The sequence below is a fragment of the Lonchura striata genome, chromosome 2, assembly GCF_050655825.1.
Source record: "Lonchura striata isolate lonStrDom1 chromosome 2, ASM5065582v1, whole genome shotgun sequence".
In the NCBI taxonomy this organism is placed as follows: Eukaryota; Metazoa; Chordata; class Aves; order Passeriformes; family Estrildidae; genus Lonchura; species Lonchura striata.
The window spans coordinates 139,690,636-139,762,724 of record NC_140704.1 but is presented as its reverse complement, the minus strand read 5'-3'; the positions used below and the strand labels follow the sequence as shown (position 1 = coordinate 139,762,724).

General features: G+C 37.1%; 1 long non-coding RNA gene across 3 annotated transcripts; it reads right to left on the bottom strand.

Moving 5' to 3' along the window:
* Positions 1-27,663: 27,663 nt before the first annotated feature.
* Positions 27,664-71,575, bottom strand: LOC116183181 (uncharacterized). 3 transcript variants are annotated; one of them, XR_014953027.1, is made up of 4 exons: positions 48,612-71,575; positions 42,818-42,960; positions 31,612-33,613; positions 27,664-28,181 (listed from the first exon to the last, which is right to left on the bottom strand). It is a non-coding gene; the product is annotated as an uncharacterized LOC116183181 (long non-coding RNA). The 3 variants fall into 3 exon arrangements; XR_014953028.1 differs by having other exon boundaries at positions 27,664-31,762; positions 33,532-33,613; XR_013340503.2 differs by having other exon boundaries at positions 27,664-33,613; positions 48,612-50,619.
* Between the last annotated feature and the right edge of the window lie 514 nt (positions 71,576-72,089).

The following is a 72,089-nucleotide window of genomic DNA, read 5'->3' as shown; positions in this document are numbered from 1 at the left end:
CAGTGTCAGTGGGACATCTACATGGTTTTTTGAGGATGGATTACAGTTTCTGAGTAGGGCACAAAGATTTACTATTCCACACAGAATCCTAAGACACAAGTAATTAGATTCCCCAGGAGCCCAGACTGATTGAACATTGAACATATCTTGTCTTGAACATTAACAAGGTAGCTCAGGAGGATAAATAGGTAACGACAAGTCAAGTCCTTGGGTGCCCAAACCACACAGTATTTGTCATGGCATACAGAAATTTTGCAGTCTGTTTGGTATCCCAAATAGAATGTGTCAAACTTCAGACATTTGAGCAGAAGTATTGTCTCAAGGAACAAAGAAAGGTGTGGAAAGGACGAAATATGTTTGTATCTGGACTGAAATCTGTCACCGGGGTGCTTTACCACAACACATCACATCCTGGCTGGTGTAAGGTAAGAGGCAGATAACATGTCAAGGTTAGAGACATTTTTTGCCTTACATGATCCAGCTAGATCCCACCTTTTTCTGGCCTGATCACACATTCTAATCCAGGACACTGGAGCATAACCAGCATAACCTCCTCTTTAAATGTACAGGAATCTGCCCTAACTTGTGGCTGCCATCAGCACCAAAAAGTTTTCTTGCTTGGAATGAGCAGTCAGCAGTTCAGGAGCTGACCAAGCATCCCTTGAAGTACGTGTAACTCCACTGGTGTCATTGAGTTTGGGATCAATAGCAGTTACCAGAAGTGTTGAGTGAGTAAAATCTGTGTGCTGCTTCTGTGCATGAATTGCATGTTAACATTTACACTGCAGTGAACAGAAATGATGATTAGAAGGGAGGCCACGGTGTGACTCAGATTATATGTTTTTGAAGATTCCCTTATCATTCTACACACTGAATCCTTGAAAAATATATATCTGGCTTCATATTTTCACAAAATATATACTCTTGTGCCAAAAAGAAAATAAAGAATAAGTACCATTAAATTAAAAAAAAAAAAATCTTGCTCTTACAATTTTGTTTTTATTATTGAGGAGCAAGATGGCTTTGCAATAAAGACTACTCATAAACTGAGAAGTCTCATACAGCTTTCTTGTACCTCATATATCTACAGGTTACTGCTTCACTAAAATAATTTCATCTAAAAATATCCATTTTCTCCAGTACTCACTGTCTGTGCAGGTAGGTCAGTGACTTACCTCTGTGCTATTGAATTGCAGCATAATGCTTCATTTACCTTCAACAACCCACGCACACACACAGAACACCAGCTTATACGCATTTTGTAGCACCACCTTTTGTTCTCCAAGCTTCTATCCAGGAAGCAAACTGACCCTAAAAACTTTAATTTATCATTTTCTTATGGTGCCTGGTGAGATAGAGTCCTTTGAGAAGGTAAAAATAGATGAGGGTAATGATCTGGAGAGAGGGATACTGTGAGGAAGAATCAAAACTCATGAGTGGGAAATAAAAATGTGTCAATATTTTTCTATTTAGAAGCAGTCATTTTCACATACTTCACACAATTCCCTCAAATTGAGTTAAAGTTTTAATAAACTTAAGACCATCATATTTTCACTTTAATTGGAATTTTCCTAGAGGTAATATTTCAGATCAGTTTTTAAAGCCTAAACCCTCTGTCTTATTAAATTCTCTTTGAAATAGAAGTGAGGGATAGAATTCTGGCCCTGATTGAGTGATTGGAAGACAGAAGGGCCAAATTTCATGTCCCTAGATTTGTGCTGATAATGATGACACAAAAAAGAGCAAAAATTTATATAGAGTAGGTATGACTAACCATGAAAAAAATATAATGCACTATAAAATTTTCATAAATACCAATTTGTGTATTTCCTGTAATTATGTTGGTATATTACCTGTAAACAATGCTCAGATTTTGCTTAAAAATTGAAAATTCACTGTATGAAGTTATAGAACAACTTAAAGCTACAGTATTCCCCATAAAATCAAATAAATTTTATTTCTCCATCTTATTTATGTGAATCATCTGCCTTCCATTTAGAAGTATTTGTTGATGGTATAGCAATCCTCATAAAACTTTGTTTCCTAACTTTACTCCTGGCACATTTGTTGCCACATTAGGCACCATTATTTACTGCTATTTACAGAGCATCTCTTTGTATAACAGTACTGGTCAAATCACTTGATTGGCAAATCTTAAGAGCGTGTCCTTTTAACTTTAACTTTTTTTTTTTTTCTAGAAAGAAGGGGATGGGATGTAGTACTAGTACGTTTTAGTACTTTTCCTGCCCTTTCTCACATAAATCTAATGTATACTAACATTTTAAATATTCTATTTGGTATTATTAGAAGAAAAATTCTGGTGAAAACATCTTGTTTTCCACCACAACTTAAGAGATATAACAAGAGATGCGGCAAAGATTCCCCTGAACCAGCTTCAAAGGTGGTCTCAAGGGTGGATTGCTGGGTCAACTGATCTATTGGATGTACCTGTTATATATACTAATTAATTAATCTGATAAAAACTGTATCAAATCCTTTATTGTGCATGCGTATAGCCATATTTGTTCACCTGAAAGCTTTAATTGGAGAGTTTCTTTTTATATTATCACTCTTAATACCATTTGGAAAGTTTTGTGTCTTTATTCCAGGAAACACTGTCCCTGTAGCAAATACATCCCAGCAAGAACTATGGCCCATGGAGCACCCATGCCAGAACATAGGTAACGAGTGAGAAGGAATGAGCAGCAGAAAGAAACTGCTGATCCTGACCTTATGCACTACTGCTGCCTCTCTGAAGGGGTAGGAGAAGTGTCCAGAGTGATGTAGTGAACTGGATAGTTACTGGGAAGGGGAGAAGAGAGAAGTCTGAAATGGAGTTGAGGTCAGGAAAGAGGGAAGAAAAAGTGTTTTTTCTTAAGAGTTTTAAGAGATTATCTCTTTATTTACCAGTAACCAAACTAGTAAGTAAATATTTATGCTACCTGGCTGAATGAAGTTAAATTTTCCAAGTTTACACATGACAGTATAGAATCATAGAACATCAAGGGGTCGCAATAAACCTTAAAGATCATTTAGCCTCAACATTCCCGCCATAGATAGGGACACCTTCCACTAGACCAAGTTGCTCAAGACCTTTTCCAACCTGGTTTTCAAGAGTGAGAAAAGACTGGGGCATTCACAGCCTCTCTGATCAACATGTTCCAGCATCTAACCACCCTCAAAGTGCAAAATTTCTTCCATTAGGAAGAATACATCTAACCTAAACTGACCCTCTTAAAATTTGTACCCATTACTCCTTGTCCTGTCACCACAGCTCTGAACAAAGAGTTGCTCTCTAGCAACCCCATAAGGGCCCCCTCCAGATACTGGAAGGTGCTGTGAGGTCCCCACACAACATTTTTTCTCCAGGCTGAACTGACCCAACCTTCTCAGCCTTTCTAAATAGGGGAGGAGCTCCAGTGTTCTAATCAGCTTTGTGGCCCTCCACTGGATTTGCTCCAAGAGTTCCATCTTATGTTAGGGACACCAGAACTGTACACAGTACTCTAGATGCAGTCTCACAACAGAGTCTATTACTCAGTGATTTCATTTCTTTTATCTTGGCCCATGAGTTTTCTCAGCCTCATTTCTCCTACTCTCTCCCACCTCCTGTTTCTGGGTGGATACTCAACTTCCAGCTGGGGCTCATCTACTGCAGTTTCCAGTGGGAAAGTGTTTTACTTCTTCCTCTCTTTGTCCTATTGTTGCACGTAAATATTTCAGTCTCAGAGCTCTTCCTCATAAATAACAATACCTTAAGACAAATACCTGAAGTTAGAACAGAGGCTTTTGAACAACAAAAACATATTTTTCCCCACTACTCCAAACCCTGCCTGCCATTGCTCTGAATGCTACTTCATTGCTTAAAAGACAGTAGAGAAAATAGAAAGAAATGGAAATACAAATAGAATTAGAAATAGAAAAAAATAGAAATAGAAATAGAAATAGAAATAGAAATAGAAATAGAAATAGAAATAGAAATAGAAATAGAAATAGAAATATGACATAATATAATCCTTATCTTCATTGGCAAGGACAAGCTCTTCCACTGTGGATCTAATGGATTCAGAGGATCTATTAATGACTTCAAACAGCTATTGGGAGAGAACTGTAAGGAAAAAGTGAGGGAAATCGTATGCTGAGATAAAGACTGTTTAATAGGTATAGCAAAGGACACTCACAAAGACACAAGCAAAACAAGACAAGGAATTCATTCCCATGAGCAGGCAGATGTTCAGCCATCTCAAAAAAGATGGTGACTCTTTGGAATATAAACCTCACCACTCCAGATGTTACACCCTTCTTCCTTCTTCCCCTAGTCCATGACTTCATATGGTATGAAACATCCCTTGGATCATTTAGGGTCAGCTGTCCCAGTTGTGTTTCCACACAGTTTCCCATGTACCCAAGCCTCCTCGCAAGCATGGCAGTACAAGAAGCAGAAAAGGCCTTGGCACAGTGCAGGAGCTGCTCAGCAATAACAAAAATACATCTATACTTTAGTTATGCTGTTTTGAGCACAAATCCAAATTATAGCTTACTACCATGGCATTTGGATGATAAACTGAGTTTTAAACATAGCCTATATACTAACAGCCTGTAGTCTCTGAGACTGTGTTCTAAGACAAATGAAAAAAATACACACCTTAGGTATATTTCTAATTATATGACCCTCTCCGTCTGTCTAAAAAGAAACTCATAATGCAAGAATCCACTGAAAAAATAGCAATGATGGTTTTCAGCTATTCTGAGAGGTAATACTTGAATCATCTTGCTCTAAAACTGTATAGAATCATCAGAAATACTTATCTCATATCCTGCCTTTAGGAAGAAATTACCTTCACATAGCACAGACTGAACAGGTGCATATTTCTTAGAACATGCTGCATCATTCAGCTGTCTCTCTATCACAGAAATTACTCCCTGGTCACTTTGCAAGTAGACTTTTCTAGACACCATTCTTGAAAAAAATGCTCATATACCTACACATTATATGCACTCAAATCTAGTGTAGTAGTACTTAGCAGTTTGTACTAAGGAGTAATGGGTTTAGCCTTTAGGCTTGTTAATTTAATTTCACTTAGCAGCATATGCAATTCTATACAATTCTTTAAGTCAATCGAAAGATACTCATTTATAATATGTGTCTCCTGGCCAGAGGAGAATACTGTAGCATGGCATCAGTCTCAGGCTCTTGTAGGGTATTCCTTCCTACAGGCACAGCAGAGACCCAGACACGAACAAGGACAGCTTTAAATTAACTAGCAGGAGAGTACTGATAACAAGAGACCCTAAAGTTACTTAACTTGTTTCTCCCTTAAGCCTTGAAAGTACATGTTAAGTGGGAAATCAGTAGAATGTAGCCCACAAAGATCTTCTACACAACCTGCATTATACACATCTTAACAATACCTTTTCCTCTCTGAAGCGCTGCTAAAACCACATTCTTTCATGTAGATAAAGACATTGACTATAGCCACCTATTTCACTAACTCTCTTCTTAGAAACTATTAAAAATCTGGATATTTTACCACTCAGAAAAAGACTTCTGAATATTATGGATATGAAATGGCAAACCAGTTCTTCCAAAGACATCCACTTAGCCACTTTGTTTCGGTATTGTCTTTCATTTAGTAAATTTATACTTTTTAAAATAATGCTAATATAAGAATAAAATGTTTTTCAAAAAATGCCTGGCTGTGTTTTGAGGTAGATTAGATGTAAATTGAATATATATCACAAAACAAGTATCAATGGATCTACTAAGTGGTTACACGACTCATAACACCAACCCCAGCAGACAGAATTCTCATTATCAATCACTTGCTAATGTGCATGCAAGGAGAACAACACTCCATTCTGCATTCATTTTTTATTTATCTTGTTCATTTAGATTGCAAACCTGTAAGGGTAAGGCTGTCTATCTCTTTATACATTATGGGGGGGTAGGATTTTTCTTGGACAAGATGGCTTATGGAGGTATCTAGACAGATAGGAGCTTTAAAAATCTTCAGTGGCAAGAACAAATGGTGGATTCTGCACCAAGGATGGAAAAGCATCAAGCTCGAGCATAAATTCAGAGATGAGTGTCTGGAGAGCTGCCCTGCAGAAAGGAATCTGGGAGTGCTGGATCTGGGGCAGCAGGTCAGTGGGAGTCAGCAGTGTGCCCCAGCAGCCCAGAGAACAAAATGCATCCTGGGGTGCATCAAACACAGCATCACCAGCTGGGCTAAAGTGGGGATTATCCCTCTGTATTTATAGTTGGTGCAGCCTCACCTTGACCAGTGTTGTGCAGTTCTGGGCCCCACAATTTAAGAAGGATGTGAAAGTCCTTGAATGCATCCAGAGGAGGACAACAAAGCCAATGAGTGGGCTGGAAGAGATGTCTTGTAAAGAGCAGCTGAGGACTTGGAGCTCATCTAGTTTACAGCATAGGAGACTAAGGAACATGAAGAGGGAAGTTGTAAGCAATTCTTCCTGGTATCCAGTGTAGTGGATATATGCTCTAGGATGAGTGGGAATGGCTCAAAGATGAACCCTTCTGAACCTCAGGGGAGGTTCAGACTCAACATTAGGAAACATTTTTTACTAAGAGGGTGGTCAAGCACTCAAACAGATTTTCTATAAAGGTGGTTAAACTCCCAAACCTGTCAGTATTTAAGAAGCATTTGGACCGCACCCTGAATAACATTTTTTTTTTATAGATTTTAGTCAGCCATGAAGTGGTCAGGCAGCTGATGATCACTGCAGGTCGCTGCCAATGAACTATTCTATTCTATTCTATTCTATTCTATTCTATTCTATTCTGCCTAAAATATAAGCAACTATTCTAAACTCATCACCTTCATCTAATAGTAAGGTTCAGTTTGAAGACTGGTAGAAGGAATGGGCCTCTGGATATTTGTTGTGTCTCTTCATTGGCTTATAGGATTGGGGAACATCTATAGCTAGCCTTAGACTAGATGGCAAACATTAGGGGAGGATATGTCATCATCAGTAAGCAGGTTGGCTAAAGATCCTGTATTCCTATGCAATAACAATGGCTATTATAAGTTCTAATTTAGGATTATGCTATCATATATGGCAATTCAGCTTCCATAAGGGTGTTTATATCCAAATGTCTTATTATTATCTTGAGAATTTCTTCTGGTTTTGTCTATGTTTTTACTTCTCTAATCTATCCAAAACTTTCTGCTCTGCCTCTCCTGGCTCTCTCTCTCTTTCTCTGTCTCTCTTATGATCTGAAGCAAGCTGAACGATTTCTCATAAAAAGATGTGCCTTGCACAGTAATTACCATTACTTTATAACCTTTGCCAGCTTCACATTTCAGTCTCAACAGGTAATTAGATCCAAGCTCAGCAAACTTTAACATTTATATATGAGTTACTTTTTCTGAGATGAGAAATTCAGCAGCTATTACTTGTAGTTCCATTCTCTGTTTTAACATTAAAATACAGAAACTGTTTGAGAACTTTGAAAGAGGAAATTCAGCTGTGCCTGTGTTCAGCTGCTCCACAGAAATCAAACCTGTGGAGTTATGCCAGCTCAGACATCTGTCTCTGATTACAATTTTTTAAAAAATCGTTTTGGATATAATTTTTAATATAAACCATTTGCAGTTTCTTCCTGTTGCGTTCTTGTCTTTATGCAATATGCTACTTAGAATCATTATGGAAGTTCTAGTTATTGACCTGTAAATAATGTATAATAAGATTAATTATCTATGTGCCTCTGCAGTGAACTTGTTATTTCATAAAAAAATGTAAAAAAAATTGAGGGTTTTGGAAGGGTTATTTTATAGATTGGGTATGCCTGCTTTTTAGGGGGATTGTTATTGTTTGGGGATTTTTGCCTGGAGTTTTCTTGCCTGGAGTTTTCTTTTCATTTCATAGCAATTTCTGATTTGAATGTGTGCTCTCAGACCACAATAGAGTGGTTTTGACAGTGTCATTTTATCTGTTCTGATCTTTCTGATCCTTCTCTGCTTTGTGTTCCTCCCTAACAATTTCAGATGATCTACCCAGAAAGGTATGTGAGAAACATGAGAAATACTGGCAATTTATGTTAGACAGAAGAATCATTCTTATCACTTATCTCTCATTAAGCTTTGATCCTGCAAATCAAATTCATGGCTGCACAGGACATCTGCCCAGTCATAACCCATTACAGGATCAGAATGAAAATACAGACTGAGAAAGACTGGCTGAGACCTGTCAGTCAGTAAAAGAACTCAAGTGTTTTTCACAGAAAGCAGATGAAATATATTCTGCTTGATAAAAATCAGAGAGTTGCCCATCCATTTAGTCATTTAATAGGATTGGAAATGAGGCCCATGTAATTTTTTATTAAAGGCATAGAAGAAAAACACTATAATTAACTACTCTGGAAAATGAATTTAATTCTAAGGAGAAATAATTTCATTATTTTGAGACTTTCTGTGACTATCTCTGTATTAAAATATAAACTATTATGTATTATAAATGTCAAATTCAACAAGACACTAGTTTACTAAATGCAGAACTTAGATTTGTTGAAGTTAATTAAGTCTAAGAAATCTAATAATGTAGTAGGTGTACACCCAAAAATTACAGTCAAATAAAACTTTTTAATTATTTATCATCAAACTGTAAATTAACTGAACATGGCATCCAATAGAGGTCTGCCTTTGTCCCATTAGTATTTTTATTAATGATTTGCATGATGAAAGAGCAGGAGGATTGTTAATTTTGCAGGGGCAGAGTGCAAGGAATCCAGAGAATATGATCAGAATTATTTTAAGATGAAGAGCTAGATTGAACTCAGATTGACAAAACTCAGTAAAGGCAAATATAAGAACAGCTGAACTGTCAGTCACAGTTGAAGGGTACATGAAAAAGGACAAAATAGAGGGAAATTAATGGCTAAGCAGGAGTACAGGATGTTCAGGGGATTCTAGTGGATTACAAACTAAATGTAATAGTGTGATGCCTTTTCCTTCTAGAAGTATAGCTTTCACTCTGGAAAGACTTTTCCTAGTTTATTCAGGATTGCTGAGGCCTTGGCTGAAGTAACAAAGTTTACAGAACAAATGTTACAAATTATAATAGTGGGCTGGAAGGAATACACAGGAAATAAGTGTTAAAATATTGGAAATTATGACCTGCCTGCCTGCAAAGAAAGATTAAAGTTGCTGGTTTCCTTTCATCTTAGAAAAGAGGCAGTTGAGCGTAGATATGACAAGCAATAGACCATGTAAAATGCCAGTGGGAAGGGGATGATAATAATTTTTTCTCTACTGACAAAGCTGAAAAAACAATGAGTTGTTAATCTAATCTGCTGAAAATGTAGGTTGGATATTAAGCAAAAATGTCAAAATGCTGCATTGTTGAAATTCAGAGACAGACTTTTTAAGAATTTTATGAATTTTCTTTCCCTTTTGGATTTAAAAATGAACTAGATCTCTCAGATTAACTATGAAAACTTGATCCTACCTCCGTATGGAGGCTGAAGCAGGCTGGCAGTGGTGCCCCTAAAGCCTGAGACCTAAATGGGGCTTGTGACTTCAAGGCATACAGTCCACATCTGCAGGGCAGCACATAATGGACAGTGATAGATGGTGCAGGTACAGAGCCCACTAGGTGATCACAAGAGTTTCATTTCATTGTTGACAAAGGAAAATGTTCTTCACTCCACCAAGCTTTCTTTATTGTCCTACTTGACTCAATTTCTAAATGCTGTGTGTGACAAGTATAAAAAATGTCCTTCTTTTTTTTTCCCCTTATTATTACAATGAATTTAAACCTCTGTTTTGTGAAGCAAAACTTGGAAGCACAGTAACCATTTAGGAATGAATTACAAATATTACATGGTTAGAAAATGAATCAAGAATATTTTTAATAGGAAAAAATCAGACCAGTAGGCAAACTGACTCAAAATTAGCCCAGCAATTACTCTGATCAGTAGACAAGCCATTGAAGAATGGATTAATTACCCTAACAGAAAATTAATTAAGTTAGGCAATGAGTCAGATAGGAATAATTTCTGAATTAATTGAGTATTCAGCGTTGTGACTTGTGTAGCAGAGAGCAAGGGTGATAGGCTGAGAACACAATGTAGTTACCAATATAGCAAGTTAAGATATCAGATTATGAAAGAAAAAGGGACTTATTTCTAGCAACAATAGCCATTGAAACCACCAAGATGAAAATCTAAGAAGAAATTATTTTTATTATACTATCAAATTAGAAAAAAAAGAAACACAACTCCTCCAATATTTGGGGAAGCTAAAATACTTTGCCATTATTAAATTTGTTATTACGCCACATAAAAATATTTAGTCAGAATTTTAAAAGCTAAGACATTTTGAGTTTAAAAAGTGTTATTTTTCTCACTAAAAAAGATACAAAAGGAAAGCTAAGAACTAATGACTGTGCAGTGCTTATAGCACTCTCTTGTGGTATCAAATCTTCTCTATTGTTCAGGGTTTGCCAGGTTTTTTGCTATGGAGAGGGGGGAGGTAGATTTTTTTTTTTTTTTTTTTTTGGCTTTCTTGACGTCTTTTTTGTTTGTCTGCTTGCTCCCCAAAGACAAGATTTAGGAAATAAAGACCACAAATCTCAGAATGACACTCTACCTTCAGAATCCAGACTATTTATTCAGGATGTCTGTCAGTCAGACCTGCTGAATCTATTCTAGTTTCTGTACATTATACAAATGTCTCTTGTGGTCAGAGGAATAACAGAAAGACATTTTTACAGCCTGATGCTTAGAGTGCTCTTTATTCATGTAGAATGCCTGGTCCTAATTCATCACTGAAAATAATTCTGCTTTTTGAGTGTAGATGAGATATTCCACTGGTTTGGAAGTTCTTTCTCTTTTGGGATACCATTTACAATGGCTAACCATCCTGGTAGTCTGTGGAAATCTCCAGAGAACCATCCAGAAGCAGAGCAGGTACTTAGATCTGCCTGCAGCTTCTAGTTACTTGCCCTGCAGGCAGAAGCTCATCTCTGAACCGAGTCTGAAGACATCACGCAGCTGAGGCTCCTCTCACCTGCCCGGAGCTCAGGGTGCTGGACGGCTGCAGACCAGCCTGGGAAGTGCCCGAGCTGCCAGTCAGGAGCCAGGGAAGCTGACTAACAGCAAGAAAAGAAAGGCAGCCTAGAAACAACACAATTATTGGGCTGCCACAAAAGCCTACATCCAGCCTGGGACCTGTGATGGAATCAGACAGTTGTGTTCAGTTTGTGATGAAATTGGAGAGCTGTGTTCAGTTCAGACAGCTGGTTTTCAACTTCTACAAACACTTGCATTCAGTAGACAGGGACTTAAACAGCAAGGAGACCAAGCATGCTGCAGACTGTCTACTGTGGCAATTTGGAAGCCCTCTAGGACATACTGCAGTCTTAGCAATAGAAATATTTTATTTGACTTTTACATGGTATTGTGCTATCTATTTAAATTTAAAGCTGGTAAGAAGTGCCCAGAACTAACAGGACAACATCACTGGTTTAAGACAGGAAAACATTTAAAACATTTGCATTAGACAGGAAAAAAATATTTGAACAATTATTTTTTCATTTAATGTATGTGGTTTTTTTTCCAGTAATCATCTGTCAATTACTTGGATTGGAACAGGCCTGGGACTTGACTCAAATTTCACTCCAAACTTAGCAACTCCTCTGGGGCTGAGGTGATGCTTCTCCACCAGTTAGACTGGTTTCTGGAGTTCATGCTGAAAATTCACAGGACACAAGGTAGTAACTTTGTTTGTGGATTGAATTTTACTAACCTAAAATTAATCTGAGTTTCCAACATTTGAGAATATTCTTATTGTACGTGATAAATAATATTCTTACAGTGTTTAAGGCTTTCAAGTATGCATTTTAAAGATGCAACCTGAAGATTTTGCAAGTCTGCAGTTTCAAATTTAGTATTTTAATAAAGCCCACATAAAAAGAATTTGTTCAAATATTAAGCTTTGGTTCTAAAGTTTTATTCCATTCAGCTGTTACATCATCTGTAAGAATTCCTGGCATGTGTAAGGAGCCTAACTGATTCAATATCATATGGAAAATGTTCTACTGTTCTGTAGGGATACTTCTTCAGATGTGTGATAAATGCACCAGTGGTAGATTTGTGCTCTCCCTATAACAGAAAAGCATGAAGAAAAGGCACTCAGTTGTTACCATCCTACAGATCAGGATCTCTGTAGACCCAGGCTGTATCAGTCCTTCTTTTCTGTTCAGTTGTGACTTTGAACTGTTCCCAAACTTCAACAGACTAGTGAGTGATGGAACTGACATTTCTCATGAAAGGAAGCATCAAGACATTTTCTGCTAGCTTGAAGTGATACACTAAGCCCTAGTTAGCAAACGCATTCTATGCTAATCTGAATTGCTGCCTATGTCCTAAAAATCAAAAATTTTCACTTTTGCAGTCCTTCAGAGAAAGTAATTTTTGCCGTTTCTACTTGCTGTGTTTCAGTGTTGTCTGAAAGTTGGCAAAACATATTCAATATTCTACAATAGCTCCCTGTGATTTGACAGCTACATTCTTATTCCTACCTCAGAGGCCCTGTTTCTGTTGTGACTTTTTAATTTCTACCCTCATTTTTCTCAGCATGTTTTATGTAACTGTTTCAATTTTTCTCTGATTATGAAATTTGATTATGCAGACAACACAGAGATAACAACTGTAGACATTCATTCATATTTTTCTGTGATTACTTGCTATACAAATACATTGGTACCCAGATAATCTTGTATGAATTATTCATTGCAACCTCTGATGTACATTATTTAGGAACACACATGTAAACAGAAGCAGAGGAAAACAGTGGCAGCAGATAAAAAGATACTCTTCCATTTCTTTCAGCTTCTAACTTTTTCTTCCAGGTGATTTTCAGTGTCTGCTTGCCAATTCCAAACTGCTGCACTGCCATTTTTGTCCCCTGATGCATTAACCACAGCCCATGCAGGGGTCAAAAACAGCACATGCCTTGGTGCTTCAGACCTCCTTAGACTCAAATATGTCTTATATTTGGTATAAAAGTTTGCTTTAATTTGAGGTCTGTTTTCTTGTCCTGGTAGATCAGTATAGTTAAACTGGGAAAATTTACTTTATAATATCTGTACATATATATATACACACATATAATTTTTTAAAAGACTAATTTAGCTTACCCTGTCAGGATTTCAATGAACAGGTCTTTTCAAAATATATATAATCAAACACCATGCTATTGACAAAATTCTGTAACTCAAATGTGATCCATAATAGTACTCTTGGAATTTTAAATTCAGTTTAAACACAAATCTTACATTTTTGGTTTAGCAAGTCAACAGTATTAATTTTATTTCTGAAATAAAGCATACTACATAGTTTTAAAAGTTCATAGAATTGATGAAAAAGTACACATTTAGCTCTCCAATAGTATACATCAGTTGTTCATTGCTTTGTTTTTCTTCATGTAGAATTACACAGCAAACAAAATTATGCACTTTAGAGACTTGTAAATTTCAGTGTTATTACCTTTTCATCAATGTTCAATTACTCCAGTATTTCAAGTGGGTACAATACTGAACAAAAACACTTGAATGATTTAACTGTCTGAAAAACTTTTGTAAATTGTTCCAGTAGCAAAAATTGATCTCCAACCTTTTTTGTGTGTGTTCATGGACACACCTAAAAATCCACACATTTAAAATCCACTAGTTTAAGTGTTTGCACAGGTGTGTAGTCCCATCAAACACAGCACAGGCATATTTAATTGCAGAATTCCTTCAGGGTCCAAAAGCCACTGAAAATAATTTAAATACTCCTATTTCTCTCAGTGACCATTAGGTTATGCTCACAATAATTATTATAAAATTTATTTTCTGTTCAATAAAGCTACAATGCAACAACAACCAGAGGTATTGCTCATAATATATATAGTCAATTGCAATTTTATATATGCCATGTTTATAACTTAGAAACAGAATTATACTTGTTAAAATTGCTATTACAGGCATGCCATAAGGATATTTTTTGTGTATTTAAATATTAAAGTTTATGTATGTTTAATATGCACTGAAGAACTGCTATCTTCTGTTAGCATATTTATTATGCCTCAGCAAATTCTCTCAAATTTCATTAGAATTAGAAAAAATTCTACCAATTCTTATATGGCTATCAAGATATAGTCCTTCACCAATCCTACCTCTCACAAAAAAAAACAAGCAATAATAAAAATTCTGTTTGCGTTTTTTGGTACTTATGACTTTGCCTCATCAGTGACAACTCAGAGTTTGGAAAGATGTGACTTCAAGGTGGTAGCCTAACATTGCCCTGCATTACATGGGCAGCCACATAAAAGCTGATAGACTTTGCTTTCTAAGATTTATGAAAAACTGCTGCCAGATTAGAAAACTTCAGCCCAGACAGGTGAACACTTCTAGTTTGTCAGATAAAGCAGGAGCACCATGCACACACAAATAACACAAGACCAACCTCTGCTGAACAAAAAACATCTGTGTCAAACCCATGTTGGGTGTCAGGAAGGTAGTTGTGTCTGTCAGTTTGCATGAAGCCTGAATTTGGAGTAACACAAATCCTTATATTAAAAGAATTTTTTATATCCTACCAACAGTTTGCTGCTTTTCCCATAATAGTGCCCTGTTCCTAATAATAGGGTTCATAACTAAAAAGCAACCTCTGAAGTGAATATTTTCCAGCATCTTTCATCAAATAACAGTTGAAATATCTCTATTTTGGCAGATAAATAGAACCACCATAAATGTATTGAGAAATAGGGTTAATGTGCTTGTCACAAATAACAGGAATTCATCTACCTTTATGATTAACATTTAATGTGAGCAATTTTGACTACTTCTTAGCTCTATTAATAATTAATGCAATGTTATTGTGGATGATTAAGGCTATTTCTTTTGATGGGATTCTCAAATCCCTTCTAACACCTCAGTATTAGTTCTTTATGATATCTATCCACATATTAGTTCCAGCAGCCTGTTGCAGAAAGCTTTGTAATTACAATTCAACCAACCCTGCAATATCAACAAACAGAAACTGTATTCCAGCTGCTGTATAAGAAACAGTTGCACAAGAATGCTTCAGGCAGTTGAATGTTGTTTTTCTTTCTTTTTATCTGGCAGGATTATTTCCAGAAATTCCCTTTCTTTCTATTTCCTACTTTAATTTATTTCTATTTTAGAGTAGTACAATCTTAGCTAAAATTAGTAACCTTCAAAGAAGAACAAAATAAAATTCAACAAGCAATATATTTAAATATGTGAAAATGACAGTGGCTTCCTCAAATGGTCTAGCAGATACTATAATTGTAATTTCAGATTATCTCCATCAATAGGTGCTGACAATTTTGTGTCATCAGGGAAGACAGAAGATAAGTTCTGCCTGGTTCATGACAGAGTTGATAATTACCATAATCCATTAATCTGATTTTTATATATATTAAGTCATCTAATTTAGGTACATTAAAGCTTCATTGATCAAAATTTATTAGGCTGTTGTGGTGGGCTGAAGATTGCTGGCAGCTAAGACCCTCACCAAGCTGCTTGTTCATTCTCTTCAGCAGAATCAGAGAGAACATAAGGTCAAAACAAGAGAACTCATGAGTTTAGCAAGTGAAGGAAGTATTTGTCCACAAGTAAAGCAAAACTAAAGAATTCATTGACTACTTCCCAACATCAGGCCACATGCTTGACCAATTCCAAAAAAGAAGGGCTCCAGCACCCATAATTGTTGCTTAGGAAATTAAAGACCTTAATCCTTCAGTGTCCCTGCTTCATTCTTTCCCTGGATTTTTATTGCTGAACACATCATATGCTGTGTGATATTCCTTTTATCACTGGGGGTCTGCTGTCCTGGCTGCATCCCTTCCCATCTTCTTACTCACCCCAGCACACTCACTGGTGCAGGGAGGAAAGAGAGAAAGCCTTGACACTCTGGAGCATATGCACATAAGGTTGATGTTTTGGTTTTCAAGTATAAGTGTGCTGTGTCTGGCTGGGATGGATTTAATTTTCTTCATAGCAACCTGTATGATGGTGTGACAGGTATATTTGTGAGAAAAATAGCAATAATAGCACATGAGAGTTGTGTCTGCTGTACTGCTTGCAAAGTCCAAAATTATTTCTGCAGAATTCCACATCTATAACAAAGTCATTCGTCAGCAACACAGTTGTTCTGTACTTATAGAAAAAGTATTTAACCATGAGTGGAGCTCCAACCTGCTGTTGTAATGCAAATATATGACATTAAATTTTATTTAAATCTCAGTACATTTGAAACAAAGAAATAAATTTTATTGGTGCTAATCAGGAATGAAATGACACTCTGAATAGCATTAGGCTCTTTACAAAATTGCTTCCCTTCTAAACCATTAGAGGTTTTCACATACTCTGGGTTATTGCCAGTGACCATACAGAACTAACCCTAATTCAGCGTTTGGTACCAGGAAAAGAACAAGAGAAATAAATGAACAGTTATTTCAACATGGATGAGGTAGAAGACTTGCAGGAAAAGGGAAGAAATAAATGAAGCAGGAAATATACAGTGCTGTTTTACTTCTTCCTACTCCTGGCTATTGTTTTATGGTTTCTTACATCAGATTCGTAGTGTTCAAGGTAAGAGAAAACTTGACCTTGTAATTGAAGGTAGGTAACTGATCATTCAAAGGAGTTAAATCTCCATAAAACCAATTTAACCTGAAGGTCTCCTGAAACTCACATTGTTTATCAGAGAAAAATGGAGAAATAACAGTGGATTTATCCATTAATTTAATGACAGAACCAGCTTTCCAATGACTTCCAGCCTTCCAACACCTTAAGCACTTTCAGACTTATTTTACCACCCCACTTTAGAATATAAGTTTTTTAATTCATTCTTCAATGTACTAATTAGATCTAGACTATACATGTCTAAGATATTTTCAATTTAATAAAATACACTTTGAATGTGTTTTACAGTTTTATAAAAAAAAAAGAAACTGTCAAAATGTCTGGCTTCTTATCAGTGGAACCTCTAAATTGTTATATGAAGTTTCATTATGAAGTTCAATGATGCTCAAGAAGCATTACAAATAATAGTGCCTGTTAAATATTCATTTGCAACAACTTAATATGATTCACATTCCTTTTTAAAGAGATGGGTTAAAAATCAAACCTGAAATATTAAAGAAGGCATTGATTATGTCTTGGATTTATGTTCATTTAGGAACTTATTTTCATTGCTGATTTGAATAATTTTCAATAGCCTAATTCTAATGAATGCAGTTATAGAGATAAAATAACTTAATAAACTCTATAAATAAATTCATATGGAGAATAATCAGGATAAATAAAAACCAAAATAGGCATAATGTATTTTCTTCAGACTACATATGTAATTTCCAGTGTACATCACAAATATTTTTCTCCCATGAAAGAGTGAGAGAGCAAAACCTAACAGAAAAGGAGACCAACAAACCAAGCATGATATGGGCAGAGGATTTACAGGACACATATATGTATTTGTTATAAAAAGTTCATGCAGACTGTCAAAGGAAGTTACAAAACTTACTAGTTCCCCAAGACAGCTATAACTTCTGTGCTGAAAATTAAGAAGTACCTTCACATGTTCATTAAATGTAAACAGAAAATAAACACAATTATATATAATGGAAAGATTATATATCATTGACAACTACATTTAGGTTTCATCTTCCATTCAGCTCCAAAACTATGCAAAACTCCCAATGACCTTCATATAATGAAATTTTTTTTCTTCCTCTGTTTATTAGCCTGTGGTTCTAAATAAAAATACCTCTAATATATGCAACTAGAGATCATCGTGATTTAGAACATTGGGTTTTGCATTAGTAAATACCTTGATACATCTAATTGTATTTAAATATCTTTATTGGGAAATAATTGCGATAAAATTTTCTACTACTTGTACAGCAGTTAGCTGAAATATTTAAAGGTCATGAACTATAATTACTGTTTTTAAAATGCCTCCTTCCTTTGAAAATGAAGGTGACATAGATAAATATTTAAGATGGAAGTCAAAGGAGTGTACTTCCCTACAGAATATACAAATTAGGCATCATCAGTGAAAGTCCTTTTTGTTGTCCCACCAAAATACTGCCTCATCATCATCAAGGACCATATTTCAGAGCAAGAAAGATAGCTTATATCCACATGTGATGCAGTCTCAAGTGTGATCACATAAAAAAGCAAGAGCGTCTTTTAGCTGACATTGCCATACATTGCATCAAGAATCTGCTTTCCTGGTAAACTTTCTGAAACCCTGAAAATGAGAGAAGTTCAGATGAGTAACTTGCACCCTGTAACAAGATCTTATTTGCTGTACAGCAGTGCAGTAGAGATGCATTGCCTTCAGACATATTGCAGCCACGTCAAGAACTGAAAAATCAAGGTGAGAAAAAAGGTATTTTGCCAAGCCAACTTAGCCAACATTTTGCTTTATGTAGTCTGCTTTTGATCATTGAATTAAATCATGCATGAGTAGACACATTACTCACCCATTAATCTCTAACAGTAAGAACTTTCAGATACAAATTTACCAAACTGAAACATTTTTTTAACTCTTTACTGTATTTTTGGAGTGACTTCAAAGCAAAAAACAATAATGCATGTTATTTATCAGGTCCCAGCAAAGCTCTTCCTCTGCAGGGTGGAGAAAAAAAATTAAAAGACAGATTCCAAATAATTATATTGGGCTCCTTTAGTCAATCTTTTCAGGGGGAGAGAGGAGACAAGTGTTTGTTTTCAGCAGACATTACATATTAAGACAGAAGACTCATCCTAAGAGAGCTACTTAGTGGAGGATAACATTTTAATGTTTTCTACACAATTTATAGTTCACAACTATATAACGTGATTCTCTGCCAAGAGACACTTGTAATATGTCCCTTCAGGGCAATATCACTATATCATAAATGAATTCTGACCCCTTCAGGAAAAAAATCACATGTGTAATGAATCTGATTTTTCAGCTAGATACAATAGTTATTAAACATGTAATTGCTCCAAAATTACCTTTGTAATGATGCTGTACATAGATTGTACAGCATTATGCTGTAGGGTAATAAATAAACTCCAATTTAATTATTTTAAATTTCTGGTACATAAAAAAAATATATGATTTTTAGGATTAATACAGGTTTTTGCCTAGATTTTTATTCCTTTGTTGTAGCGGAATTTTCTAAAATTAATTGAAGACCAATGATTGCATAGTCAATAACTATTGAACCTTGTCTCTCATTTTAATTTCAACACTCTATCACATACCTTGTCAAAATACACCTTTTCCAGTGCTTCCATTTAAGTTACCTAAGCTTATTTCTGAAAGCTGTTGTTCATGTTACTGCATAAGTTTTGAACTCATCATTAAAATTACATTAAAATACAGCTCCTATATTGGCTTCTGCTCTGCCACAAAATATAAAACCACTGAAGAAGTAACTAGTATTTTCTGTTTCTCTATCCCAAAGATACATTTTATAGTCCCCAAACAGGATATTGGCTCAATCTAAAATTGTAATTCAAATTCCTATAAAGATAGAGAATTTTGGTACCGTAGCATCATTTAAATGTGCTTTTCTATAAATATTAGTTCTCATCAGTTGTATTAGCAGTTAACATAGGAAGGAATTCCCTAGATATCTACAAAATAAGTATTGGTTTTCCTGTTCCAATCTTACCCAAGTTTTATAATTTCAGTAGGCAGGAAATTTAGACAAAATTAACAAAAATCTCGTGTCTTTTCAATTAATACCTTATGTTGAACATGGAATCAATTTATTTTAGTTATTGATAGAGGCATTTAGTCATATTTTATTAGGCATTCAATTCCACTAAGTCTAGATAAGGCCCCAGTTAAAAAAAGAATAAAGAAACTTGAGCATAAATGAAAACAGAATTTAGTGGGTCCAGAAAATATAAGCCATGAAGTTTTAAACATTTAAAATGTAGACTTGATGTTTTATATAAAACCTACTGTGCATGTAAACAAATCTCAGAGCAAAAAACAAATCCAGATCATTTACAAAAATGATTAAGAAGCATTGTCTTTTTCCATCCTATATATTATAAGCCTGGTTTGCAAATAGGCAATGGAAAGCAATTTTATTTTCAAAAGTGAAATATTATATACATTAACCTTTGAAGAAAGCTAAACCATTGAGAATGTGATAATGGGAGAAAACACACATAAACCCCCTATATTTCAAATGGATAATGATCTACTTGTCTTGCATTTAGTATGTCGTTCTGTTTTCTATTTCAGTATTTCATAGGATTCTACATGTATTTTTAACGTACATATTTTATGGTCTTTAATCCCCCAAGCTCTGAAACTACTTCACTGTGAAATCAACATTTATCAATATTGATCTCCTTAAACTAAGAATTGTCTTCCTACTTATCCAGAAAATAAAAGACTAATAATTCACTTGCCAATTCTTCCCCCAAGGTATGGCTGATTAATATTCCAGCCTCTTTAAGCAGCATCAAAATTGGCCAGTGATAGAAGCCATTGCCTTCTCTGCTTGAGCAATTATCTCACCAGTCACATGGATAATAATTAATTTAATTAATTTAAATAATTAGTCCATAATTAAAGATATGGAAAGTCTTGTCTTCCATAGGACTGCTTTCCTTCACTTACTGATTCTTTGGATGTTGCTCTTAAATAATATGTCATGCCTACCAAGTGAACATCAACCAACAGGGTTTTATCTGAACACATACATTTTGCATGTGTGATACCAAGCAGCACCCCTTAAAGTATCACAGAAGATTAAATGTCCAGAAGGCTTCTGTGTGCATGCACCACCATCCCCAGTGGGCCTCTGGCAGTCCTTTGGCATTTAAATATCACTTAGAGCCAATCAGATCAGTTTTATTCAATTGCAGATCCTCAGCTGACCCTCCTGAGCTGTAAAGACTGAAAGGTGCCATCCTCCACTGTTGGGGCACCTCAGCTTTGCAGGTCCCTTTATGGCTGACACCTAAAAGTGAATACTCTGCAAGGTATTCAGTTTGCCCTGAAACAATCAAGTTTATGTTTTCTCAAGATGGGGACAGATTTTAAGACAATGCATTCACCTTTCCAAGGGATGTGTATCTGTACATTTAACCCCGCTTTCGTTATCTACTTAAACCTCTAGGGCCATATTACTTCATAATTAAAAGCACAAAGAATTTACTTTTAAGGAAGACAAGCCTCTGGCCATGACTCTCCAAAGGGCAAAGGTTGAACTGACACTGGGAAGAAAACACACAGCTCTTTGTATTGATATAAATCTGAATTAAATCAATTTCACATAAAAAGTCAAAGCAGACAAACTTCCTCCTAGCTCTAGTAAGATGAAAACACAATGCTTTGATTGGTTTTGTTCATGACTAGAGGAAAAATAATTAATTTGCATATCATTTGCTAAGCTGTCTCACATCTCTGTGATTCCCACTGGTAGCCTTAGGTGCACTTCCCAAGGCCTCCAGCCACCTTTCCCTTCACAGAGTCATTCTCTTTAGTAACTCACTTACTCCTCTAATAACTGTGGGTGGGTAGCCAGGCAGGGATCTGATGTATCAGGAGGTACAAAGAAAGCATGAGAACTCCATCACAGGACTAATAAGATCATCTTCAATAGTCAACTTCATGGTCAAAAAGAAATTAAAATTAGGTACATAATTTTCTTTAGCTTTCAAAGGTCAAAAACCTACAAACAGATTTTGTACTTACCCCAGTATTGTCAGTGCTCACTCCTCACACAGGGCTCCAAATAACAGTAGACTCATAACACAAGTGTCAGTCCCTCATTATTCTAAAAACTCTTATACCTTTCCCCGATTGACAGTGGGCTCAAATGACTGACACCAAAGATGGACACAAGCATCAGTCCCTTTTCAATTTTACAGTATTTCATACTTCCATCTACAAACTTCCCACTCCATCACCTTCTTCCACAGGCCTGCCCAAGCCACTCTTTTATAGCACACATCCTTATTGGTCATAGCTGTGACCTATTAAGGGCGAGGCTGTTTCCACCCTTTGGTAATTTGTACAGCTACACTACAACTCATCAGAGCCAACAGCACTAGCTCTCTTCTCTTACAATCCATTCTCCCACACCCCTGTACTAACAACCCAGAAACAGCTTTCTTCAGAGGAAGTGCTAAAGTTTAAAGTGATGAAATAAGAAATTTGTGATGATGAGATCCAGTGTAGTGACTTCACATCCAAACTTGACCTTAGATACCTGAAGGCCCTAATCCAGAAGCTTCAAAGTACACTCAGTATTAAATACTTAGGGCTAAGGAAATGGTTCTGTAGAAGTCAAAATTTAGATGCAATGTTTGTAGAAGATTGTAGAGGAAAATATGAGGAAGAATAAAAAACACCCAAACCACTGACAGTATATTCTCTGAAGAAAGATAAAGTAATGCCAGTGAACCTCTGGACAAGAACACAAGAGTTTTATTTTGAGCAATAATTAAATAGATACATGAGACAAAGAAATAGCATACCTTTATTGTTAGGAATGAGAAAGACTAAGTCTGAAAAACCTGGGCAGTCAAAATGCAAGAAGGAAATTAAGCAGGCTAAGAAATTTATTAATATATTGAAAACAATACTCAAACAAAATAAAAAATTCTGTAAATACATCAAAACCAAAATCTTATTAAATATAATGCCTCATTACAAACATATCAAAGGTTAGTTCAGGTGTGATAAGTCCTTAGCACAGAGGTTCCAGAATTCCTTTGTCTAGGTTTTTAACTGATTTGTTGAACAGATTCTGCCATGCAATGAACTTCTTACAGCAGATAGGTGAAAGGGACTAGGCAACTTAAAGAAAATATGGAGAAATTATCAAGCAAAGCAAAATGTCTTAAATCCCTTTAATGAGACGTCATTTACTTAAGACCCAAGTGACTGAAATATGAAATTGCAAATCTGCTGGCCAAAGTGTGTAACTTGCTATTGCTATCTATTTCTGTGCTGGATTACTGGAGGTTCCTATAAAATTCCCATCTAGACAGAGGAATGCTGGGGAGACTGATAACTACAGCACAATGACACTGCCTTCCATCCCTGATAAGACAGCATAAAAACATAGGGAGTTATCAAGGAAGGGGATGAGACCAAGACAGAGGGTGCAATGTTTCCACTATGGAAAAATTGGTGTTCCCACATCTTCAATGTTGTGTACAATTCTCATCCCTACACCTCAAAATAGTCCTCATGCTTTAGAGAAGGGACAAAAAGCATCAAGGAGAGAACAGAGGGGAGTGGAGTGATTCAGTTTTAAAAGGGCACAGCTGTGGGGACACATGGTTAAGATTTTATTTTAAAAAGCTGAAATAGACACTACTATTATTTATCAAATCTCACAACATGGGAACTGGGGTCACTTGAGAAAATGAGAATGAATTAATTTTAAGACAGATCAAATGGCACTTCCTTGAGCTGTTAATAGATAATTCCATAAGCTGATGCCAGGAGTCACACACAGCAGCAGCCTCTTCAAAAAGTGAACATATGGACTATCCCTAAACTCAGGGTGGCAGGTCTGGATGAGGGCTATACCCACTGGCAGCACAGCACATCCCTTCTGCTTGCAGGGGCAGGAGGCAGGCCCTAGGAAGCAGCCAAGCTTCCGAGTGCTACCTAAGCAGAATATTTTTCTTCCCCCTTCAGAGACAGAATATTAGACTAAAACAATCCCACCACTGGCCCAGAATATTTCCAAAGTCCTTATACAGATTTGTACAATTTCAACTGTGCAAAGTTTGAACATTAAAAACTCAAAACTAGAGGCAAACTTCCTGAAGATGATTGATATGTCATGAGCAAATAAAGTGAAAATGCATTTTTTTTTTTTTTTGCTTTAATTTTGCTGCTGAGTTAACTTTTAGAAGATTATTATTACTTGTCAGTAGAAGGTAGTTCACAGGATTGCAACACTGCAATATTAAAACCACCACCAGTTCCACTCTGTGAAATACTCTTCAATTCCACAATATTCCAATAACATGTGTTCTATCCCTTGGACAAATTGACCTTCTCTGATTCACTGTCTTTGAATGAAAAGCATTTATTAAAGATACTGAATTGCATACTATTATTGTCATGAGTAGTCTTACTGTTGCTGTTATTAAAAGTGAAATAGTCCTCTGTTCTTTTTACATTTTTGCCGCACTCCCGCCCCAGATCCCTGATCTCAGCCCCGGCTAGCTCGTCCTGGGGCGAGAGTGGGCGATGGAGGCACCCTCCGCCGCTCCCAGCTGGGGTTTGGAGAGTGCCTTTGTGGGTTCCGGGCAGCGCTGGCAAGCCTCGCGGTGATAAATGAAGAGTGGATCCTGCTGGGGGCTAAGTCCAAGTTTATTGTGGCCAACGGGGCCAAATGTCCTAGAACGATGCCAGCCAACAGGAACAAGCACAAGGTGCTTGCACTGGCTTATAAACTGTAAGGGAGGGGTATCCAACGACCAATGGGGATAGGGATAGGGGGTGGCTCCGGGATGGGGGGATATGGTGGAGTCCAATGGGGGAAGGATATGGGGGGAGCCCCAGGTCCTCGCCCAATCACCCGGTGCCCTGAGTAGAAGCTTCTGGATGGATGGGAAGGGGCACCGAGTGATAGACAAGGCACCCGGGGGGGGTAAAATGCCTCTTTCAGGGTGATGGATAGATACTGGGAAGGCGGGAAGGGAGGACAAGGCGGGAAAACTGGGGACAAACCAAGTTGCACACGGGGGTACAAAGGAATAAACCAATACATAATACAGGGATAAGAAAACATACAAATAACGCAACTCCACACATTTTTTTCATATTTGCATAATAAATTCATTTATTTTAGTTTTTAAAATTATCTTAATCATTCAGAGACAGCAGAGCTATGTCCATTTGCTAAGTTGTCCCATCCAAGTTGAGGAATATAAAAGGTGAAATTGTATTAAAACACTTCTTTCAGCACATTAAGAAATGTTCGTAAAATTCCTCCTTCTTTTCTTCCTAAACTAAAAGTTCTGTATTACTAGTCATAAGTTAGAATTCTAGACCATAAAAAAGTAACAAATAAATAAAACCCAAATCCCAATGTTTTTATTCTTATTTAAGTGGTGGATTATTATTCTAAAATGACCTGTTTTTTTGAGTTTTAGCTACACAATAAGCCAAAGTGACCTTAACTTCAACTTTGTTATCTATTTAGATAATAGATACCAACATATCATTATTTTTCAGTTTAGTCTGATAACCACTCTGGGGAAAAAAACCCAAAACTTTTTAAATGTTGTTGGGTTTTTTTTGGTTTTTTTAATAGTTTTAGTGCAATATTAATATTGCTATACCTGGGACTGAACAGCATTTTTTCTTCTTCAACAGTAGTACATTTATAACAATGGATACTAAATGTCTGTGATCAGGACATCTTTTATTCTAAAATAACCACAGGGTCAAAAAAGGCAGCGTTTCATTATTGAGTTTAAGCATATTTGTTAAGAATATAACACTCTACACTTTAGGTAATAGCAGTGGTTTGAAGCTTACTAACATCCAGCCAGACCCTGAAAACTTGGTCTGTGTGTGATGGTGACAGCAGCTGAACACGAGCCAGGCGTGCCCAGGTGGCCAGGAAGGCCAGTGACAGCTGGCCTGGATCAGCAGTGGTGTGGCCAGCAGGAGCAGGGCAGGATCATCGCTCTGTCCTGGGCTCTGGGGAGGCCACTCCTCGAGTGCTGTGTCCAGTTCTGGGCTCCTCACCGTGACAAAGGCATTGAGGAGCGAGACCAGAGAAGAGCAATGGAGCTGGTGAAAGGCCTGAAGCAGCTGAGGGACTTGGGGTTGTTTAACCTGGAGAAAATGAGGCTCAGGGGACCTTGTCGCTCTCTAATACTCCCTGAAAGGACAGTGCAGCCAGGGTCATTCTCTTCTCCAAAGTATCATGCAAAAGGACAAGAGAAAATGGCCTCAAGAAAAGGGGAGGTTTACATTGAATTTTAGGAACCTTTCTTCATAGAAAGGGTTTTCAAGCATTGGAACATGCTGTCCAGGAAAGTGCTGGAGTCACCATCCCTAGAGGTAATTGAAAACTTGTGTAGGTTTGGCGCTTGGAAACATGGTTTAGTGGTGGACCTGGTTCTGATGGGTTGGTTAATGGTTGGACTCAATTATGTAATTCCATTATTCTTCTTTCTTAGAGTAGTCTTTGCTTGGAAAAACAATTCCTGTAATCATCAGTATCATGGGTTACCTTAGAGAAGGTTTGGATGTTGCTTTTCATAACTCATTGCACCCAGTCATGTTTAAAGTCCCAGGTAAAACTTCCAAGGTGCTGATGTTTATTTTTTTATTCCATCTGAAAGTTATATCAGTTATAGATATCTCAAAAATGTCTTAAGGAAAAGTAAAGATGTCTGAAGGAAGAAAAATACCAAGGAATTTCTTTTCAGACAGTGGTACCACGTTCTGAAAGTCGTACCACTGTCTGAAAATTGTATCACTGTCTGAAAAGAAGCGTGTTCTACCTTCTTGAAGTCAAAAGTAGATTTCAAGACCTGTGAAAGCATTCTACCTAGCATGCAGAAAGAAGTGGACAATGCAGGATGCTAATAGATCACATTGAGTAATTTATTGCAGAAACAAAAGGGTTTTTGACCCAGAAACAAACAAAAATATTATTTTATTCTTTAGGCAAAAATATCAACAATCATATCTAATAAAGAATATTTATTTGTTAGAGTATGCAGATTTTCTTTTCTCTTTATGTCTGTATTTATTCATTTTTGGTTCTGGTTATCCATTTGTCAGTTCTGGAAAAAGATGAACCAGGTTGGATGGAAACTGCAACAGCTGATATATTACTTCAACGAAAGGGCTTAATTTTATGGAAAACAGACAAGCTCAATCTTTTTATAACATTTGCAAGCAATGTGATTTAATTCAAAACATACAGATAAATAGATCTAAAAGGATTCATCTAAATTAACTTAGGCCACATATTAGATTGGATACTTAAGTTACATAAGTAAATCAGTATAGATCGTTCCTATCTAAAATACTGTAGCTTCAGTGAAATCAGTCAACTGAATACAAGTAGTCCTGTTTGACAATAGTATCTGCACTTGCTACAGCCAGCATATTTCAAAACTAAAGTTATGTCTTCAGAATGGACAGCAGCAGTAAATGCACTCTCTTTTGTTACTGATGTTGCTATAAAACATGAAGTAAAATAAAACTTTAATTTAATTGTGAAAAATACAGCCCAAAATGTAAGTACTTTTCCTTTCCAAAGAATTACTTTAATAAAATAAGTGCCTTAGTTGTTTGAAGAGTTTTCACATTTACTAGATGCAGAAAGAGACTCTATCCATCTTGCAAAGCAGTCCCCAGATCTAGAATCTTTTCCACTCCTTAGACTTGTGGTAGGATCCCAGAGGCTAGGATAAAATGCATTCATTCTGGAATCCTGGCTCTGAAGAATGTGACAAATAATAAGAGACAAATTCTTGGCCTTTTTCCTAATCATTAGGTAAATTAAAGAGATTTAATGATAAAGATAGGCAGAAATATTTAAGAAAATGTGTGAATTTGGGTGCCGAGAGAGCTGCTTGCTCAGCAATACATCTGAGCAGGGATAGGGATCTGGAGTGCTGTGTCCTGTTCTGGACTTCTAAAAGGTACATGGAGCTCCTGGTGCAGGCCCAGTGAAGGAAACAAAGATTATTATGGGACTGGAGCACCTCTCTTACACAGGCTGAGGGAGCTCGGCCTGTCCAGCCTTGAGAAGAGTTGGCTGAGAGGGGACTTCATCATGATCAGTAACTGGAGGAAGGGTGCCAGAGGATGGATCCAGGCTCCTTTTGGTGGAGAGAAGCCACAGGACAAGAGGCACTGGGCAGGAACTGATGCACAGGAATCTCCACCTGAACATGAGTGAGATCTTCTTTACTATGCAGTGACCATGCACTGGAACAAGTTCTCCAGAGAGGGTGTGGAGACTCCTTCAGTAGAGATAGTCAAAAACCATCTGGACACAATCCTGGGCAACGTGCTCTGGGATGAGCTTGCTTGTGCAGGGAGGTTGAACAAGATGACCTACTATGGACCCTTCCAACCTTACCCATTCTGTGATTCCATGAACTTCACAAAAGATGACAAAAAACTGAAAGAATAAAAGGATGTAACACAGATTATGACCTTGGTGATAGGCCTGGTGCAAGCTTTCGAATGCAAGGAACAATAGAAATGATGGGGAGAAAAAAATAATAATTACTTGGTTTAGACTTGACTAGAGAGAAAATATCAACACAGAGTGACCTTAAAAAGTCTGTTCCCTCAAGTGATTTATTTTTGAGTATCTGCCTAATTAGGAGTTTGGGAAGGGGTGGGAGATGACATAAAAATGTGTTTTGTAATTTTGCTATATGATATAGAACTTGTTTATGTCACCTACCATAATCCAGGGGCAAGGCACAGTATAGTATTCTAATCACCTTTCCTTAGGTAGAAGTTGAGGTTGTTACTACCTAAATGAGATTCCCAAAAGAATCTAGAAATCCAAATCTTGTTGCAGACCCTGGAAATTAAACCAACAAAAATATAAATCCATATTGAAATTGATATAGCCTCTAAAATCTGCCCATTTGTCAGAAGATTTCCAGTGGATTTCTTGTCAGTGAAACAAGATAGCCCCAAGTATGTAGTGCCTCAGAGCTAAGGACAAACGTGGTGTGATTTCAGAAGCAAAAGATATTAATGGATCTGCTCGTTTTTGGCCCGAGGACTGAGAGCCACAAAGATCTGCTTGATTCCCATAGTCAGCCTGAGAGCAGGAGCAGAAGAACCAAGCAAAGGGAAGAGCTGTCTGAAATTGAAAGCTTTAGAAAGGAAACAGAAATTCTAAACAAAACAAAACAAAAACAAACAAAAAGAGATAAAATTAGAAAATAAGTAGACAGGAGAGTGGGAAAAGTTTTATTTAAACAAATTTATATATATATTCAGCCATTTACAGCAGATGCCTCTGAAAAACCTTTAACTTGATGTGAGTAATCAGAATTTGCTAAAAATTAAATCTTTTTACCACAGTCAGTGCAAAGACCATAAACTGAGCAGTTACTTCATAATTTTTAATTTTTAACAGTTTGAGTAAGCATCAGAAAATCTGAATATATTTGGGGTTTGGATTTTGTTTTTTGAGGTTTTTTTTAATGGAATTGGGCACAAGTGTAAGGTTGTATAAGTTGTCAGCTGTAAGCACAGTGATTCAACAGAAATAATAGTTTTTCTTTTTAATTGGAAGACTGAGCTTTATTTTTCTGATACTATTTCACTCATGTATGGACTAGCTTGGCAGTATTTGGAATAAACTCTATAAAGCAAACGAGCCCCATAAACTTGTCAAAATGAATAAAATTCATAATAGCCTCTCAGAGGCAGAGGATGGATCCTGAGGTCTGGGTTCAGACTATCTATTTGCTGTACATTGCTAAAGTAGTGAGAAAGGGGAAATGTCAAGGACAATTTGAGTCTGATGTGATGCTGGGAAGTCACTGACTCTCCATCTTGACACTGTCTGCATATAGTCCTGCATCAGTTAGACTCTTGATTTAGCCTCCTCAAATGATGTGCCATAAGTTAGAATATGTGCAAATTCTGGAATATATGCAAACTCCACTTCTGTAGAGACAAAAAAATACTCATTTCAGCTGAGTAAATGTTTCCTATGCTTGAAGATCTTAAATATAGAAACACCAGCATATATGTATATATATCCTTACCTGCTTTTGTCATGTTTGAATGCATATTACCTCTCAATGTGAGATTTCTGAGCAATTTAAATGCTCACAAGGTAAAGGAGGATTTGAGGGAGAGGGGGTGCTTCATTGTCATTAATATAACTTGAACATTTATTTGATTCCATGGATATTGAAAAAAGATTGTCAAATATTTGTAAAAGTTAATGAGGTGTGGATAGGCCAAACATGGAATAACACTCTCATCTGCCATGCTGATATTGCATTAGTTACATTTAGAAAAATTGCTGCAAAATTAGAATTCTTTGTGAAGAATACATTCTAAATATCACCAGACTTGTCACAGATTTCAATTCATGTCCTTTTACACAGATTCAGAAATCTCTTGTCCTCATTACTGTAAAATCTATATTGACCTCATAAATAGAATTGCTTTAAGAGACATGTAAGCAGAGCTTTCCAGAGGCTGCATCAGTTAGCACAGGCAGTGTAACAAAGTGGGACTTAGAACCACGAGGTTAAAAACCAGCTGAAAACACTTATTCTATATGTCCAATAGTATATAAATATTGCATACTAAAATAACCATAAGGCATATATATTTTAACATAATATACTACACAATGTTTTACATTACAATATACTTCAAAAGTAAGTACTCAGAAAAAATGTCTTACTATGTCATATTCTATGTTTCTTTGTGACTGCTGATTACTCAATATTATACTGTAAGCACATAAAATCTGCAAGGTTTATAAACTAGAATTTATGCTGTGTTAAACAGAACAGAGAAGGAGGGAAAACCATCTTTTATTTTTTTCTATTTAATACTGAGTATAATAATAAATTTCATTGCTATCACAATTTTACTCCAAGAATTAAAAACATTGCTGTTGACATGAACCTCTTTACTATTTTTTTTTTTTTTTTTTTTTTTTTAAGAGCAATGTCCAAAAACCCCTGGATAGTATCACAGAGGTTATTCAGAATGTAGCATATGCATTACATTGCATAGAGGACAATTCTGTATAACTTAATAAGTGTCCCTATCTATAAAATTCACAGGTCCTCAGCTCACACTCTGACTGCAATGGCATCAGAAACAATAGTGCTCATGTCAGCTGAAAATATTCTGTGTCCCATCATTTGCACTGCAGTGTGTACACCCCATAGATGAGGATTTTTCTTCCTATGTTTTTTACAACAGATCCAAACCACTAGACTCGAAACATAAATTTTGGGCTAGTTAAATCTCAGCACAATATTTGAGTGTACTTACAGGTGATCCATATATTTGTGGAGCACTGAAAGGTCAAAGAATTTATGGATAGACAACTGTTGCCAAAAGGGCTTTGAGAGCAGACATTAGTTCAGGTGAGGTTATAATATGATTTTCTTGCTCCCAGGAAATTTACTTATTAAAGTGAATATTGACTGTTCATCTTTGCTCACAGCCCACAGCAATATCAACTAAAGAAGCCAAATGATCAAAAATGTATTCTGAGCCTGGAAAAAGCAGCCAACATTAAATAAAGTCTTGTTTTGCAACAAATTTAAAGTGCCTGTAGCCTATATCAGAGCATGGAATTCTGATTTTCACAACTTTAGCAATGAAAGGTGTATGAGACTACAGAGGTTGAGAAAAATAATCTTTGGCTTCTCACACCAGCTCCAGCAGCAGGAGTATACTCTCTCCTGCAGCAGGAGTTACCCATGTTCATCAAATACACTCCTTTTTACTTTGTATCCACTTTCTGATTTCCCTCTCATCAAAGAAATTATGAAATGTGTAGTATTAATAGCAATTCTTTCAACATATTTTATTTATAATCATACCTGAAATTTCATCTCCATTAGCTTCAGCATCTTTGGTTCAATTCTTTGTTGCTGGTCACAAACTTCAGGAAGGTGGCAAATGAGAAGGGACATGTGAAACAGCTTTCATGGGAGTATAAAATGGGCAGTGACTTGTTCTTTAATTCCTCCTCTCCCGGGAGCAATAAACCACAGAGGAAAAAGACAAGCAGTTAGCAGCTCCAGCAGTATCCCAGTGTGATACCCTGCCATAGCCTCACGGTCAAGACTGACATCCCAAATGACAGCAGAAGGCAAAGTCTATCTTTTGTCTAATGGGTCACAGTATACCAACTCCCTGTCTGCAGTATAGTGGTAGCTGAAATTTTAAAGTTATCAGAAGGGGAATAGAAAAATATGTAAATATTTACTCTTAAATTAATTTTCCTCTTCAGAAAATTAAACCTGGATGAAAAATTACAATGTTGTTCAAAATTCACCAGGAAACATCCTAGCCTGGTGATGCCCTCAGACTGCTACTTCTGCAGGGCCCCATGCTCTTCAGCATCTTCAAAAATTACTTGGATGCAGGACTGGAAGGGACACTGAGCAGGTTCACAGACAATACAAAACTGGGAGGAGCTGTTGACTCCCTCGAGGGCAGGGGGCCCTGCAGGGAGACCTGACAAATGAGAGGGCTGGGTACCTAAAGAGACCCCACAAAAAAGGTGGAGAGAGACTTTTTACAAGAGCATGTAGTGACAGAACAAGTGGTAAGTTCTTCAGACTGAAAGAGCAAAGGTTTAGATTAGATATTAAGAACAAATTCTTGACTGTGAGGGTGTTGAGGCACTGGATCAGGTTGTACAGGGAAGTTGTGGCTGCCCCATCCCTGGAACTGCTCCGAGCTAGGTTGGATGGGGCTTTGAGCAAACTAGGTTAGTGGAAGGGGTCCCTGCCCATGGCAGGGGGTTGGAAGTAGATAATCTTTAAGGTCTCTTCCAACTCAAACCATTCTATGATTCTATTAAAATTTCAATCCATCTGCATATTTATGACAACAAAACTCTTCCAACAAAAACTTTTTTAACCAATACTAACAGGTACACAAATTAAGAGAATTATAACAAATAAAAAGAAAGTGACATGAAATTGCTATTCCTGCTAAACTGCTTTTGCCTGCCTTTTGTTTCAATATGATAAATCATTATCTCTTCAAGGCAAAATTGAAACTGTTTGTAACCATAGCAACTACATTTAGTCACAAGTAAAATAAATTTAAAAGTGAAGACTTGCCATAAGAAGTGCAAATCCTTAATCCTTCTGTGAGAAGAAAGCCACAAATACCTATCTTCTCCTTTGCACCCTCCTTCCTACTGTATGGCCAAACTGAGGCATCCCAAATTCACAACAGCTGTCATTTAAAAGAGGCACCCTTCAGGTTATTTGTCCTTGATACCCAGAACTGCTTAGCATTTGACAAAGAGTTTTTTCTCCTTCTTTAGATTGTAATGAACAGCACCTGAAGAGTAATGGCAGAATGTGTAAGTATTCCCTTGCAAAAAGAGTTTATAATTTGGATTTTAAAAAACAATTGCCTTTGTATCATGGAGTCAAGGTCATGAGTCACAAGAGCAAATATTAAAATTTTATTTTCCTTTAAAGACTTTTGCTCCACAACCTTTTTTCTGTTCACATTTTCCTCCTTTTAAATGTTTCAATAATGATTTTTTTTCTGATTTCTCCTATCTTTTCCTACAATGACTGCAGTTTTCTACTAAAGATACCTTCATTAGTATTTCCTTAGTTCATGTGACTGACCTGGTATAAGAAATGGGATGCAATAGAAAGAAACATCAGGAATTCTGGGACCCTTACTTGATCCTCCTTGCATGTCTAATATGTTCTCCACCCTATTTCTGATCTCTTCAGCATTTCTTCTGGCTCTAATTATATTTTTACCTTGTTCTTTCTTTACAATAATAGACATACTCGATGTCCCCACTGTGTAGTCCCACTCCAAAACACACAGCTGTGCAGCTGCCTGTGGTCAAAAAGAAACAGCAAAAGTTAGAGCTTCTGCCAAAACTCACAAAGTAAATTACACACTTGGCATGGAAATGTCTATGTTGGTCCCATCTTCTGGTATAAGCATTCAGAAGTGCATTTTGAATAAGGGGGAAAGGGAAGGGGAAGGGATCACCAGTCCTGGCTTCAGCACTGGCCCACCTAATGGAGTACCCATAGTCCTGAGGCCAATGCCCAGGTTTCATGGGGGGAACCTTTTTATAAATAAGTTTTTTCTATCCTGGAAATAAGTTTCTCACTTTCCATGCAAATCAGTTGTCATGTGCAGCTCATTCTTCTAGATGGTTCTGGAAATGGGTTGGGGGACTTTTGGAGTGTTTCATGGCTTAGATCCCCCTTACTGGGTCTGTCTTTGTCAACAGTCCATGTCTTCTTGACCTCAGTCCTGCCTTTGCACTTTACTTTTTTGTACTTATCTCCAGAAGCCATAGCAAGGATATTTGTCCAAGAAAAGTGCTGTCCTATCTCTGCATGGCCCCCTTCTACAGCTACATCCTGTTCTTTTTCACAGCATTTTATTACCAGCTATTCTTGTCTGTTATTACCAACAACCCTTGACTGACTCCACATCTGGCAGTCAGTGTTTGAGACAGACACATTAACCTTTTTACCTTTTGGACTTCTCCACCCATTTGCATAATTTTCATAGCCCCATTTATCTTCTCACACTTGCTGTTCTTCAAACATGTCACAAAATTAGCCTCTGGCACCCCAGTGCCTTCTTCCCAGAGGATCATTTTATTATACCAGGCATCCTCCAGTTCATTTCAGCTCTTTGCATGGCTCTGAAGCTCTTCTCAGGAAAGTCACAAGGGGAAGACATCTCAGGCAGAAGAAAGAAAGTCCCTCTAAAGCCTTCAGCTTTGAAGACAAGAACAAAATTAATTTATGTTTTTCTCCACTAAACTACAGGAAACCATAATTTGCTAGAGTATGAATGCATGCCTTTTTCTTCTTCTGCTTAACCCTCATTCACATTTAAGCACCAATGAAAGACAACTGTCTGTGGCTGGGAGCACTTACCCTGAAAGGGGTCATCAAAATGTGGGAAGCCAAGTTTCATCAGCCTCACCTTCTAAGCAACAGACCTGTATGATTAGAGGGATGCTCTAAGCGTGGGAAAAGTGCTTCATCTGATTGCCACAGCCTACCAGTCCAAAATTCCCTGATGATGTTCATGCTTCAGATCGTGTCCTGTACAGAGAACATTGTATTGTCCTCGCTACAGTCTTACACTGGAGAGAGCAGGATTTGTGCCATTGACAACAAAAAGCCAACCCCCTTCACATGGAAATAAAGTCTTTCTTCTGACCCTGAATTTTTATTTTCAGTTTGGAGTCCACTGAGCTATGCAAGCTCATATAGTTTTTATCCATTTCAGCATTAATGGAAGGAATATTCCACAGTTAAACTTATTCAAAGAGGGATCAGCCAAGTATTAACATGATTAAAATATCTTACTAATGCTTCTTGACTGCAAACATTATTTAATGCCTTTGTGAGATAGACTTAAACTGCTACAATCAGTAGCTGAGCAAAAAAACCACTATGGCATTTACCTTCCAGCATTTGTCACTCCCCATGAAACCTGAAGCTGCATGTTTTCCTGGTCCAGTTGCACATTACCAGAAGAAAAAATGTTCTGATTTTGGACAGAGATGGGTAAACTATGTATTTCATCCTCAATAAGTTCAACAGGAATAGCATGAAATCTGAGAGTGGTGGCATACCTGGCAAAGCAGGTGAAAAGGGTGCACAACTTTCAGAAAGACATAAACAGGTTAGAATGTGGAAAAGGCCACTTCACACCTGTATGAAGTATTATCTTAGGTATTGTATTTTTGCAAATGTTCTGCAAAATATATGGTTTATCTCAAAATATTTTTTAAATAGTTTTAACTGGGGTGAAGAAATGTGAATTCTCTCTGAAACCTTAGGTTGTTAAAAGAGAGACCTAGAAACAACCTAAATTAGCCTAAATGTTCAGGTTTTATCTGAATTTTGAAATCATAAATGTGGATCAAGTATGCCAAAAATCATGGTTTGTGGTAAGGCAAATTCATTAAAGCATTATATTAGACACTCTTTCTATTCATATAGATTAATAGATTCAGATGACATTGAAAATACAATATCTTACTGGATTATAGTCTTCTGTTAATAAGTGAGTTTGGATTTTAGATTAATTTTGCTTCTTCCTCTTTAATTCTTTACCTTTTCATATCAGAGAAATCACTTGTAAACTATTAATCTTGTCTTTGAATAAAAGCCAGATATCAAAGTGATAGTGATGAAACATTAATTTTAAAATGTTCAAGTGGAACATTGTACCTATGCATTTTACTTCACACTAATAGGCTCAGAATGAGACAAATCCTGTAGCTCCAGAGTGCTGCTTGAGAGCAGTAACTGGTTCATTCCCACAACAAAAATCAAGCACAGCAGTGCCACAGGTGATGTGGTCTTGCCCTAGAGTAACTGGCTGTGCAGCAGCGGGGAGAAGGCAGGAGAAAGCAAGAAAAAACAGGAAGAAAGAGAGGAGAAGAGGGGAATCAGACATGAGTTTAGTCAGGGAAGAAGATCCAAAACTATTCATATTTTAGGCTAGGAGGATTTTCCATATTCTCAGGCCCAGGAAGAAGGCAGTAGTGCCCAGTGTAGCAGGATGCTCTCCCCAAAGTGGGAGTAAAACAGCTCAAACTGTTTACAAATCAAAAGTGGTGAATAGAGAAAGGGATATCATGCTGGGTTTGGTTTTGAAGAATGCTGAAACCAGCCTGACTCATCAGTCTGGAAATTAAACATATTTGTAGTGAGGTAAAACATGGCAGACCTGATGGGGCACCTGCTAAACAAAGCAACGAGTTATACTGTACCACTACTAACTTATCTAAAGATGCTGAACTGACACAGCTGGCCTGGACACATATGACTGACAGTCTTTCACTTTGTATTATAAAGTCCAGTCCCACTTTTTAACAGCAGAGTCTTCCAACATATCCTTTCTTGGAGAACTTGTGGACATTCCTCCCTTGAGCACAGACATCCTTCAGGCAGAAAGCATCATGCCTTCAGGCATGCTCCTCAAGGCAAAACAAAGGAGATTTGCCCAAGGTAGTTGCTGAGTAAGAGCAATCTCTACTTATTGTTTTTGCTAGCTTTAATATAATTGCTTCAATATTGCTTGAAAAATAGTGCACTATAGCATATTAGTAGTTACAGCTACCGATACTGTGTAGTAAATAATTCTGATTAAGATCTTTTAATGCAATCACTGTCATAATAAATAATTTATTTTTATAGCAATTTCTTTTGTTTGCCATCCTTAATCATGTAGGACAAACTTGTATAAAGATTCAGTCACACCTTTATAATGTTTTGCACAAAAACTGTCTGAGAAGGAGTTTAGAAGCAAGGAGGTCCATTCTGCACCTTGTGACTCAACAGGAGGGTTTCTCTAATAAACTTTGTCTGAAGCTTCATTCTGACACCCAGTCATCCACACAGTACCTACGCTGCTTGCTCCACTGCATTGCAGAGCTGTACAGTGGATTTGAAATATATCTTGCCCTGGGGAACAAGAAAAATTTGTGGATTTTACTGCTCTATTTTTCTAACTTTTCTTTGTATGTTACTAAAATGAAAACAAAAGCTTTGAGATATCATTATATAACTACTGGTTTTGTATAATAATGTGCCTGTTTTTCTTCCAATACCTGTAGAGGCTAAAAAACTTATGATGTGTATTAAAGTGGTCAGCTTCATCATTCAGTATTATGCCTAACTAAAACATTTATATTCAAATGAGGGATTAATCTGTTGTTTTGTATGGCAATCTGAATTACTAAGATACATTGTGTTTAGGGAATACATTTACTTCTGAATCTGAGCTTATGGTTTGTGTTTGTAATTCTCATTTTATTTTGTTTTAATTCTGTTTTACAAATGTTCATAGGATCAAAAGTCCTCATCTTAAAGAAAAACATAGTAAAAATAAACAGCCTCAGACAAAAATACAGTTTTGGAGATTTTTTTTTTTTTACTTCTTTTCAGTCTAAGAAAGCTAATCACTCCTTCTGTTTTGCAACACAGCAATCAACCCATAATAGCAATATTACCACTTGAAAAATCAGATGAGGCAGAGTACATGTGATTAGCCTGAATGTCAGCACAATGCTGAGATGCCCTAAACTCTCAAATACTTGCATCAGGCAAGCAAACACCTGCAGATAATAAGCCTTCTTGTACAGCAGTACTTTGAGGCCACACACATGATCTTAGGGAACCTTTGACAGCTTAGTCTCCTTTACATGGGATGCACTAAGTTAAGGAGACATCCATCTCAAAGACTCTAGCATCCAGAAGTCATTTGGAAATTCAAGTCAGAGCTGGACACTGCTGCCTATATGGATATGAGGAAACAAAGCAAGTGTGATGACACTGACTGTTCTAGAAGTTGTGCTCTTACACATTGTTCTCATGACAGTAGCAACAAAAAAGAAAAAAAAAACAACAAACCTGATTTAAAAAATACTCTTATTTTAATTTTCATGTGAGAAAAGAAGAATTATGATATATTTTTGCAGGTAGGGGTCAAATATCTCTCCCCCCAGGACAAGTCCCAGTTTCTGAATGTTAGCCACAATTTGAAGAACATTTACTTCCAGCTTTATTAGAATACATTGTTGGGTTCCTACTCATATATATTTAACACAAGAAAAGGAGTTTAAAAACAAAAAGCAGCTCTTCTGAAAAATGTGTGCATAGAGAACATCACATTTGAATATTCATTGACAAAGTTTTATATGTCAGCCTCAGTGTCACAGATTTAATATAACACAATTGAAAATTAGCAGTAAAATAAATAAACCCAAATTACTTAGATGGAAAGAATTTACACTGTTAATACTTTATGCGGTCTCTTATTAAAAAACGCGTATAACAATGATTAAAAAACGTGGCTTCAGGCAAATAAGTAAAATTTTTGTGCTGACAGGGAAAGTTCAGTTTACATTGAAAGAAATTTATACATATTTTTTGTAATAAGAAATGGTAATAAGTCTTTCTTCTCTGAGTTTCACGTACAAAAATAACCCTATGAGTTAATCAGAAAGGAAACTTTCTTCTCATGCATTTTTCTCAGTGATCTTCCCAACTGTTCAGCATTAAAAGTATGAAAGGGATAGACTGGGTAGGTTTTTCACCTTGTAGAAACCTGAGCAGGAAGGAGTTAATGCATTGCTATGCCTCAAATACCAATGACCATTCAAGCAGTCAGCCAGACCAGCATTTGTCTGGAAGAAGGGAGAGGGGAGTATATGAAGGTATGGCAGCCCCTTTCTGGAACCAATTTTCCTGTTCAGGTCCATGAGGACAGCACAGTATGCAGCACAAGCACAGAAGTGGGGTCAAGGAGCAGGCAAGACCAATAGAAGCAGAAAAAGGGCACAATAGGACCCTCAAAACCCCTCAGCCTATTTCTAGAAAGGTCAAGAAGAATAGACTGCACGTGATAACTAATTTAAAAGAGCAATAAACCTAATCCCAGGGTGTCACTAGAGGACATGAGAAAGCACAACGCAGTTACTGCTGTTGTCACGACAAAGAGAATAATTTTATTTTTTCTAACTCCAGCATTTATAATTTTCCAAATATGACAGTGGAATGGAGGGTGAACATGCCACCTCTCCAATGACACTGGACAAACTACCAGTCCATCAAATTTATCCTCCTCTATGAAGGAATGCAAAACAATAGGTTATTTACAGAAAGTTGTGTGAGAAAATTTGCTACAAGAATGTAAACTCAGAAGACTTTAGAAAATCTCAAAAAATCAGGGTGACACCAGGGTGGAAAACGTACCTACAGAAAGGTACCTCCTCAAGCTGGACACTCTCTCAGCTCAATCAGTGCTGGACCCAGCACTGGGGATACCCTGTCCTCTCCTACCTCATCTCTCTTTCATTTTTCTTTCTTCCTTCTTTATTTTTATTCTTTGATAATCATGATCATGATCATGATCATGATCTTGATAATGATAAGATACAAGGAAAATATATGCCAATTTTCATGGCTTTTGCTATTCTCTTTCCACTATGGGTATCAACAGATCTTGGTGCTCCATTCATCCCTTCACCAGCATTTTGCAAACTATGGATTGCACAGTACAGACCTCTAAGATACAAGTCTTCTGGCTTCTGTAGAACATGCTGGCTTCTTGTTTATTAATCTTCATATTTGTTATATCCTGAAAAGGGCCATACAAATATGCAAATTATCTTATTTTGTTGTTAATTTGCAGGCTTTTCTGTGAGACATCTTCCTTCAGCAGCAGAAAGCACTGGCATTTGAAGGCATCGAGGGAAGGGCATACAAAGCACTGACACACAAGGAGACATATTTATGAAGGTCATCAAGTGTTCAAATTGCAAATATTGCTATCTGTGTCTTAAACATGGCTTAATTCAACATCCATTTATCCTCTCTTTTCACATCCAAATGCAGAGAATCTTTTTGTAAATTTTGGAGTGGCTCCATTTGGATAGCCATGAATCTTTTGTCTGCTTTTAGATGAAATATGAAGCATCTACCTGTCAGAGAGAATTAGAACATGTGCTATGGAAATGTCAAATTAATTAATTAAATGCCATACTATGGGTGTAATAAAGTTGTATGTGCTTTATGTAAATAACAACCCCTAGCAATTTACAGCTGCTAAATTAGCTATAACCTTTACTTGAATTATATAGCCCCAAACTTCAGGTTTTAATTAAGTTTTTCCTTGTGCAATAATTTTCAATATGCTTCTGTTGAAGTCAAGAATCAGTTGAAATACTGTATAAAGAAAAAATTGTAATTTACATTGTAACATTGCAGCCACATAACGCAAACAAAGGCTATTCTCTGGGAAATACAAGGAACTGATCACTTAGCAAGCTGGGGTCTTTCAAACAAAATGGTTTTAAAATGCAAATTCACACACTTGGAAGCAAGGAATACCTACAAAGATAGCAAGTTCATCCTGAAATAAGCAAATCCAGAGAGGCGTTAGCATCTAAATTAAAAACCATCGGAATATGGACTTTTGGGATGCTATTCTGAGAAAAGGGCTTATTTAAAGCCCAGATTAATCCATTGTAACTTGAGACCTTTTGTCTGCACTGCCAAAATGTAAAGTTTATCTCTGAGTGTTTATATAGGCAATGTCAGGAGTCAGGTATCTCCAGAGAGAGATGCAGATATTAAGCAACGTGAGTTACCCACTGAAGCTCTCTGCCTTTCTGTTAATTACTGAGCTCCCAGTTTTGGCACACCAATTATGTTTGCTGAAATGAGTCTGATAAATCTAAGCCCATGTCTTTTAAAGTGAGTTTGTCTAAAATATGTATTTTTGATCTGATATCTTCAAAGTAAGATGGGATGGTTTCAGAAGATGCACACAGAAAGGAGTTACACATTGGCCAAGGACAAGTCACTGAATTCAATACAGAAGTGAGGGGTGTGGTACAGCCTCTAGAATAAAGAGACCAAACTCTTGGTCACCTCTGAAACAGTGAAGCATTTATCAGGATGCTGAGGATTGGTCAAAATCCTTTGATTGTGTCAGCCAGTACTTCATGCAACAATCCAGCAGTGGCTTCACTGTCGTACCTCAGCAAGATCCTCTCTGCCCCATGCCAATGCAAGTCATATATCACTTCTCAGGAGCACTCAAATGTAGAAAATTCAATCTGAAAAGCTGATGGATTTACAACAGCAAATCTCCTTGAAAACAGGAATTTGGGCTAGAAATCTTCTGTGTTAGCCTGACTAGCTCCAGTCACAGCTATCTTGTGTTACCTGTGTGGTCAGACACAGCAGCTGTGTGACAACACACAGGGCAGGGAGACAAAAGCAGACGTGTTGGCAGGCTATCACCTTTGGGAATACTGCCCTACTGGTGCTAACTTTAATGTAGTGCCCAGAAATATGATGAAAATCTCCAACCTATGTAGATTTTAACATAGTCTAAATTTAGAGTCATGTATATTAAACTAGATTATCTTGGATTTCCAGTCTGATTGATAATGATTTTCTACTTTTTGGATGAGATTATTTTCCTATTTCATGGCTTCTCTAATTTTTACCATAAACACTGGAAGGAAGGGTTAGAGATCAGTCACCCCAAACTCATTCCCACTTTCAAGATTCCCTCTCAGTCTTGAACCAATATTGAGGTTCACAGAGTTAGCACATTCAAATTTTTTTTCAGGTAAGCTTTCAATATTCAACTAGAAATATAAAGTCCACCAAAAGATGCGCTGCACAAGGATCCAAGACAAAGAGAAACTAAGGCACATGGCAAAGCAGACTCGACCTTGTAAAGAAAATAATTGTTCCCTAACCAGTTAAGCTGGGAAAAAGCTCTTGGTCTAAACATCAGTGAGGTCTGACAGCCTTTCAGCTCAGGAAGGAATAAATAGCTTCTGAGGAGAAAGGGTAATGCAGACTCTAAATCTATCTGATGGTGTGATTGCAAGGCTCTGATGGGAGCTCATTTATACAGGTGAGCTGCTCGGTGTAAAAACGCTCTTCGTGCTTTAGATGCATCTTGAAATATATGTCATCACAAAGCCATACCTCTTTGTCAGAAGAAAAGAAATCAGCAGAATTTTTAACTGCCTTGGCTGATGCAAATTTAGTATTGTATTTAGAGTTTACCCAGCTGACAAAGGCAAAAAAAAAAAAAATAGCTTAAACTGTGAATGTTAAGAGGAATCAGATAATTGGGTGTACATCTGTCTGCAAGTCAGTGTTTGAATATGAACTTTTTGCACTGTCAAGAAGTCTTCTGCCTGCTAGACAGAATGGGTATTGCCTGGCTGTAAATTCTGATAATGAAAAAAGTGGCATACCCTGAAGTTTCTTATTAATAGAGATGAGACAGAAGCACCAGATAGGAGGCTGATCAGGCATTGAGCCTGATTCTGAGAAGAATCAAGAAAAAAATATCAAATTTGTGGGTTGAAATAACATCAGTTGAAATAATTGAAATTAAGTAAAATGCAATGTTATTAAAATAATCATAATAATAATTTTAAAATAAGAGAGTGGGTTAAAACACAAGAAAAACAGGTGATGAATAATACAATTGTTTAACACCTGCTGAGTAATGCCATACCTGTTTCCAAACTGCAATTGGCCCCCTTCTAAGTATCTTCCCCAGTTTATATATTGAGTATGATATCCTATGGTATGGAATATTCCTTGGGCCAGTTCGGGTGGTTGTTCTGTGCTCCCTCCCACATTTGCTTTGTCTCCTCACTGTTAGAACATAGGAAATTGAAAAGTCCTTTACTCAGTAAAAACTGTTCAGCAACAACCAAAATGTAAGCGTGTTACCAACATTATTCTCATACTGAATTGAAAACACATCACTGTAGATTTCTCAAAGGATCCATTAGGGATTCATTTTCTCATCAAAGATGGATGACAGATCTGCTGGTTGATATTCATAATACCTGAATTTTAATTTTGCCACGTTTTTGTCAAACCCTTTGCTTTGTGCAAGTCCTGTTCTTCCTAGTGGAAAAGTCCAATGCAGTGAGGCAGCTGGCCATGAGGCCCCACACATCACTGCTTGTGTGTAGGAAGAAGGGTGGAATTCCCAAGGTATCCATGTGCCACACTATGCTTGGAAACTATTTTGGCAGTTTTCAAAAGCCTCAGCTGGATACATCCAACACAGAGACACATCCTGCAGCCTTGAACTGTGCAAGTTCAACTGTTCTCCAGTTCTTCATGCTTTGATATACAGTGAACTTATAAAACGTGTTTATGGCAACAGTGCTCACCAAGCTTAGGACCATGATAGCAAAGTTGAAATACTTTGCCTTCACTGCATGATCAAACAAATGTCTTGAGGAAAAAACAGTTATACAGACTATCACACACCTTTAAAGCATATTTCTCACATAATGATAAAGATTGCCTCTAGTATGTTGCTGCTGGAAATGCTCTGCCAGGTTGCTATAGCAACCTTCTGCTATGTAAATTAGCAAGAGCTTTATCACAAGATTTTTAGATTGTTGGATTTGGGGAAAAATTTTGGAATACAAGCTGAAGTGAAAAATAAGCTGGAGAAGCATCTAAAGGGACCAATTAGTAGTTAGCCATGGTCCAGTGGCAACTGGATACTAAATGATTTTTTAAACTACAGTTTTCAACATTATTCTATTTATCCCTAACCGTTTGTACTGGCAAAGGTGGTGGCACTTAGTTTGAAGAAATTCCCATTTAGGCCTTATACAATTTTAAAATAATCCACTTATACTCTAGAAAGGCAGAAGTGCAGAGGTGCAAAATCTGTAAACTTAAGGCACCTTAAGAGGTTAAAAGCCAAATGAGCAACCACAGAAGAGAAATACCTAACTCTAAGATTACCTCAAAGTTGTTGAATGCTCTAAAGTTTTGAAAAACACTGGAAGGTCATTTTTAACACTGTTCTGCTCAATAAAATAGCAATGTGACTGCCAGGGGATTCTTTTTCTAATGAGCCTCTTCATTTCAAAATGGACTATGAATTTCTGAATTTTCTGAGTCTGATCCAAAGTATATTGAAAGGTACCTGGTGACCTTTAGCTGATTTTGTATTAATCCCTAGTATATTTAGGGATGATTACTTAGTTTACAGATAGTGATGACCTACTGGTTAGAGATTCCCAGCCTCATTAGTGTTCCCCAGTGAAATTATTAGGTTTACAGTATACAGTAAATACAGAATACAGTAAAATGCCCAGTCCTTTTTTCCAGGAGACTAACAGACCCATCAAAGATTAAAGTAAAATGTAGGGGGAAAACAGGCTTTTTCCTTTTCTTTATAAAAGCAATATGTCTGTGGTTGCTTGATGGTACTTTCTCATGTTAATTGTTGCTGTTATTGACACCAGATTATTACACAGCAGTAAAAGGAAAAGAATGTATTGTCCCTTGTGGATGGGTTAGCAGGTGACAGGAACATCAAGAGCAAAAGGTGAAGTGATTCAAAGGAATGTCCTTCTGATAATATGTGTCCATTTGCAAAATATTTGAAAAATCCTATATTTATATCATTGGAGGGCACAATATTATTTTTCCCAATATAAAGCATTTCAGACAAAAAGCTTGTGCTGAACTAGCTCTTTCACAAAATTCTGGGTTTTGTCAAAAAATAGACCCTTTAATGGTATAATTCTGAGTTTTTCCAGGAATTAAAAAAATATGAAAAAAACATGAGGGGGAGCAAAAATGTTATACAAGAAGAACTTCCTATTAAAAAAATTGAACAAAGAATGTTTTCAATGAGGATTGCAATATATAATATAGGCTTTGATGTGTATATATCCATCTTAATGATGCATGAAAAACCTTTCACATACAGTTTTGCATTAGGTATTGATAAATGCTAGGTTGATAATTTTGGAGAATTTTATGTCAAATGAGGTGCTTTTTTCTTGTTTATCCACTATATTTATAGAGACTAGGTCTACATAATATTTCTTCCTGAAACATAGAATGATTTAGACTATACACCAAAAATAATTAAGATTACAGGTGGAAATGCAAACACTGATTCAACACAAAATTCATAGTAATATTTTTTTAATTTGTTTATTGCCTGACTTACATCACAATCTATTAATGTTTAGATTATGCATTAAAGATATATCCTGTTATTTTAGAGGTCAATATATATATATATATTTGTGCATTAAAGATATATCTTGTTATTTTAGAGGTCAAAAATGAAGCTGTTACTGCTTTTTTTATAACAACAGGGAGATTTCCAGGAAGATAAAAATTTATATTCCTGATATTTTGCCCTAAAAAACCCCATAGTTTTTATTGCTAAAGTTGCCACCAAAACATATTGAGATTTTCCCCTGCTCCAAATCATATATATATATATATATATATATATATATATTTCTTATGGAAATTTATCTATTAATATTTTCCATAATTCTCCTTTTTTGGAGCTTTTGTTTCTTATCTCCTGCAGGATCTGAATTTGTGCCATCTGCATATGAACAGACAAATAAATTCAAAGTACAATCAGTAAATATTTATCGTTTTTTAAATATGGAAGTTAAATCTAATTTTACCTTTTTCATTAAAAATATGATGCGAAAATTACTTTCTTGTTCTAATTAGATAAGAAAGGAAAAGCTTGGATAAGAAAGAATGAGGTGAGACTACTACTTGGTAAAAAATTCTAATTTTTCAGCCTACTGCTTTGTATACTAGCCTAATGTTAGAACAAAGAAGAGGGAAATAATCTAAAAGCAAAAATGCTTTATAGGGAAAGAGAAAACAATACATTCATCTTTTTTTTTAATTAGAGACGTAATAATGAAGAGAAGGACATATTTTCCTAAACACTTGTATAAGAAGGTAGGACAGAAAATTCAAATGCTTCATACCTACATTAAAAGACTTGACTTATTTAAACAGTATCCCAGCATGGAGGGCTTTGGAACTACCAAAAACAGGGTAGGAAAATGACAAGAAACTGGGGAGGAGAGGAGGTTGTTCGTATTAGGATCAAAGTTGCCAGACAGCAAGATGAGTGAGAGTCTGAAGGAAGAAATTTGAGATTTATTGTGGCCCTTTAGAAAGTTACCAGCATAAAAAAGACTAACGTCATTCATCACAAAAATCAAATTTCTGAGCATATCAAAACTAAAGTGATGTTTCAATCGCAACAAATCAAAGATTATAAAATTTGGTGTCATCCGTGTCATTATTGATATCAGATGACATTTGCTAGGTCATAACATTTGACATTGGTTTGGCAGCCTTAATCGGAAACCCAGGTGGACTGTTTGCTGAGTTCAGAATAATGATTATCAATAAGAATCAGGCACCTATAAGGGCTTCAGTAATGCTGTGCAACTTCCTGGACACCCTCCTGGATCTGATAAGTCCTGCAGGTAGAAGCCAACAACTATTTGACATAACTGAGCTCATCAAACTTGTAAAATGTTCTCTGAGGATTCAGATGATTTTGAAGAGAAATTTTGGTACCTTTCCATGTAGACATAGACATCTCCAAAGCCTCTAAAACATATGTTTTCTTAAATTCATGTAAACTCCATGGTACAGTTTGGGTGCTAATCACGTGAGATTTCTGCCCTGGGATAGTTTTTAGGTTCACTGGATCCCACTTTAATGACTGAAGTCTCTGCCTTTTATTCCTGTCTTCCCATTTCCCTGTCTGTGCCACTGCATACTTAATCATCTCAGATCTGCGATAGCTATCCCGAATCTCATTACAAAGTCAAGCAAAGAGAAAATCAAGACATACCATAATGCTAATTAGCTAAATCAGACTCTAACTATATCTGCTTTCCCTTTGCTGTTCAGATATGCGAGTAAGAGATGTTCCCAGCTAATTATTTAAAAGCTATGGCTTGCTCTATTGCGTAACGTACTCACTGAGCCAAAGCCCCAGTAGAGGTAGAGCTGATAGACACAGCACTAATTCCTGCTGTCACACTTTGAGAACCACTTCCTCTCAGCTTTATGTCCTCCATGTTGTCAGTCATAATTGCTATTTGCATATGGTCCCATAATCGATTTTGAATTAATGTGGTCAGTGGTGCTTTGCAGCGTGGGCTACTGATCAGCAGAGGTTCTTATGCAAGATGTGAAACTGAGAGAGGTCAGTATTATGCTGATTTGATTTTAATATTAAACAATCTATTCGTGTCATCCTCTCCGCTGACTGGAAATCAATGGAGCTTCACTGCTCTGAAATGGAAAGGCTATCTTGACAAATCAGGTCTTTTCTGTGTGCAATTCAATTAATACAGTACAATGAATTATACATAGCCAGTGAACAAGATGTTTGACATGGTCATAGAGCTGCAGATGAGATTTGGTAGGTGACCTACAGGCTCAGATCCTCCTCAGTGCATAAAGATACAGGTCACTTTGTGGATTATGGTATCCAGTAGACCTAACAGCTCTCCTTTCTTCAAGATGCTGAAAATCCTCCGTGTTCATAATTAATATGTTCTATATGTAACAGAATAGTTTGCATGATTAACAGCTCCCCTTTTACATACATGACTGCCTAACAACTAAACAAAGCATTTATAATGACAGAAAAAGGGAAAAGCTGATAGCAAGGTATTATTTTCACTCCTTGTTTCGGCTTTGATACAACAGAGATAATTTCTTTAAATAATGATTTTTAAAAAGTGCATTATTTGCATTCCAATTAAGTACCCTATGCTTTAACAGTTGAACAGAATGCTACCATTCTTGTTTTTATACAAGTGAGGCAGAGAATTCTGATTCTGATCCCACTCTGCTAAGTCAAAATTGACTGTACAATAAGAAACAAAGCACAAAGGGCTGAATCTCAAAGCAGAAATGCCAAAGTGAAGCTCTAAGGCATCAATATTAACCATGGTTAGATTTTGAACCCTGAGACATAAAAAAATATCCCAGGATTTACAAGGTTTTGTTTATCATAGATACTCAAACCAGACAGAATTACCAGCTCAGAATTACTGATTAAGTTCCTCTGCTAATCACCAGATAATTGTAGTTCTGAACTTATGGTATCTATTTTTGCATTTTTTTCTAGAATTCTAATTTTATACTTAACAGAAATTATTCAGGACCTGGATAGATATGATGTCAGTCCTCCCAATTCTGGTAACAAATTATGCAGGTGATTTTACTATCATATGTCCAGGGCTTATCGATTATATGTATTTACTCTGGATTTCATATAATTTGTGTTACTTTTACAATCAAGAGATTTATAAAAGAAACAACACATATTTCAGATAGGCACATGTTCTATCACCTACTTGATTGATCTCTGGGCATGATGAAGACATTCTTACTCTAGGAATAATAAACAGTATGATATTATCTGTATGAATTGGGTGATAGAAGAATAAAATCCCATAAAATGTTACCTTTTTTTTCAGGAAAACAACATTTCTTCTTCCGTATCTCTGAATTCATAATATATGTTATATAATTTGCTACAGAAAATCACTTCTGCAGCAGAATGCCCAGCTGTGTCCTTAAAACAAATTGTTTCATAGGGGAACAGTGCTCTCCAGTGATCAAAGAAGGGAACTGTTTTAGTCATAAAAGAGATAATTTTGGTCTCGTTTATTTTCTAAGCTCTACCTTCTTTTATTTCCACAGTGATTGATGGGATTATCTTCTACATAATTATTCATATTTTCACTTCCAGTATTTTTTCCCCCTTTTCTTAATATTTCTTATGAGGCTAATTGTTTTATACAGTTAGTTCTCCTTGAAATTCCCACATCTCCTCACATACACTTCTGAGAACTTAAAGCATTTTTCAGCTAAATCACATGAGTATTAGCAAAGTTTTATTTAAAAAACTTGTAATCATTTTTCTCATTAAAATTATAAACTTATGACTAATAAATCATAATAGTTTTTGGAAGTATTCAATTCAAAGTAATTTGGTTTACATTTTATTGAGAAATAACTTTCTGCAGAATTGTCAACTAAAAAACTACAGAGAACCTTATACAAAGTTTTGCTAATCGCATGCTCTTAAAGTGTAAGGGAAAAGAAAAAAGGATAAATCTTTGGTTTCCTGTTATTCTTGTCTCTTTCTAAGTGAGAAATATTTAAAAATGTTAGATCTTCACTTTATGTGAAGTACATGTGCTTTATATCAGTACACTTGAGCCAGTAGAGAAAAGGAACAAAGACTGATCTTGACATTTTATCCATCCATTAGTCAGATAGCTGGTAAGCTCAGGCTTCTGCTGAACTCAGAAGAGATAAATAGCTACACCATCCCTTCCTAAGAGGTGTGAGAAGAACCATCCTTCAGAGATAACTTAGTGACTACAGAATGAGCCTAGAGTACCTGTGCAAATGTCCATCTGTAGATGATCATGAGTAGTTGAGATAAATGTGCATTATCATGGTAGATATGCTTCAAGGTCCTAGATTCTGGACCAAGAAAATAACCCAAAAATTGAGGAAAAATCCTCACTAAAGCCAGAATCCAAAGCCATATTTTGCAAAATGTGCTTTAAACATTGAAATATAATGGATTCATTATTATACTTTTTTTCAGTTGCCTCTATTTTCATGCAGAAATCCTGGCCATGTGAAAATGCTAAGATTTTCAAGTAATGTCACAGCAGTACACCCAACAGCCAAGTAGTTCTTCAGAAACAGGACAACACTGTTCCATGCAGAAATTTTCTTATGGTGACTTTCATTAACTCTGAGTTATGGTGACAGTTACATTTGACTCTTCAGTCTTTTGAAATAACAAAGAGTTCTACTTGAGAGTATGTGATTGTATTCTAAATAGCAATTACTGCACCATTTTCAAGTTTCTTAGGATCAAAACCCAGATGCCATTTCTGGATTAGTACAGCAAACTGTTCTAGGGTGAATCTGAAGGATGAAGCAGATGATGTTAAAGCCTCAAAGTCCTCACTGTATGCAATTCTGAAAGTTTTACCTCAGCTGAGCTCCTGTCTGTCCCTACAGACTTAATAACCAGATTGTATTAGCTGTGCTACTGACACACTTTCTCAAGCTCGCCCTCAAATAAAATGAATCCAGTTTGAGTATCTCACTGCAAACTCTCCATTGTAAACCACACTACAATGCAAAACAAAGTGAGACAAAAGAGAATTATAAGGAGGTATTTTCCTGATATGGACTACATGAATTTGAACACATCCAGTGGAGACACTTGATGTTGCATGAGTATTGCTGGATTTTATCTTTAAAGTGCTGATAGAACATTTGGAAGCCATTAAAGATTAAAGTGATGATGTTCCTCTTAGTTTGTAAAAGCACCTTTAAACTTAAAAAATTACATCCACACTCACGTGTGCACTTTATACAAGGTGTTTCTATAAAAGTTACAGTTAAAGATCTAAACATATCTGTTGTTTTTCCAACTTCACTTTTGAAAGATGATTTGAAATATTTTATAACAGGCTTTGTGGCATCTGCCTTTAAAGCTGTTAGATTGTTTTAGTTGGTAGTAGAGTATTTCAAATGTCTTTCTATACACAATAACACGTATTTACTTTAAATGTGTGTTTACTGTATATTTGTGTTTACTCTAGTAAAAAGGTTTTGTGAGATCAGCCTGAAGACCTAGAAAAGACATTGTATCACTAGCAAAATTATATCTTGCTCCTAACCTATTATGAGAAATATCTTTCAACTTCAAAGTCAAGCTTCTGTTGCCAGATATCATAAAGATGACATTTTAGAAAAATACAGTTGTTTTAACCATTATGTTCTAAGGACAAAAGAGAAGCAAGATATATGGGGTGATATAAGGCAATAAGAGGCAATGAATACTATAACACCTATACTTATGCTGCTTGCACCTATTTTTTGTCACAGACAAACTGGCATAGTTCTAGCATCATTCATGCATTTACCAGACAGAACTGTGGCCTCAATCAATCTTTTCTTTGAGAAAAATCCTTAGCCCCTGCAATCTGTAACTAGCTAGTGTTTAGGAAAATGGTCATGGGTTCATGATCAAAAGTGTTCCATGATCCATTCTAAAAACAAAATGCAATCGTGGCAAAACCCATGTCCACACCTGGTCCGGTTTATTTTTTGAGTATTATTATTTTAGTAGCATTTTTTGAGAGTTACTTGCACAGTGCTACCAAAATTTTAATCCCTGCACATTAATCTTAGTCAAGGTCCCATGCTTATATACATGGAAAGCCACTTTGAAACACAAATGCATGGCTTCAGGGGTTCTTGCTATTTCTGTAATCTTCTTAGCTTTATAGCAATAAGCATTCTCTTTAAAAGTAAAATTTTGAATAAATATCACAATTTCACTATTAGCTCAAAGGAAGTTCTGGTCACAGCACCAAGCCTTTCAGAGTTCAAGAAGTGTTTGGACAATGCTCTCAGGCACATGGTGTGATTCTTGGGGTGGTCCTCTGCAGGAGCAGGAGTTGGACTTCAGTAATCTTTGTGGGTGTCTTCCAACTGAGGATTCTATGATTCAGTCAAATGAGATATCTTCAACTGAGGAGTTTTTCCCTGAATATTCAGATAGTTGAAAACTATAGACAAACAAACCAGGAAAGTGATTCAGAGACTGTTTCTCTCAGAGCTCCTCTCCTCCTTGTTCACTCTCTCTCATTCTTCCTCTCCTTCTCTTCCTCCTGTGACTATTCCAGTGAGTTTTGCTCTGTCTCCTTCATTCTTGCCTTTATTACTTTTGTGAGAGTTACTGCATTTCATCACTAAGGATTCATAATATGTATGTATAAAACATTTTTTCTCTAAATAGTGATTTCAGCATCAAAAAAGAGAAATACATTTCTCATTTACAAAATAGTAGAATAGTAAAAATAGTATCTTATAACTTTGCAATAACCTATGTATCATTTAACAGTATCTTAAGTACTGAGCAAAAGAAGAAAAAGAAAAAGAGACAAGAATTCAGACTTGGATCTTCCATGTGGATCTTATTCTCTGAACAATAGAGACAGCTCCTTTGAAGAAAGCCACTACAAAAAGAAATTTCCAAGATCTCTACTGAGAGTTCAGAAATCTTCATCCTTGATTCCAGTAAGATATTAGCTCATCCAAAAGTAAAGTATAGCACAAAATCAGGTCTCTTCTAAAGATCTATTTGTATTCAGCATTATTCATTTTTTTTGTTTTTCCTGTTGCAGACATAAGAATGTAGTTGCCTGTCACATGTAATTTCTGATTCAAAAATGTTACAGAACAACTAACTTGTTCCTATCTTAGGTATTTACATATGTTGAATTAAGAAAGATAGCTGAAGGTTATTTTTTCATTTTATGATAACTGAGATGATACCAAACATCTTAAGAGGAATTATATTTTTTTTTTTGTATTGGTTTTGTTAATAACAGAAGTATATTGACCATCTAGCCTTTGAAAATATATAATAACTGATTTAGACAATTAGTTTTGGGGTCAGGGTCCCTGTTTACCTATATCTGTATTCCTACTTAAATATAAGTTATAAAAATAATCCAATAAAGTCAGTAAGAATCAAGGCTGCTACTCTTTACTCCCCTTTAGTTATTTCTGTGGAAGATGGATGATCTAACCTTGACAAATTTAGTTTCTTACTCTAAAAGTGGTTTCTCAAATTAAAATGGCTTCCTGCAGTGACCAGGAATATTTTTTGGTACTTTCTCTTCATTTTGGTGCTGTTAGAACTCGCTAGCAAGCAACCATTGACCACCCACTGCCTGGTGAACAGTGCTCAGGTGACAACTTCTGTAAAGTCACAACTTCAGAATTTTCAGTTTTCCACATTCCTTCCTAAAAGCAGCTCAGTCAGCCATTTCTAGAGGTGAGTCAGATTCATTTCTAGAGGTGAGGTCATTCCCCTTGTCACCATGGGCTGCCATCTCACACATAAGAGCTCAGTTTCAGAACCATCTTTGCAATGATTTCTTAAGTTCTTGAAAGGCAGATAATAATCTTCCCTTTTGTCACTATTCACACTCCATACTCATATATACAAATGGTCCATTTATCCTTAGCTTAATCCAGTTTAAAATTCCATTAATCTTTACTTACACAGTCAGTCTCCTTGCACCACTCCTTTACTCCTTCATACATTCTCCATTTCCATTTTCTGCCTGTACTGTTACTCCCGACTGCAATGTCTTAGTGTTCAAAGTTTATAGTACTTGACAATTACTGGCTATGAGTGCCACAAAATTTTGAAGTTATTAAGAATCATTGCTTATGTTTCATAGTGTCTCAGTATAAAGAGAATTTTCCTACTACATTTTTTTTTTCCATTCACTCGTGCTAATAATACCACCAAAGTTGTCTTCTGTGGATATTCTAAGAGTTTTCTGTCTGTATCCCAAAAACTCTTACTGATTATATTAGGCAACTTTAAAAAGCAGTAGCATTTTGAAAATTCTGTTTCTAATCTTACACCCAGATGTTACTGGGTTACTCTGTATACTAAAATCACATGGAGTGTACTGAGCTTTACATTTTCTTGTGATTACTAATTTATATGCTCTACTTGTTTCTTGCACATCTGCTCTTTACACTATCTACCATGTGTATATTTTCATTCAGTTCTCTTTCTTCTGACTAGTTCAATTGTAGTTCTGTTTGTATTTCTTTTGATTTTCAGCTTTGATATTAATGTTCATATTTTGTGCCAAAGACTGAAAAATTCCCTGAAGATAAAAGATTTTAACAGCAAGCCAAAACTATTGGAGATTTTTTTTATGATTTCAAGTATTCTGAGGAGGTTTTGTAAAGGGAAAATTTGAAATATACATCAAATTCAGTTTTTAAAGTACTTCAGCACTTGCATTATCAAATCCCATTATCTTGAAATCAGATCAAATTGCTGAAGTGCCTGCAACAGATTTAAAAATGCATCTGCAGATGAACTATTCATGCCCCAAAAGTTGCACAGAGGTCCACCAAGGCTCATTTATTCCCCATCTAATAAACCATTCTTTGTAGACCAGTGTGATTCTATGATTTAACCATTTATACATTTAAGTTTACACTGGGGAGGGGAATCTCAGTCCATGCCACTCCTACCAGTTTGATGCCAGTACCAAACCAAGATGCCAAGTGCGTGGAGAGGGATTGCAGGTAGCAGGAGAGCACCTGAAAGGCAGCACAAAGGAATTCCATGCACTCCAGTCAGTAAGGCAGCTTCATCAGAGCCCTAACTCAAATGCCACTATGAAAATGCACATCACATGGGGAATAAACAGGAGTTAGCGACATGCACACACCTGAAGGGCCATGACCTTGTTGGCATCGTGGAGACATGATGGGATGGCTCCTATGACTGGAGCATTGAAATGGAAGGACAAAGGCTTTTTAGGAAGGAAAAGCAAGGAGACAAGGAGTGATGTCACCCTCAGCTGTCACTCAGCTGAAGTCCATGGTGCTTCCTTTGGGGATGGATGAGGAGCCAACAGAGAGTTTATGGGTCAGGACTAAAGGGACAAAATGGACAGATGACATCACAGTGAAGGTCTGCTACAGGCCACCCAGCCAGGAAAACCAAATGGATGAGGTTGCCTACAGACAGATAAAAGCAGCCTAACTGTTCACAAGCCCTGTCCCTCATGGTGGACATAAACAACCCAATAACTACTGGAAGGACAACAAAGCAGGGCATAAGCAGTCCAGGGGGTTCCTGGAATGCATTTATGGTAACTTCCTTCACCAAGGGATCGAGGAGCCAGCAAGAAGAAGTGTTATCTAGACCTTGTTCTCATCGACAAGGAGGAGCTGACAGGCAATTCAAAGCAGCCTGGGCTACAGTGACCATGAAATGGTGAAATTTGAGATCCTTAAGGCAGTGTGGAGGTCACACAACAAACTCACTTCCCTAGAGCTCAGGAGAGCAGATTTTGTTCTCTTGCGGTACTCTGGTAGAGTCTGATGAGATCTAGTGGAATGTGTCCCTTACCATGGGGGTTGGAACTCGATGATTGTTTATCACAGTCTGCACTTGCTCAGCTTGGCCAGGGGGAGCTGGAGAAATAAGGTACAGGAATGATGGTCTTGCCTGAAAAAATAAGGACTTTAATAATAAAACAACAAATGTGGAAACAGAAGAGTATGGAGGCAAGAGCCTGGGGGGAGTGGGCCCACAACCAGCTATAGGGGTCTTTTGAGGGCAAGGGTCCAATCACAGATGTGAACTCAGAACATGACCTTATTTGTATCAGGTACCAAACCAACTGAGAACAAGAACCAGAAACCTGACCAAATATAGGATAGTTCTATTGACATACTGACTCCCATGACCCCACTCTTCCCACCATGACCTGGCTAGGTGTCCCCCACTAGGCCTTCTGTATATGCTACTGGCAAAACCACTATTCAGCCTGGCTGGATGCAACTCCACAATTGTTAAGGTCCCTTTCCAAAGCCATTCTATGATTCTGTGATTACAACATAGCCTGAGGTACAAATGACTCTTCATGTATAAATGATTGCAATAGATGCCATGGTCAAATCAACTTAAAACTACATTCCTCACAAATGTTTCAAAGAGTTGAGAGCTGAATGTCTGTGGGTCTCTTCATTCCCATCCTGCCTCGACGGTGACAAATGTCCTTTGACAGGAGCAATTTTCTTTGTTCACACATAATTTTCACATAGAATGGCAATCATGAGAAGTGTTTGATTTCTACAGCTCTTGAATCCTTCTCATGACCATGCATACAGGGCTATATTGTAGTTCTAATGTTTTAAAAGTCCATTATGCAATTGGAAGAACTATTGCTGCTGATTGGATTCCTGAAGACAGAAGTATCAGGTTGTCCTATAGACAATGAAGCTAATGAAATATTATTTTTTTCATATTTGAGTCCTATTTCATTTATGTCAGCCACATCACCCTAACAAAACTACGTCTTCTCTGCAGCAGATGATCCTTTATGAAGTACACATACAAGAAAAGCATGCATTAGTGTTGAACTACATGCATATGAAATGGCTGCTTGTTACTAAAGGGAATGTGTAATGGCTGATTTCATGCTCCATTGGCCTCAAGAGAGGTATAGTTTTGGCCCTTTCTCCCTTTAGTCAAAAACACTTTCAGTAAATTTGCAGGGACATCATTAATTATCTTCAAGAATTCTACACAGCTTTCAGTGAGATTAAAATTGCCCAGTATATTTCAAAATTATCAAGAAGGGACTGACATACTAACTTACTCGAATAGACTTCAAATTAATCTCATTTCATCAAGAAAAAGATGCTAAATTTTCCATTCATAATAACCATTATCAGGAATTCTTCGGAGTACAAACACAATATAAAATGTATCAAATTGCATGTAGGAGTCCTCTGCTATTGGGGGATGAACATTAAGTTTATCTATAAAGAGTTATAACTTTAAAAACAAGGAAACAAAAAGGAAAAAAAAAATCAAAAACCTGAATCTGTTCCAGTATGTGCTGGATCTCTTCTCTATTGAGCTCCTGAATAAGTTATTCACCCACAGTTCCCAAAGTGTGATATTTTTCTGCCAACAAAACAATAAAACAATACCACAACATGTTTGGATTTTTTCAGTCCTTTTACCTAGAAGCCTTTCATATGTTTTATTTATATTTTTTCCATCTCAAGTAACACAAAATCAAACATTTATTATGTGCATTTCCAAGCAGGATGCTGAAGGTACAGCTTCCAGAAGCCTCTGTGTTAGCACTTAAAATTTGAAAAACCACAGGTTTAAGAGACTCGTTGGAGCTTCCTCTTCTTGGTCTGTTGACAAAATGCAAGCAAAGCAGGAATCCTAGCTGTAACTGCTCAGCAGTGGTAATTTGAGACAAAGAAATGATCTGGCACAGAGGGAAAGAAGGTCCAGTTACAAGAAAGGGTTGGAAGGTTGGACCCAGGAGTGTCGGAGACAAAACACACCTTGCAAGGGAGTGAAGCTTCACGCCTTGGCAAAGAGGTGAGATGCAGCCTCAGCATTGCCCTGTAGGCATCCAGGAACAGGAGCTCGCAGGGGCTCAAGCTCAGTGACCACCTTTGTGCAACAGAGCTGGCCTGGGGGATGCACCCCCAGCTGGGCTGAGGTGCTCAAGGAGCTGCTCTTGGGACTGGTGCTGGTGCAAGTGTGTACAAGGAAGGTCCTTGTGACCCATATTTGCAGACTCCATGCAGAAACATGTATTATGATGGGACTTTAAGCAAGCATTGTTCATGAATCATTTTCTGTTAGATTTAAGCACAAATGTGTTTAGCTTTCCTTGAGGGGTACCATAAAAATTTTCCAGCACAAGCTTCTTTAGAAAGTAGCTTTATTCAGAGGATGATTTTCAGCTAGTTTTTGCCATAAGAGTTCTCTGTCAGGAGAAATAGTCCAGTTTGTTAGCCTGTATGGTGAGAGATATTTACCAATCCCCCATCTAAATTTATGTGGTTCTGCAGAAGATCTTCATTGAAGTTTAGCCTTATTATATATAAAAATGGCAAAATATGTGGGTAAGTTGAAAACAACAATATTTTTTTAATAAAATCAGAATTACCCTGCAAGTAGGATAAGAGCTTGGTAGCCAGTCTCAAACCTAGAGACCAAGAAAGTCATTGTGTTGGCTACTGGATGGGCCATGGGGTCCCAGGCAGATGTTGGGGAGACCACTGAGACTGGGGGTCAGCTGAGACACCCCTTTGTGTGTGGGGGTGAGCATGAAGTGAATAGGCCAGGGCATCTGGGACCAGCTACCAGGCAAGTCTGAAAAAATAAGCTTAGCCTGGAGGGTTCCATAACATACCTTTAGACCTCACAGTCATGCAATATCGTGGTCATGGTCATGTAATGGCTGAGATATTTGCACTCCTCATGTAAAGCTATTTTATGTACTAGATTTTTTTCTATCCAGTTTGTCACTAGTGGCACAGTTTCAGTTGAGTAAACACTAAAGTCTTCCTCCATGTTCACATCTCTTTTGCATATGGAATACAGAAAAAGTAAATTCCCCTTAGCAGAGGAATATAGTGATGCTTTCTAGGGAGAGCTAATGCTTTCCCATTCTTTCTCCATTTTCACCTACCTTATGTCTCAAGAGTATTCTACACTGGTCTCCAGACTTGCCATTTTTCTTCCATCATAAATAAAAAGTTAGATGTGAATGAAGGCTTCCAGGGATTCCTAGAGGAAACTTGTTTTCCAGAGAAATAACTAAAATCACCATGGATCATCATGTATACTGTTATTTAAAGTCAAGTAAAATATGTCATCATGCTAGAAACATTATTCAGCTTTTAAAAGTTTGAAATTCAGAAGCCCGGCAAACGGCACTAAAGGAGAAAATAATTATTTTAGCATGATTTTGTGGTACAATGGTTGTGGCTATGCTTGGGAACTGGTGTTTGAGGATTGCATTAACACAGAAGTGCAGGCAGAGGCCTGAACAAAACAAAACAGTGTTTAAAAATGTGGATAAAATTATTCTTCATTAGAATCAGGGATAGCTATAACAGCTACATCTTTATGGAATAGAAATCAAGTAGCAGTGTAAAGCACTAGACAGCACTGCCCTCATGGATTTGAGAAGCAGCAGCCTGACTAATTTGCTGCCTTCTGTCTTGTGGTAACTCTTGCATCCTGCATGAGCTAACTTTACACTGAAAATGCATTTGTCATTTTATCTGACAGTCATCTGTCAAGGATTGTCAGTCTATTGGTCTCCTTTTCAGACCAACAATCTGCTACCCTACTGAGAGCACTCTCCACTCCCACCAAAGGGTAATTAAGATTATCCTGTCTGAATGCTTCTTTTCACCCCTACAAAATTTGAAATCAACTACTACGTGAAAAGTGCTCACATAGGTATATAATTAAATCCTTTAGTAATAATCCCTTTATTTAAGTCAGCACAATATCTTATCAGTAGAAGACCTGCAGCTCACAATTTGAAGTCTTGGTAATTACTCTGATCAGGAAAACCACTGTGCCCACACAAAGCCTTCTCCAGATGGAAGCATACGCAAAGATTTGGCCTGATCAGTACTTGGACAGGATGTGACTGCACTTGCTTCAGGGACTGATTCACTGAGGAGCTTTCCACACCAGCTAAAATGATGATCCGGGGTATGGTATTCTTGAATCTGCTGCATTCAGATAACCAGCTTTTATTAAAGACATATTAGCAAAGGATACTAAGTGAGATTACTTTTTTTTACCCAACTTTCCACGATATAAATAACCTCAGGGCTGTTGATCTCCTTTCACCTCCTTACAGTCTCTCTGTGTTGTCCCTTGCATGCAGAATTCTTCCTTGGCCTCACTCCTACACAGATATGTAATGCTATTTTCCCTGGCAAATAGCTGTCACATTCCACTCTAGAACCAACTGCTCCTCTTTGATGGGCACTGTGCTATTTCCAAATGAAGTTTGCTGTCTGTTATATTATTCTCCAGAGTGAAATGATATATATAGTCACATAATATCAAATGGAATATTTTCACCTGAAAAGAGCTTTGGTAATTTTCTCTGGTGAATGTCTTGACTTCTGATTGCCAGATCATCCTTATGAGACATGTTTATAAATTCCATACAGGCCCTCCAATAGTCTTCTCAATAATCATGAGGCATCTACACTAAATGAGCAACACCAAGGAAGAACTGAGCACTGAAAGGCCAGATAGCATTTGAAGTATTGTTATTGCACTAGTTTCTAGCATACTATCAGCCTAGCTGATTTAGCATTCTTTCCAAACAATTCACAGGCATAGTTTGTGAATTAGCCAACATAAGTACACTTACAGTAGAGTTTGAATGTAACTTCTCTGAATTGGAAGCAAAGACAGTTTAATAGCAAGGACATAGCCAGATTTTACCCCCAGTCCCAGAATCAGAGCTACTGTCCCAGCCTAAATGTCCCCTTAGGATCAAGTGATCATTTTAGTACATAGCCACGCACAGTGTAATAGTGAAAGATAGCAATAAGTAATTTGTTTATGTATGTGTCTAACAATCCCAGACAGGTATCACTTACACACGTGGTAGACTCAATTTTAGTTAAGAAATCTATCATACATGGAGATACCTTGCAATATGCCTGAGAAGTCCAGTAGATGAGCCACTGTTGTTCCCCTCGAAATCCAGGTAAGGTATAGCTGTCCTCCAGCTCCAGAACTAGGTATGAATATTTCTAAAAAATGTCTACATCTCAGTTACACAGCAGCAAGGTAAAATTAGGTTTTCTGTAGCAAAAGAATAGAGAGATATTGCAAGAAGTCTAGAAGAATCTCTGAGAATTTTTGAGTTCCAAATTAAGACGTTTCCATTTATGTGTCTACATGGAGTCATAGGAGTTGATGCCTCATCATTGTCAGTAAAGAACTGAGTTCAGTTGACATGTCCAAACATGTGCCTATTGTCATGTGAAAATATGAAAATAAGCACAAAATAGCCAAGATATTCCAGAGAATGCCACAAATAGCAGTAGTCTTATGGAAGACATCTTGTCCATCTGGATGAGTAACTGGGAGTCAAAAATATCTAAGCAACTGCATAAAAATGCACATATTTTCCCATAACTAGTGTTGTCTATGAAGATAAAATAAACTAATCAGACCATATAAATGACCCATGGAAAAACATGTGATGCAGTTGACTTTCAGCATCCTATTGACCAACCCGAAGGTCACAGAGCCCAAGATGGAAGCAAAATTTTGCTTTATACTTTTAACAAAATCTGGGTCTTTCCCCCTCTCTTCTAGCTTCAGATCTCAGTTAGAGAATATGGTAACACTAAGGCACTAAACAATGACCAGGAATAATTTGGAAAGACTTTTCTTATTTAAAATTTTAGTATTCAAACTACTGGCCAGTACCAGTAGTGGTAGAAAGAAAGTGTTTATGTAAGATAAAGCTGCAAAGGCAGAGACTGTTGAATATAAATGTAGTAAAAAAGGACAAAAGACATATTTTTGTAAAAGAAAGCAACTTTTTATAGTCATTAATTACTAATTACTCCCCAGCAATAAATAGTGAATAAAATAGTGAAGGTTGTTAGTATAATTTCCTATTCATCAGGAATGCCAAGTAGGAACGATAACTTACCATTTGCATATCATTGAAATTAATGCCAATTTCATGTATAAAGAATACAATAAAATGTAAAAAAAAATAGAATTTAAGCTATTAATTGGCAACATATTAGCAGCTTTCTCATAATGCTTTAAAGAAAAAAAACACATAACAAAATTGAATTTCAGGATCTTTGACAATCGTTTTCCATTTCAAGAAAAAGAAATTGTTGTCCATACTCACTACACAATGGAGAGTTCAGCCTACCCAAGCCAATGCTCATTTTATTTTCAACTCACCATGTGCTATCCTATCCAGTCTTTTGGAGTAGTGATTTAATTTCCATCGCTGTGGATGGACAAACACATCCAGGTTTAACCTTGAGCTACCCTGAACTGCTTCTGCTAGCCTATGTATCTCTATTGCCCTTAGTGGAATCATAATAATAAAAATAAAATAATAAATAGCTGTTAGGGTGTATTGCTCCCCAAGGGAAGGGGAAGGTGACAGTGAGGCAGGCAGGGCACTGTCCCTTCCAACACAAGGGCAGTTTTACAGCATCAGACAAGAGCAGAGCAGGCTGGTGACAGACATCAAAGTCAACCAGCAGCACAGTGACAACCAAACATCTCTGTAGCTCCCTTCTTATCTCACAACAGGATGATATGGGTTACAGCTGCACTTTGAGCACAGGCAGCCAGAGAGAGGAGTGTACAGAGCCTGTATGTGTACATGGGCCCTGACATTATTTTCTGGAAAATATGTCATAAATGAAAGAAAAATTTGACATGTAACAATAGTCATAAAACAGGTTTACAATATATTTCTGAAGTCTGAAAGACCAAAAAATTGTAATTTGAACTCATTAATCTGATGTGTTCGTGGATTGATCCAATGAGGTTACTCCCTAGATTCCTTCAATGAAAGCCTGAAACAATCATTAATGATTAGAAGTGACATACAGTGAGCACTTTGGGAAATTGCCTCTCTCCTTCTCAGCCCTGCCTCCATAAGGACAGGCAGCCATCTCCTGCTAAGGGGGTTGAATATGGATCACCAGTTTAGCAGTATTCTGCAAGTTAGACTGCTCTGAGTAGTCTGCATATGTGGAAGAAGCTGTAACAAGCAAGGTAGATGTCCCTCCACTGATAAAGTCAAGGGTGTTTGGAGCTCATAACCTGGAGATGCAGAGCATCTTGCAGCTGTAATCACTCCTGGACAATCAATTTTGTGGCACGCAATTCTATATCATAATGACACTAAAAGTGGTCCTCTAACATCTTGGACAGAATGTAATTTTTTGAGAAAGATATGGTTAAGTTACAATTCAGCTGTAATGACTAGAGTGTTCTGCAGGGCATCCCTGATAATAAACTATTTCTGTGATTTAAATTATGAAAATTCCAAGTTCCATTGCTGTCCACTGCTGATTAATTTACAGGAAAATGTAAAGACAGAACATTCTTTCTTTTAGATCTGAATCAGAAACAGAAACTCCTGGTGAAAGATCCCTATTAAGTATGACAGGGTAAACTCAACAGTTTTAAACTGATAGTAAGAAAGCTGGAAAAATTCTCCAGGGAAATCCAATTTATTTTCATAAACACTACAGATTTAGGCTGAAGTGTCCTTTTAATGAAGAATACTTACTTAGAAAGTGGAAATAACTTCACTCCCATGACAGGGAAAAGTAGAATAAAAACTGCTTTCAGAAATGAAGGGGACTAAGTAAGTACAACAAAATAGATCAGCCTAGAGTTATTTAAGAGCACAGAAGATGTTGCAATACTCTTCAGAGCTAGCTCTTTCTAAAATTATCTGTTGGAGAGTTTAAGTTTCCTTGTAAATTATTTAAGAAATAAGAGTGAGTTATCTCACCATGTGGCAAAATCAAGAACTATCAGTGATAATAACAAAAGGACTCTTATCTGTAATAAGTTTCAATTTCCCAAGAAAATAGCCCTAAAAGCCAGAGTGGTTGGCTTTGAAAACACTTTTCTATTTAATCACCTTACATTCAGGTTTCTCTAACCAGAGGAAAAAAGAGAAGCAATTCCTGTCTTAGTTCAAGAGAATTTATCTTTGATGTTATGCTTACAATGTTTATCATTCTAAGTCCCCATGTTTCAAAGTGGAGGTTGCACTGCAACCACTGGAGATAGAAAAATGGAACATGAAAATAACCACCACTGCAAAGTGCTTTGAGGTATTCCAGTGAAAACTGGTTATTATTTGATATGACTTTATTGCCTACAGTAGCACACTCTGTGCACTCAATTTTCCCAGCCTCCTTACTGCTGCCTAGACTGCAGAAATGCACACTCTGGTAATTAGCAGCACATTAGTAGCCCTAAGGACACAAAAAAATTTAAATAGAATACACAATAAGTAACATAAATTTGTGTCATTTCCTTAACAAAACGCACCAGATTAAAACTATTCTAAAACTTATCACTAAGTGAATTTTAATATTTTTAATAGCAGAGAGGTATAAACCCCTGTGAATTTATTTAATCCAGATTTTAACACAAATGTATTGAGCATTTTGGAGGTTATGTATTTTGTTTCCGATAAGTTTCTTCACTGAACTCTGTATAAAAATATGAAGCCTTGCACCAGACAATTGCACGTAATGCAAAGTGATGCAGCAGTCTTTGCCCCTTCCAAGGGGATGTACCTAGGCATTCCCACCTGGCCCAACTGTATATTAATCCATTGAACTCTATGTTTTTGGAGTATCCTCACCACCAAGAAGACCAGAAGAGGATCAACAGGGCACCATTGGGATCCACAGAGTAGTATTTTCTTCTTAATCTGTCTCTCTCACTCTCTTTTTCCCCTTCCCCCACTTTTCTATTTCTTTCTCTCTCTGTCTCTCTCTCTCATGCCCACATTTACTGTTAAATAAAATCCATACTACTGACTTTGGTATATGGGCTTGTTTTTGCATTGATTCAGGCAGAGGTTTCTCTGATAATTTTAATAACCAGGTCATAACATCTCCTTATAGTAATATTAGCAACAAGCTTATGTCCCTAAAGCCATCTTCTACTTCTTATCCAAACATCCCAAAGATTCATTACCTGTGACAGGACTGTCAGGCCAGGGTCAGCTTGTTCCTCCATGCAACAGTATCTCAGACCTGGTTTACTTATAATGCTGAGTCATTTTGACCTGTTTCTGGAGGAATTTAGTGAAAGAAACCATCCATGCTTTTTCAACACCAGTGTGCTTGGCAATAATATGACCTGAGGTGTTTCAGATTCAAGAAAGATCATATTTTCCCAGGTTGAGATGTTCAGCATGTGCATGAATAAAATGCAAATATAACTGTGCAATTCATGAGGAACAGAAGCTTAACTCAAGAGCATTTCTATCTTAAAATCCTTGCTAAAAAGGCTAAACCTAAACACCTAAAATAATCAAGTGCTTAAAATATCCTCTAGATTTCTTTATGATTTTAAACATCAAATAATTTTAAAGAAAACTCTGAACATTTCCTGCTTATTTTAAAGGCTGTCTATTTAGAACATGCATGACGGTGCTTAGTCTCAGTATCTGTTTACCTAAATGTTGGGTTAATATTCAGTTGAAGATGACAACAGGGAGGCAATTCCAAGTGTTCTCACCAGGTTCTGAGGTTGAGACACAGGGACATTGGGGTAGTGGATGTTTCTTTGGGAATCCAAGCACATTTTTCACCTTCTGGACCACATTCATTCTGGACACCTTCTCTCATTTTTGTGCTGCTCCATTTGTTGTTGGTCTTCCACACATCTTGTCCTACATCATGTCTCTCCATTCACAGTCTCACAGCTTTTTTTTCTCCAGTCACTAAAATCATAGCCTCTGTATCTGGTTATCTCACAGTCACTGATGTCCCCCTCAATCTATAGTAGTATTGATGATGGTCTTTGTACATAGTTTTTGGGCTATTAAACCATAAACCCAGACAGAGAGGACTATTATTCCATAAACCCAGATATATCTACACTTACTATAAACCTAATCCATCTCTCCCTACATCAAATATATATGTCAACCTAGAAAACTTACATAAAAATTTTGCATCACACAATAAAATCTTCTCCCAAAAGAATTTCTGTCAAGTGCCAAACAAAATGTTTGCCACTCTTCTCATGGTAAACTAAATGGAAAAAAGAATAATTAAAGTTTTTCAATATCTAAGATAAAGCAATGGTAATAATGAAATTCATTACTTATGACTAATCTTCTAGTGGACTTAGAAACCCCAATCATGTATTTGAAGTTTTTTCTTTGTTCCATGGAAAAACATATGGGCTTTCTGCAAATGCAGATAAACTGCAATATGAGTACCTTGCAAGAACAACTCTCTATGATGAATAACCTGCTTACAACTTCCTCTCATCTCTGCAGCATCTGTATTATAGCACAGAGATGCAGAAAAACCAGGCTCAGAGACATTTCAAGAAATCACTCAAAACCAGGAGCAGATTGCTTATTAAGTTAACTGCTTCTTTTGTCTCTGGCGATCATGAAAAATTCATCTTTAATTTATTAACAAAACCACAGAATCACAGAATAAGCTGAGTAGGAAGGGATCCACAAGGATCCTGAAGTCCAGCTCCTGGCCCCGGCCCCAGGAATCCTACTATGTGCCTGAGAGCATTGTTCAAACTCTCCTTGAACTCAGTGGTGCTGTGACCACTTCCTGGGGATCTGTTCCAGCACCCAACCACCCTCTGGGTGAAGAACCTTTATCTATTATCTAACCTAAACCTCCCCTGACACAGCCTCAGGCCATTCCCTCGGGTCCTGTCACTGTTGACCACAGAGAAGAGATCAGTGCCTGCCTCTCCTCTTCCCCTCATGAGGAAGTTGTAACTGCAGTGATGTCTCTCCTCAGTCTCCTCCAGGATAAACAGACTAAGTAACCTCAGCCAGTCCTCAAAAATCTTCCCCTCAAGGCGCTTCACCATCTTTCTTTCCCTCCTTTAAGTGCTCCTGAATAATTTAACATATTTCTTATATTGTGGCACCCAAAATTGCCCCCAGTACTCAAGGCAAGGCTGCCCCAGTGCAGAGCAGAGCAGAGCAGAACAATCCCCTCCCTTGCCCAGCTCATGATGCTGGGTCTGATGCTTCCCAGGACAATTCTTTTTTCCCAGGACATTACTTTTTTCCTCTTTTATTCCTAAATAGGCATTACTGTCAGTTGTGACAGGCGGGACCTGTGTCCCGCCGGGAATGCCACGGAGGGTAGGGTCTGCCGGTGCTGGATAGCTAAAACAAGGCTTCCACCAAAGGCGGGAGGACGCTCAGGCTGCTGTGTTCCCCAGAGGGTTTTATTGAGGGAAAAGCAAAGCCGGAGGTGCAGGGAGACACCTCTTAGGAAGGGAGCGGGCTCTGAGAGCACGGTCCCGGGCGGGGTAAGGTATATATCAGAAACGGGATCAGAGGGTTGGGGTACAAACCAGCCAATAATGGACTGATACAGGAGAGGAGTACAGATGACCAACAGGGTGAGGACAGATGGGGACACGGGGGAAGGGGTGGCTAACAATAGGGAACCAATGAAAGCATAAAGACAAGGAACATTCCAGAACAAAGGGATAGCTCAACCAATGATGGACCTGAACAGGGATAGATGATTGGCATCAGGGGAGGGCAGGAAAATTATACAGAAGTGGTCTCCCAGGGCATCTCAGGTGGACTAACCCTGGGACCCCCTCCTACAGCCAGTTTTAGACACTGAAGGAGATACACCATAGATGTGGCTGAACAGGAAAAATCTTTCAATATTCCATGCCTAGTGTTTAGTCTTCAGGATGTATTCAGGGCAAGTGACCACACAGCTGGTGGTCGACAATAAAATTTAAGTATGATGGAACATTATACCCAAATATGAATGTCTTCTCTCTGTCTCTCTAACAGTCTGCAGCTACTTACAGTCTTCCTTATGGACCTCACAAGTCCCTTGACCATTATCTTCTTTGAGATTTTATGACACGTGTATTCTTAGAGTGTGTAGAAGACTGGTTGTGTGGACAGGAATCCCAACATGAGTTAGAAGAATTAAAAAAACACCTATATTTCTGAAGTGAATAATGTGAAAAGAGGAAAAAGAAACACAAAGGATAGAGGCTTAGAATGGAAATACCTGGAGCCATGTAAGGTATACATAAAACCTTCCTGAGTTGCCTAATTCACAGGACATTCTACATAGGCATTTCATATTTGGATTCATCTCTGAATTCCCTTTGTGAAACTTGTATGTGTCCCAATAGCTTCTTGGGGAAAATAAGCAGAAGCAGGAGTTCAGCAACAATGAGAAAAGAGTAGCCAGAGCAGCAAGCTGTGGGTGTAGATGCCCAACCACTGTCAGTCCTCTTTTAAATATTACTGACTGCTTATCTGAGCTATGAGCACCATATTTACAGATTCAACAGAAATAAATAGGATTATTCTGAATACTTAAGCTGTGTAACATCAGACATAAATGGGACATTCAGATTTCTCAAGAGTGTGTGTATAATGCAGATATCATTGGCCAAAACTTCACAACATACGTATATTTCAGAGCATCACTTGATGTACAGTTAATTGAATATTTCTGCACACAGAAATTATGAGCAGATCAAGTTCAGATCTTCGTTGTGCAGACTTCAGCCAGCTTGCATCTTTACAAATTTAATCCTGTATCTGGGAACAAACTTTATTATTTTAAACAATGCTGTGTTTCTCATTGCCAAGGTACTCACTAACTTCAGAAGTTCCTTGAAGGCAAGGTCCGAGTACCATGAGATTGATTGTTCATAATTTCTCCCATCTAAGAAACAAATTCTACCTTATGTTACTTTAATATCAGTTTAATAGCAGAAATTTTCATTTACCTTTATGGAATGACAGCTTCCCTAATTCACCTAAAAAAGACAGAAGTTATCAGTACTCACTGAAATTATTATGAATTCTACAGAAAAAAAAACAAAAAAGGTTTTGTTAAACTCTGTGCATATGTGTAATAGGCAAGACACAGCTGGCTTGTGATACACAGTATGTCAGGAAACGAGCTACCATTTGTTTGACTCTCTTTTAGACACTTTACGCTACTTTAATATACAGTTTTCTCTTTTATTCCATTGGGTAGCATCTCACAATTGTGTACATAGAAGAAAAAAAATCATCTCTTAAGTTCCACTGTCACCCACCTGTTATGTAGTTATTATAAATGTCATTCATATAAAATTGCAAAGGTAAACATTGCAGAGAGGTGAAACTATTAAGGGAATAAATGGTGGAATGAAGAGGGAATGAGGGGCAATATCAATGGTATTCTATCAAACCATTGTGAAATTGCTATTCTTGGTGAGTCATGATAACATAAAACAGAGTCACAGTCTTCAGGAAAAGTATAGATCAACATTACTTTTTTCCTCTTTTATTCCTAAATAGGAATATTTCCTTTCTGAACTGATGAAGAAGGTGCATTTAAAAAATCAATGTCATCCTGACAAGAACTACAGAGCACATCCATGTCTAAGGGTATTTTATCAGTACACATTGAAAATATTAAAAAACATCTTATGAGACTACTTCCCAGACTGTTTTATGCAGAACACCACTCTTTAGTTTGCTTCATGTAGCCAGAGATAATTTCTGTCCCAAGTGGTAAGTATGCTGATTTCCCTCAATATGTTAGCTCTGATCCCTTCAGGTTGCTACTTTGGAGACTGAATTTGAAATTATTTATATTGTGCTATTGGTAACAGTTAGGCTCATTGAAAGGAACTGAGTAGCAGAGTGTCTATTTAATTATGGCTTAGCATCAAATCAGGCCTAGTCTTTGTTGTTAGGGTAAAAAAGTACCTACAACACAATAACAGCAGCAACAACAACAACAGTGAGTTTTGGCTAAGGAGAAGAAAGGCATGGTTCTGTGTTTTTACATTCTTGAAATACAGCATCAAAAAGACATTGTGATGAAAAGTGCCTCATCAAAAGAAGCAAAGGATAACTTCTTTCTTTCCTCACCAAAAGTTATTGTGGATTTGGCCCACTCTTTCTGAACTCCATTTCTAGATACTGCAATGCGATTTGCATAAGATCTCCTGTGTGTAGATACACAGGAAATAATTTAATTTGCATTCATCTGGTGTCTTTCCCACCACACAACTCAGCTCTTTCCCTTTCATTTAACATCCCAGCTGTGCTGAGGTGTGTGGGGAGAGGGAGTCCAGAGGGCATGTTCTGATGACCACTCTGCCAAAGCAGGGCTAAGCCTGGTTTATCTGGAGATCCTGGCTCCTGCTGCATCCATGGATCTCAGTGCAGGGTACTGTGCAAAGTCTACAGGTCATAAACAAAAGAAGCACAGACAAATGAAGGGAACAAAAGACTATAATAATTGTATACAAGAGTGGGAATTTCAATACAACAAGAATAAAAGGCCCTTCTACAAATCCTCTGGTTCACCCTTCCACTCTGAGGCAGACGCAGTTGTACAGCTGTAATGTTGGGCAGACTCTTGTCAGATCTACCCTTCAGGTGCATCAGTATGACAAGTGCACAGATACCTCAGATCTTGGTGGTCTACCAAATGTATTGTTAGAAAGTTTCTCTCATGTTAATTCTCATTGCTACAGAGCTGACCAAACATGCTTATTCTTCCACAGCAGACAAGCAGACATGGAAAATACAGTATTCCTATATTCTTTATCTGTTTCCAAGATTTTGACTAAACCTTCTCAAACTTGTCAGGACTAAAACATTGCAATTCATCTGAGTTCTATTTAATTCTGAATGTTTTCTATGGGATCAATTTCCTATAGGTAGATCTCATAGGTTCACAGATGCACAAGGCCCAAAAATGTTTAAGAATTCCACCTGATGACTTACCAATGTTGAGTAGAGAAGTGCTTAATTGCCACCTCTTATATACTTACTCTTATGTCCTTTTATTTACATGTCCTTGTTTTATATTTTGGTGTTTTGGCAATAGCTTGAAATAATTGACTTGTCATCTTATGTTTGCTTGCAGACAAGGAGTCCATCAAATATCACCCCACAACGATTTATATATTGACACAAAATCTTATTCTTGTCCTTCACATATTCTTGCTCTCCAGCTTAAGAAAAAAATTGCTTCTTCCTGTTATGTTTAAAACTGGTGAATTTCAGATAAAATTTGCAAAACTTACACGGTGAAGCCTCTACTAAAGACTCATTTAATTTTAATTAGAGCTTTAGACATGCAGAATCTTCTACAGTTTTGTTTGTTGTTTGTGTTTTTTTTACCAAAGGTGAATTTTACTTAGTGGGTCATTTCCTTAGTTATCTTATGTATATATTTACATATTTTACAATATTTCTATCCATATAGCTCTATCTTTAGAGATACTATATTGTAAATAACTTAACCATCTCCATAAATGCCCTAATGTATATACAACTGCATCAACATATCTGTACTTTTTATTAATGGTCTTGATCTTTGAAACAGGTTTTTACTGAAATAACCTCTACCAGTTATTTCAGTTATATCAGTGTTCTAGTTAACTAAACGAGCATGAGGGTAGAAAATAATGGATCATGGTACACACATGGGATGCTTAAGGGCATACTGTTCTGATCATAAGCGGTAAAAGTTAAGGTATTTCTGCCCCAGCCACTTGCCACTGCACAATCCAAGATTCCTATCTCCTAAAATCCATAGCACATCTGTGTGTGCCTGTTTGTACCTTGGTTCTCTCAAAACACTGTACCAACAAAAGGCATATCAAATAACCAGAAGTTCATCACTTTATATGACTCCTCCATCCTCATCCCCACTTGCCATTGCTCAACCTTGAGGTATATTTATGCTGCATAGTAGAATATGGTGCAAAGATTAATCAGCAAGCAAGAATGCCTTGCTTCAAAATCAGAAATTCATCAGACATTCTCAGAGTGATTCTGAACCCAAGTTAATAAACCTGCTAAGACATGAACAGGAGATTAAGGAGAACTCAAGTCATGATGACAGACCTCAATGAGCAATACTTTGTGGTGGGAAAGCAGCAAGATGCTGGAGGCAATTATTTCCTAACCTGATTCAACTCTAGAAATAGCAGTTAATTTTGTCCAATTTTCTGCACCTTTTGAAAACACTATAAAATATTTTGATGTATCTAGACAGCAGTGCTGAGGGAGGGCCAGCAATGATGGCTCAAGTAATCTCTCTCGCACTCCTTTTCCTGCAGGGGATCCTACATCCTCACTCGCAGTCCCGCAGGACTCAACAGAGACTAGGACATTATTAGGTGCTGGGAAAGCTGGGAATTAGAGGATGGGGGAAGTCACAAAATTAAATATAGGAAAGGAAAGGAAAAGCTGATCTAACAAGAATATTTATGGTGTGCAAGTTATCCAGCACTGAGTCCTTGACATGCTATCTGCCATCACCAACACCAGTTTGGTAAATATATATTAATTTATATGTATAAATTTATAAAGAGTCATTAGGTTAGCTAGCTACATCAGCCTGGGCCCACATTAGCTATAGACTGTGGCAAAAGATTGGCTGGACAGGCAAAATGTCTTGCAGTATAACCATGAGGTTTCAGAAAAACCAATCCTAGCAACGTAAAACACTTATATTTCATTGTATGCATAAAGTGCAGTAAGAAAATCTGTTTGTTACCATGGAGCCCACTCTTTGAGCAATATGGTAAAATCCAGCAAAGTTTTATGTGTGATGTGGGTACAATATAATCTGTGGTTTTCTTACAGGTACATGGATGGCCCAATGGAGAAATTGATTACGCATCAGCATCCTAGAGAAAACAAAGACCAAGAATTTTGGTTTTAAGTGACAAAAATTGAGCCATGCATATTACC